Source organism: Hippichthys cyanospilos, chromosome 9, assembly GCF_059441005.1.
Source record: "Hippichthys cyanospilos isolate Australia breed blue-spotted pipefish chromosome 9, RoL_Hcya_1.0, whole genome shotgun sequence".
In the NCBI taxonomy this organism is placed as follows: Eukaryota; Metazoa; Chordata; class Actinopteri; order Syngnathiformes; family Syngnathidae; genus Hippichthys; species Hippichthys cyanospilos.
The window spans coordinates 18,790,931-18,842,782 of record NC_142377.1 but is presented as its reverse complement, the minus strand read 5'-3'; the positions used below and the strand labels follow the sequence as shown (position 1 = coordinate 18,842,782).

The 51,852-nt window shown below is 39.3% G+C and overlaps 1 protein-coding gene across 1 annotated transcript; it reads right to left on the bottom strand.

The window, feature by feature from the left end:
- Positions 1–24,357: 24,357 nt before the first annotated feature.
- slc6a1b (solute carrier family 6 member 1b) lies at positions 24,358–40,410 on the bottom strand. The gene is made up of 15 exons (XM_088422851.1): positions 39,966–40,410; positions 39,054–39,393; positions 38,695–38,826; positions 38,366–38,466; positions 37,905–38,014; positions 36,676–36,808; positions 35,251–35,385; positions 34,934–35,037; positions 33,890–34,014; positions 33,065–33,177; positions 32,860–32,991; positions 31,727–31,829; positions 31,547–31,647; positions 30,021–30,188; positions 24,358–27,032 (listed from the first exon to the last, which is right to left on the bottom strand). The coding sequence occupies exons 2-15, from the start codon at positions 39,298–39,300 to the stop codon at positions 26,919–26,921; spliced, it is 1,818 nt and encodes a 605-aa protein (XP_088278977.1). The 5' UTR covers positions 39,301–39,393; positions 39,966–40,410; the 3' UTR covers positions 24,358–26,918.
- Positions 40,411–51,852: the final 11,442 nt, after the last annotated feature.

Sequence of the window (51,852 nt, the reverse complement as noted above, 5' to 3'; positions counted from 1 at the left end):
ACAAAGATATATATTTTTGATCAAGCCTGGGTCAAAATGAATTCTTATCATGCTTTGTGGGGACTAACAGTGGGACAAAATATCAATGTTGTGATGTATCATTTTATAGTTGGGATGATTTTCTTTTTTTTTTTTCAATTAAAACATCCTCCTTTTTTCATTTAGAGAAGAAAAATATCAGAAAGTATTACTGAGAATCACTGTCTGGAGTAATGTGGCGGCAACATGTTGTGATATGTGTATTGTGTTGATTTAGATTCAGAACAAATTAAGCTTTTTTAGTTAAAAAAAAAAAAACTGACATTATAAAATCAAAGGTGTTTACCCCAAAATCAATAGCAAAAACAATAGTATATTTTGCCCTATCAAGACTCATTTATCAGTCCAAATGACTGTGTACATTTATGGTCCAAAAGAAATGTATGTCTTGTATGTCTTTCAAAGCAAAGGTTTTTAGAAGCGCTGGTTGAGAGAATATTAATGGTGGGAGTAAAATAAATATGAAACTTAACGTTTGACATGGTCTAAGGTGGAAACCTCATTTGTAACAATTTGGTCATTTGAATGCTTTTCAAAAACGGAGACATGTTTTATAATCCTTTAAATGAGTAATTGAGCAATATAAAGTGTTGTTACTCTTTGTTTATGCAGTTTTAATGTTTGAATAAACATACTGTTTTGATATCCTGCCTGAGAAGTGAACATTCAAGGTTTGTGCTCCACGCCAGCGATTAGGGAGTATTTTGAGACCCTTTTTTTGTAGCATAAATCTATTTTCACGCACAAACTTCCATTTACAATGGCGTTTGAAATGACCTTCATCCATTTCCACACAAATGCACACGCAAGCATTCATTTCTCATACTTGAACACACAAGCACTAACTCCAACACACACACTGTTGCTGTTTTTAAAAGCCACTGATCCCTACTGTGCCACCAAATTCATCTTTATCCTACAAACATGACAGCATGATTTATGGCATTTTGTTGTGTTGAGCACCAATCTTTAGTACATTAAAAACAACAACAACAAGCAAAATCGCATCACATTAAATGAGGAGAAATAAAAAAATCTTCCACCCTGACAATGCTGCAGTGTAACAATGAAAATTCAGTCAGTCTGGAGCAATCAGCACATTTTTTGGATTGGCTCTTTATCATAACAATGAAGAGGAGGATGGAGAGCTGATGATCCTAATGTGCTTTTGACCTTTAGATGACGTGAAGTCGGATCGTTGGTACGGAAGGGAAGCAACTGGAAAATGGATATTTTATTCCTCAAGGTTCACACACATGCAAGTTTATAGATCGCAAAAGAAAAAGAGCCTGTTGTTTGTAACATTTACTCATTTACTGCCATTTATGGCTATAGATGTCAAATATGCAATTTTACTTCGCTGGCAGTAAATTAGTTCAATTGACAGTCTTATAAGTCAAAAAACAATTTTACAAGCGTTGGCAGTGAAATTAGTTAACATGAGACTGACAGCAATCATGGTCATCATCATTATTGGTAATTAATAATAGTGGGACCACTTTTCAGGCGTACTGAAAACGATGTGTAAAGGAAGTGTCTTAATCATTATGTGTACCTTATGTACAGGCCAAAAGTTTGAACAAAGCTTCTTGTTCAAGCCTTTTTTTTCGTGATATATTTTTACATTCTAGATCCTCATTGAATGCATCAAACTTATGAACACGTTAAATCATAACTGACGACATCGTTCATGTTATAGTTTCTTCAAAAAAGCCATCGCGGCCCTCCAGGACTGGACTTTGAAACCTACTGTACTGTTTTTAGGCTTAAGACAACTTTCCACTTGATGTATAATGAGCGGAATGAGCTACATTCAGAATGGCAAATCCGTATTTCCAGTTAGGTTGGTGAGAGTAATATAAAAGTAATGCAATAATAGTATAATGCCTCACATTTCAAATACAGTAATATTGTAACATAACAAATGACTTTGAAATGACAGTAATATGGAATAAACAATGCATTATAGCTTTGAATTCACTTGCCCAAAACCAAAATGGCAGAATTCTGCTTCAGTTTCAGGTTTTGAGACTTTGTTGTTCAGCCCGTTGTGAGAGACATTTCAAGCCAATTTAGTGTCTGAGTTAAACTGGTGTTAGGAGATAATACCTTTTTTTTTTTCCTTCAAATTTTCCAGGGAGTTACCAGAGGAAGTTTGGCGCCAAAGAAAATTGTATCGAAACATTTAAACCTTTATGTATGACAGTGATGGATATTGACTGTATTGTGTGTGTGTATTGTGTGCATTGTGGGTGTATATGGGTGTCAGCGGTGCATTAACATAGAAAGGGGGTCTGGGTTAAATACCTAATGCAGACATTATTTATGTAAGGTGACAGCATGACAGTCGTTTGATTGGTTTGTTCCATATTACCACACTCAAATGGCCATCTATTCACAACCACTCTATAATAACACCGCCACTGGTGACCTACTTTTATGGTGTGCCGCCATTAATCATCGAGGCTGGGGGGCACCGAGGGAGATTCAATCCCACCCCCCACCCCAAAAAACACACACATTGCTAAACGCTATGCCTTGCAGAAAGTAATGTCATTGTGCTTTTTACAGTGATTTGTGTGTTTGGGGGTGCCTGTTTATACAACGGTTTACACAAAGGACTTTTTTTTTCCGTGCAGGAGAAAGTGACAGATTAATTGCTGTTGTCTTTTCAACCTGCAATACACAGAGGTATCTTTATTCCTGGGGAGTATAGGTCACAGTTTCAAATTAATCAAAACATTCTCAGAGATAGGGGCGCCCTATTTTTTGTGTATAGTGCAAAGTGTAGTTTAAATGTGCACATTGGTACATGAACGCTGTTAGAATCAGGCATTTGCTCACTTGCATCTCGAGTAATGGAAGCAGCTCTTCTCATTGCCCTTAGGTATAGATAGGAAATCCAAGTTCAGAAAGTAAAAACCCTATCAGTTTGGCATTACCCACAGGTGCTTCACTCAACCTGCAGTCAAATGAGCTCCTTTATTTACCAGTTTCTGTTCCTGTTCCTTCCAATTAATTTGCTCTTAAAGTGACACTGTGCAAGATTCAGGCCGTTTTTCATTAAAAGTTAAATGATTATAAATTGAAAAAACGTATAACTAATAACACAAATAAATGTGTTATTGACGACCATCAGTATATTTTAAATATAATCGTAGGTCTTGTTATTAAATTATGTCTGTTACAACTATGGACAGCAGAAGGAGGATTATTTATTCCTGCATTTACTGTAATGCCCCGAAAGGTCTCACAGGCGAATGCGAAAAAAACACATATTCCCTTTAATTCAAAGAGGAAAATGTACTGTTCCTGTCTCTGCAGCGTTAAATTAGATTTGCTAATATTTGCAGAAACCATGTTTAAATCTCATGTACCTCCTGAATTGCCTTCATGTACCTAAAGGGTAAAAACACACATTTTGTGAAATCATGGTACACATAATAAAGGTAACCAAAATCTTTAGCTCCAAAAATGATGCAAAACAGTACTACATGACCGCAATCATAATTACAAACAATAACAACAAAAAAGAAATGTTTCCTCCATTCAATCAATTGACAGCGGAGCGCTTTGTAAGTGCCCCAGGGACTGAAAATGATCAAGTTCGTGGAAAACTAACATGAAATCATTACCCCCACTGAACGCTTCGCAGCAGGGCAGCCCTTTTTTCAATAAGCAATCTCCTCGTCGCAGATTAATGAACCTTGCGTTTCGTTTCATTAATCCCCCTTCGCTGTAAATGGATTTTCATCATTAATAGATAAACACTAGAATATTCAAGTTGTATTGTTTGCACTGGCTTGTTAAATGACAACATTAACCATCTTGCAACTCTGTTGTTAAAGTCAATTAAATCCAGGTGACGCCATAAAAATAATTTGTACAGATGTCATGATTATTAAAGCTACGAGATGCAATGAACGGGACCACACACTTTTCATGACAATTCCTCAGAATGTTCAAAATTTGACATCACGCTCTACTGAAAATGGACAGGTGAATGCAGACTGAGAAATAATTCTATTATTTGCACTAAGCGGTTTGCTCATCCTGTTGGAAAACCTGGTAAATGCCAATCCCACTTGCCCATTAGAAAGACGCAAAATGGCCTCCCACAAACAATCTATTAGAGGTTCCAGTTGAGGGCATCTGTGATGTTAATGTGTGTTAAACAGCCAGGTTTGTGGAGTGTGTGCAAGGCCACGCCACTCTGCGGGTCGCGTTCCCCCTCTATGCTCTCTCACTGTGAGTCACGTCCCAAGTCAAGTTTGCCCGGATGCTCTGCTCCACTGGATTCTTAATCCGATCCAGCAGACTGTGTTGTTATGTTTTTCTTTTTAAATTAAAATACCAAATCCAATTCAAATCTGAACATATAAAAGAAGTGAGATAAAGAACACTTTTGGCATTCGAGGATAGGGAATGAATCAGAATGAAGAGTACATGTGATAAATGAGGAGTTGCAATGACTGAGTCAAGGGGAAGTGAGGGCAAGGGAGTATCAGGGTTGACCTTTCTGCATGTGCAATTGACCCTATCTTCTCTTAAGGGAGTTCTACAGAGTGTGATAGGATATTTGGTTGAGCGCTCCAGTTGACATTTAAAAAAAGTAGAGTGGTACCACTTTGATAGCGTTGATCGCTACTGACTTGACAAAGTCACTAAACCTGTCCCCAGCCAATGGCAGGACAGATAGACAAACAAACGTTCAGATTCGCACCTGTGGCCAATTTAGAGTCTTCAAAGAATCTAAAATGCAAGGAATGTGGAACGTTGTCTCAGTCGATCCAGTCAGGCTGGAGGTGACCAGAATGATTCAGAGTCTGAGACTTGATGAGGACCTCGAGCAAGTGCGAGCAGCCTCCCTTCAGAAGGCTCATGTTTATTTATTTATTTTTTCTTATCCCCCGGTTGGAACGATTCCTCCGCATCAGCGCTGGGATCGGACTCAGCGGGAGACAGAAGAAAAAAGAAAAAGCCTTCAGGGTGCTGGCATTCAAATGTGCTGATTACATCATACACCTGAAGCTTCCCGGCGCCAAAACCTTTCAGGCGTATGGTACATCTAAACGGCTTTAGCAGGTTTAGCTGTCCAGTCTGTTCTCGAAAGTGCGATTTGCGCTATCCTGAAATCTCAAAATGGAAGCAATAAGTAAGAAGAGGACTCTGTGTTCTCATTTTGCACCAAGTCGGACTTCAAATGTTTGCCAGTATATGTACTGGACATAGATATCAGAGGCTACGGCGATATCAATATCAATACTTTAAAGCACAAAATATATACTCTACAAACAACACTTTGTAGCTTGGATAAACTGATTAAAATATATGTATTGCCGCAATATTGACATTTCCTCATTTCCTGTGCAAAACATAAATAATAACACAGATGACATTCGTTTGTGATAGCAAAGACGGGTTAAAAAATGTCCAAAATCGGTCGGTGTGCCATCTTAACTTAAGAGTTAAAAGGACAGCGTGTAAGATTTAGACAGTTTTTCATTACGGCCAACAGGAGGTGCTGAATTTACCATTGTCCATCGCTATAACAAACATTGTCGCCTCCGGTCACCCCCCATGTAATATAATTTAATTATAACTAGGCCAATGATTATATTTAAAACATAATTGTGGTCATTAAAAACACATTAATTTGCAAGTTTTTGAAATTTACAATCATTTCATTTATTCCTTTTTAATGAAAAACGGTCAAAATCTTACACACTGTCGCTTTAAAATCTATCTTTCAGATTTGAACATGTCAGATTTTTTTTCTTTTTTAACGTTAACATAAAGCTGAATAAAACATCAATAACAACTGGGCTTTACACGATTAAGGTTTGTGGAGCTGGTCAAACACTAAGTATCCCAAAGTACTAAATAATTGAAATTGATTGGAAATAAATAACAATGAATCCCTGAAATCCCCCAAAATGCTGATAAACATTCAACACATGGAAAATATGGGCAATTCCATGCATCAGTTGGATCACATCGAATCCAACTGATGAGATCTGTTTATTAATGGTCCACCCCCAAAAATTTTCTATTGAAAATTGTACATATTAGTATGCACTGAATTGATATCATGTAATAACTCTCCTTCTTTGTATACATGCTCTCAACTTTTGCTGCTCATTAAAAAAAGGTCCTGTGTGCCTGCGAGATACGAGAAAAGAAAAAAAAAAATAGAGTTGACTGCAGTGTCCCGTCATTCAAATGAGCAGCCGCTGCACCTCGGGCATTAGGAGTTTGCTTTTTACAGCCATCATGGTTGCGTTTATGAGTTTTATATCTAAGCAAGATATAACCAAGATAGAAAAACCTTGTATTTGGCATTAGTTATATGAGAACATGATAACCAGTATTGCTTTCCAGGATTGTTAATCTATTGCCATTGAGGACAGTAATTGTGATCGTCTTCCAAGAAAATTCCGTTTAGTTGATGAAAAATGCAGTAAAAATAAAGGGATATGAATGCTAAATGAGACTAGCCAAGTGTGTTGTATGATATGTCATTTTTGATAACCTCGCCGAGTGGACTACATTTCCCACAGTAACTTTCCTAACTACATTTAATTTGAGCTGCTTGGCTGCTCTAAACATGTCTTTGTTTTTTGTTCCTCCCGTCTCCATTCCCTCGCTTCTGTGCAGCGGTGAATAGCGGCGAAAACTATTTTTACATTCTTCGCACCGCTGAGAGGATTCAAACGCTTTCCAATCTCATGTGCATTTTCTGCCCTCCAAGCCCTCCCCAACAAATGGACATTTTTAGACCCACTGACCCATTGTTGTTGCAATCCTCCCAGCTAAAAGGCTTTTACTATAAGACGAGCAAAGCTGTGAAGCCAGAATCACAAAATAGGGCTAATAATCACAGAAAACTGTGTGTCCTGATCTCACCATGTGAGCAGAAATTGAGCCCAAGAACGTAATTTTTCATCTGATTGCAATCAGGGAAAAAAAATAAAATATAAAAAATAATTCCACACCTTTTTCCAGCACTAGCATGTACTATCTGTAACATGCATAGCACTCAAATTGGAAAAAAAACATCGGAAAAAGAACACGTAGTTGCATACTGTAAGTGTACACAATGAGCTGTTAAAAAAACTCATGACAAATTGGAGTCAACTAGTGGCGGTTCAGTGGGTTTCAACCTTGGGCCTTCAGTGACCTCATAATTATTTCTATCTACATTAATATGCCTCATAATAGCGTCAGTATGACATCATACATATATATTTACATAGCCCTTAATAATTCACAGTATCCAGTGTTCTTAGATGGTCCATCAGCTAGCTTCCCCTGAGGTTGCAGTCTCACAAGATGATTGGTCTAAGTGCTGTAAACTGAATGAGCTGTGTCCTTTCACTTACACGCTTTTTATTCTGAAGGATCTGGCAGGTTTCAGGCAACCTGACAACACCATTTAGCTGAAATATGATTGCATAAAAAGCTTTTCTCAAGGAAAAATGGAAGAAAAAAAAAACTCTTGATAATATATGGCACTGAATGCACTGCAAAAAGCAAATATGTCATACAGACCAGGGAGGATAATTGCAAAAAAAAAAAATAGGAATAAATGTGTTTTTCTGGGTATGATTAAGCCAGCAGAGAAGCTCCCCCCCCCTTCATCAGCCATCTTGTTATAAGGCCGGGTTTTCGGTGAGTGTCCCTCCAAACATTTGGAGCCGCTTGCATCAGTTTCTGCCGACACAAACTGGACAAACGCGGACAAAGGGCTTGGACCTGCGCTCCCCCTTTGAGCGGATACGCCGTGATCATAGCTGACACGGCCTCTCTGCAATCCTGAAAACCCATCCAGTTTTGTTCCTCAACAGACACCGAGAAGGAAGAAGAAGGCTGCAGCATTATGAAGCAGCCCGGCGCTGCATAAAGGCATCATGGATCATCAGTTCCCAACGCTGCCGGGCCTTGTGCTTTTCTCTTAACGCCACTCAGGGCATTCACTAACTTTATGAAAGGGGGCATGGATTCATTCCTCCGGCATCCTTCCCCCCCGGCGCCTACTGCTCTATGAAATGCACTAAATGTTCAAGACTGAATAGTATCTGTACTTTTCTTTTCAAATACTCGCTGCTGACAGCTGTTTTTGTGTTATTATATGCCTCAGTTCACAGAGAGCAAACTCTGACACAGTGACACAGAGACCATTAGCGTCACCTCGCGCTAAGCCACGCCCCCCAAACACAAATAGGCCAATCATAGCTTAGAGTAAAAAGTCTGCTTTGGGCACCGGTGTGATTAAAGGGTCTGCTGGTCTATATCAATCGCATGCTAATAAAGTGGGTGTGTGATTGGCCAGCAGAGATTTGTCACCTTTTCCTGCAAAGTTTTCATTTAACAATGATAGACACATTGACGATATAATTGCGGGTAAATGAAATTTTAACAGAATGGAATTTTTCTTCTCCTTTTTCTTCTAGTAAATTGTATTTACTATTTTAAAGAATGGCCCCCAAAAGTCATCATATTCTGAGGGAAAAATTGAATATTTAAAAGACTAATTTGTGAGGGGGAGTGGGAGAGATTGTAATAGCTCAATGTGTGTTACACAAAGTACTTTTCAAAGCATTTACAAAGAAACACAAAAAGAAATCTAAAAACAAAGTAAACAAATAAAAAGGTAGCTTTCTAAAATAATAGATTATCCTGTTCATTCGGAATATTGATTGAAAATTTGTTCAAGGGACCTCATGAGTATGTAGGGAGGGGCATTGTTTTTAACTTGGATTCATAAAAAAACTTTACACTTCTTTTGGCTGCTATTCCATTTGAATGTAGCATAACAATTGCTTCACCATGTTTGCTTGGAATGGTTGCCAGCAGCGGTGCGATTTTGTGAAAAACGTATGAATTTTTGTGAACGATCTGATTACAAATTACTGTCTGCAACTGCTTTTCAAATTAACACTTTAAATAAAGCAGCCCTTGTCTTGATGAGTAGAAGCCCCTCTGTTAGACTGTTTCATCTCCTTATTCCATGATTTTGATATGTCCACTATTGTTGTAATGTTGTACATCTTAGGGGGCCGCCATTTTGTCACTTGCTGTTGAATGAAAATGACATTGCAGTTGCTCAGGTCTCAGGTAACGACCACAGCTCATTTTGCAAAAGTCGCATGATCAAACTCTGAAAACAGTGGGTTGAGTTTGCGCAAACACAATGTTAGTGGGGGTTCTTAGAACATATTATGGCAAAAAAGGAAGGATTTTCCCTTTAAAATGACTTAATGGGCACAAAAAATACATTTCACTCCATTTCTTGTAACAAAACTTGTTCAAGATTTTCAGCCTTTTGAAATACAAAAAAAATACAATACAATAAGACAAATATGTTTTCAAGCAAACACACTTATTTCAAAAGAAAAAGAAGTACCTCTTTCTTAAAACTGATTCATTCGCGTAATAATGCTCCTTCATCTGAAGCAAATTAGTGCAGAATCAGTATTGCAAACTAATATTGTTCATTCTTATCACCAATATGAATGCCATGCAAAATAAATGCAAATCTATGATAATCTCAGCATCCTCAATGAAGATGAATAAAAAAAGTCCCTTTTTTTTTTAAACTGTGCACTCTACGCTGGAATTTGCATGCGTCTCGGGACCATGTGACCTATTCCGCGTGACGCCTGAATGAGCGCTTACTTGAGGCACGACTTCATACTGAAGTCCTGTTTATTCCTGCATGAATTTGATTTGAAATGGCCGACGCGCACTCTGCGGACCGGGCCTCGACTCCGTGACATTCCGCGCAGGGGCAAACAAGCATCCCGAACAAAGATGACGACGTCGTCGTTACCTCTGTCTAATTGTTCTGCTAAATCGCAAAGCCCTGGCTTTATTTTGCCTTTTTGTTACGTGCATAATTGGCCTGGAACATTTCTACTTTGTGTCGGGCACAAACACGCCTGTAGGCTTGAGGCTGTCAAGGTTGATTTAAAGTTACACAGAGGAGGCTGCGTGTGTGCTGTATATTTTTCCCAGTGTTGCGTAATGTCAATGCGACTTTCTGTGTCTCGTACCATTTTGTCGAGCATGAGAAATAAGCTATAGGTCATTACGCAGCTGCACCTAGTCGCCGTGATGTAGCGTGTGACGCTCCTAATAGGGACACGGGGCGGAATGGATCCCCTTTGCTCGGTTGTCATGGAACGTCTTGCAATGTTTTTGTAGCCCACGGCTTACTTCCCCCTTTCTGTCTGCCTACATCACTCTGACTTCTTTTTTTCTTCACTGCCTTCTCCGGACTTGGCCGGGATACAAAAGGAGGCGTTTAACACACGATGCTTCCCGCTTAGTAAAAACGACATTTGTCAGTGCCACTTCGCTGTTTGCTTTGGCTAATGTGTCATTGTCTCGCCCTGACTGCAGCGAGATGGGAAGTTTTTTTACGTGCCGTGAGCAAATAAACGTGCGTGTGGTGGTAAGCATGAGAGAAACTCGACGGCCTATGCGATGCATGAGTACCCTGGCAGATGCGTTGCTTCCAATGCTATCGATCAGGCTCTTTTTGTATCTTACCTAGTTTTTGCTGTTGGATAATTTACCAAGGAAAAGGTCTTTTAAATCAGAGCTAACTTCCATGATTCATGCTATTACTATATATATATATATATATATATATATATATATATATATATATATATATGTAAAATCATCCTGAGAACACATGCATTCACATCAGCGAGTTATGGAATCAGAAGTGCTAATACCCACAGAAAACGTAATAACGCAGAAGCACTGGAGCTAGACAGGATACACAGCTCAGAACCTAAACTTAAGCATCGCAAAGGTAGGATTCAGTGTTGGAATTGAGGCCATCGGAAGATAAGGATGGGCTAAAATATCTGCGGGGAAGTGGGGAGAAGAGCACGGGACTATCCTGGTCGATGGGCTCATGTTTGGTGGTGTATGTCCTAAGAGGGATGACAGGCATGAATAAGTGTCTTTTAATGCCGGGTGTTTGGTCTCTGAAGCAGTTTAGAAGGCTTCATTGCCTCATTTGCGAGGCTGTCGCCACATATTACACAGAGTGGGATTGGGCTATGAGAATCACTTGTAGCAGTTTACAAAAGTTGAATCAAGGATTCTTCTTATTTGCTGCAGATATTCATCCATTTTCTAGAGCCCCTTAACCTCAAAAGGGTCGCAGGGTTGCTGGTGCCTATCCCAGCTGACTTCGGGCAGTAAGTGGGTGACAGCCTTAACTGGTTGACAGCCAATTGCAGGGCACACCGGGATGAAGAACCATTCACGGACCCATCACACCCAAGGACAATTTAGTATCCCCAATACACCTGCCAACCATGTTCTAGGAGTGTGGAAGGAAGCAAGAGAGAACCCACGCGAGCTCGGGGAGAACATTCTGACTCCTCACAGGAAGGCCACAACGCAGCGGATTTGAACTCAGGTGCCTGAACTATGCGGACTGCTCCACCGAGCCGCTTCCTGAAGATATCTCACCTTTAAAACAAAAGGCTTCTTCAGTTCTCTCTGGTGGTACCTTGGGTCGTGCTTGAGCTTCTCGCAGTTTCTAAGTGATATGGTATAGTAATTCCATGGATTTTGTTACCAGGGGGCTTGCCAAGCTTGAAGGCAGGTATGGCTGAACACCTCGCTGCTAAGTAGTCGGCTGCATGATATAAAACGAATGCATCAACAAACATTGCAACCCAGTCTCCAGTGCTGGTCTAGCTCAGAATTTGTGCAGCATCAGTATTTGAAGCCACAAATGCTCTTTAGAGGGATATGAGAAATCCTGTGTGGTACAATTATGAATATGAGAATAAATCTCCTGAATCTTGACTAGGTCACCAAAGTCCAGCGCACACGTATAACAATTAACCACATAAAGCATATAGTTTTTATTTATTTTAATCAATACTGGTGGTTTGTCCCAATGTTTTCTGTTCTTTTCACGCATTATTACCCAATTTAATATATTGACGACAAATCTTTTACCTGTCTTGGACACTTGACCTGCCTCACAACTGTCATAAAATCCTGCTCCTTCTCAACCTCAAGTCTCTGCAGGATTATGTTATCAGACATAAATGTGTAGATATTTTTCATTTGCTTATCCTGTTTTGTATGAACTGATAGCCATCACGCTTCGTTTCAAAAAGAGCTGGTTAGCCAAAAAGGTAAATGTGCGTATGGGACAAATACAGAAAAGAAGGAGTCATTTTTTTATAGTATTTAGTTAGAACAAAATGTAAGTCAAAGAAAAATATTTGTAAATGCTTTACAATGTATAGAGCAGTGGTTAAACGGAGCCTTCGCTGCGGCTGTCAAGACACACCGACTCATTAAGTCAAGTTGTGATGATGCGCCCTGCTTGGCCATCACTGGGTGCTGATGATAACATCACGTCGCTTGGCCAATCAGGGCTGCGGGAAATGTAGTGCGCTCGGGCGTATGCTTTCTTTCCTAATATTTGAATTCATACTAGAAGTTTTTTTTTCAGGTAAATGCAGATTTTGTGGCCAAGATTTTAATAGGAACTCCAAATTGCAAAATGATTTATTATGGCCCGGTAAAACAAAATGATGGCCGATGGCGTTTTTCTGGTGACACACTAATGACTCAACGCATGTTGTGTCCTCTGACAGCAAATATTTAGACATGTAAAAGGAAGCAAAGTGCATCCTCTAAAGCGTCTCTTTGTGCCCCTGCAGCTTGCCCAAACCTTCCCAAGCCTCTCAGTCATTCAAATGGTAAACTGGCAGCACCCACTCTGAATTCACAGGCTACCATTAACAGTCCGGTCCTGCTCTGTGCACTCCCGCCTGGCTCACTGTTTCCCACTACATTCTCCCGAAACGTAGCAAAAAAATAAAGGGGTTGAGAGGTGGAGGGAAACCATTTACCATGAGAAAAGGGACCTGAGAGGAGAGTTAAAGAGTGGAGGTGGCACACTTAATCTGTAATCTGTCTCTGTCATTTCGCCTTCAAGCATATCCGCTTCGGCTTGGTTCTGTCACACACTTCATATCGTAAGACGAAAATCGACCCGCCAAGTTTTTTTTTTTTTTCTTTCTTTTTTCGTTCAGGCATCAAAGGCAGTTCCACTGAGCCGTATGACATTTTTGATCATGTTTATGGGTGGATCCCCAAATATCTCAAAAAGCCATGCCTGAAAAATCACAAAAGAAGTCTGCTATTTTCGTTTGGTAAAAGTGCATTTTTCAAACTACTCTCAAACCTATTGCATCATTCCAGGCGGGTTTGAGCCATATACTGCGTATCAGAGAATATGCGATTTACATTTGGTGTTTGGGCCGAACATAGTACCAAAATGGGATAATTGGCCATATCATGTAGTACGCTATCAATTATCACTATCACTATCTCACTCAAGGGCGAACATTGATTGGTAAGTTTAACGAGAGTAACAGCTCTTTTGAGCTCATCATTGTTCGGCCAAGGTTGGAAATGTTCACCAACACAGACAGCCGTGGCAATAACAGTACAGGCGAACATCTGGGAACCGTCTGCTGAATGTTTGGCCGACATTTGTCATCGTTTGCAATCTTGGACGTACCCTTAAGAGATCAAAAGAGCCACAACCTTTGCTGACACTCGTCAATGTTCACCCCTCAGTGAGATAGGGGCTTAATATGAGGAACAACTTCTCTAAGCACATAATAGGAAAAGAAAATTTACCAAGCTACGGTCCAAAAACCAAGGTACTGACCATATTGAGGGATACTCATACCATCCCACCCAAAGTTTATCTTTAGTAGAGCCACAAATATTTTATAAAAAATACATACCAAATGCGACCAAATGGTACCAAATACCACATGCGAAAATTTGGACCAATTCGAGAGGTCATTTTGTTCCATTGCATCAAGTATACTAGTAAAATGAGTGTAACTCAAGTCCGTGAATTTTGACGGGTTTTTTTTATGGATTTCCCCATACATAAACTAAAATATAATGGGTTTCACATCTCCAGGTGATCAAATTCAGCCCCTGAATATAGTTTTATACTTTCATACCAATATTAGAATAGAAACAGTCTCAAAAACTCATAGCAGAAAAAAAAATACAGAAAATTTCTTCTAATTGTCACTAAAACCTACACTAAAGAACAGTATTTCATCTTGACCATGTTGACCACAGAGACCACACCCAGAAACAAAATCGAGGTTGCAAGAAAGCCCAAAACACTCAACAAGGACAAATAAAAAAACATAAAAAATAGAAAAACACTCCACTTCTCCTTTTTTTGCATTTTTCACCTTGTTTGAAAGGAAATATGAAAAAGGAAATAATATGAAACTTACCTGAGGACCGCTCAGACTCAGGTTTATGTCTTCTCTGCATTTGTACAAAATTATGAAATTATGTGAATCTAGCACAGGCATGTCCAAACCCGGTCCTCGAGGGCCACGTATCCTGCATGTTTTCCAATGCAGTATCCAATGCAGCTGATTCAAATGTTCAGGTTTGTTGTCAGGTTTCCGCTGAGCTTGCTGATTAGCTAATCATTTGAATCAGGTGTGTTAGGAGGACAGAAACCTCCAAATGATGCCGGATAGGCTGCCTTCGAGGACTGGGTTTGGACATAGCATATAGCATCTAGCATATACAAAGGCAACCTTATCTAGGTACAAACATGACTTAAAACAAAAGTCACTAAGAGAGTATTTTTTATTGATTCTGCATCAATGCTATTTATGGATGTTTGTGTTGTCACATTGTGGTTGAAACCATACATCCCTGGGAGTGGCTATGACAAAGCCTCATTGGCTTCTGACACACCCATGCAACTGTTTTTGTTTTGTGTTTTTCTCCTCAAGCAGTATTTTACTTATTTGTGTGCTTGGCTGTGTATATAATGAACTGTATGTTTTTGTGTACAAAAAAAAAAATAAACTGCACAATCTTAGAAACCCCGTGCAGTTTCTCCCGATAATGACCACATTTCCATGTGTGATGCTCCCCCAGCAACGTCAAGTTGGTGTGCAACTTCTGTTCAATTTACATAACAAAGTTAGCCATTCACAGGTGATTTAAGGTGCGAGCGATAATCCTTAGTGCCGATCGGCACTCTGGTGGTCTTCATCGGGAGAAATGGCACCTCTTTGGCCTTTCTTGTGTTAAAAAGAAAGCAGCTCATGCTGCATCTTCCATTCTGACAACGATACATCAAATTTTCAGAATATCTCAGTTTTTTTTTTCGTGCAGGAGCTGGGTTTAAGGCATACAAATCCTGTAGCTCTTCCTTAGTGGCGGAGGTTTATACTCTACTGACAAGAGATTGTCGAACAACATCTGTGCTAACATGAGGTGACCGCGGGAGGTGTGTGAATGGCAGTCAACCACCATGTTGAGTGGTGGAACCCGTGTTAATCTGCAAGCGTCTCTCAAAAACATTCAACTAATTACTTCCCATTCCCCTCAGAACGCCCCTCCCAACCCGGCCCCTGGCAAAGTTAAAATGGAAACACGAAGCGAAGGCACTGGCATGTTCTGCTCGGCTAGCTTGGCTTATGAGAAAAGAGAGAGGCATCATGGAGGAGCAATCAGGCGGTCATCAACAGTGGATTTGCATACTAACTGTAACATAAACCAGCATCAATATCTGGCATATTCCAGCAAATTTGGGCACAAAAGCTTGAATTTCGAAGCAAATAGATATGATCAAGCAAAATGGGCAATTTCAGTTTCATTTATCATTCTAAACATTTCTTTTTTCTTGGAATCTATGCGATAACTCACATATGTGTGTGTGTGTGGCCCTGTCATGGATTTTTCCACGAGCATTATAAATATATTTATATATGAGCTACATGCCTCAATCGCCGGATAATATTGAGTGATGGGCTCACACCGGAAGTGTCATGGAAGTAATTATACTGTAAATAATGTTGGCCGGTGTGTGTGCGTGCGCGTGTGTGCGTGTGTCATAGGGCTTGACAGCCAAGGGCAGACAGGCATGACATCACATTTCTTCTTCAGTGCATAAGCTGTATTCAAGGAGGGGGGAGAGCAAGAGAGCTAGTTTGAAGGGTGTTGACATATGATGCATCATTGCTTCAATGTTATGGTGTTGAGCAATGACTTGATGCACCACGGGAAGATTATTTTTTTTCAGCGTCTAATTTATTTCAAATATATAATTTGCAACATGTTCTTTTTTTGTTTGACCTATATAACGCAAAGGTCACACAAACAGGTATCTAGTCAACTTGGTAACTGTCAAAGTAAAAACACCCTATGGGGTATCGTTTTCACATATATACATTTATGAGCTTGACTTCCATGAGAAATCATGATGCCAATTTTTGACACTTTTATTCCAAATCAAGCTCTGCAAGTACAATCATATATCTGGTCGAAGATGTTTTTACACATACTGTGCTGTGAGATGTTGCGGTAATCTTGTGATGGATGTGTGATGGAAAATGTTGTAGACAACCATCTCGAAAGGTTTTCAATTAAGACAGCTGCGCCACAAAGAGACTGAAAGAAAAGTCAACAGTGGCTTGACCGAATCGACCTGAGTGGTCCTAACATGTGACATATGGATATCTAGAGCAATGCGGTCTTTTCACGTTTCGCAAATTCGTTTGCTGTGCAAAAGCCATACAGTCGTGGATGTGAATGCAACATTTGTCCTTGTTCCTACCTATTTGGATTGATCATGCGATTCTGATAATGCTCCTGATATGCTCACAGCTACGCAGATTAACAACTTGGCACACAATAATCACACGGTCAAAAAAACAACAATGGCTAAGAAAATCGATCTGTGTTTTTATGCAAAAACAAGTCACAAGGGGCATGTTTGATATTTCAAAGGAATAGATGGGTGATAGATCCAAATCTACCATTTGTACGGTAGATGTTTTTCTTAATTCCGATAATAAATTAAAATCATGTTCATATTCTTCTTCTTATTATTATTATTATTATTATTTATTTATTTTTTTTTCAAGGTGCCAATGAGTTACTTCATTTTAGTTATGTTATGTTACGGTTAACATTTTGCTCATGTTTGTGCAGTTATCATTACCGTTACCTGTAGATAGAATTTTGGGATAAAATGACACACTTTCTACCTTTTGCCAAAGCACTGATATAGGCTGCAAAGTCAGAGGTGCTATTGGGGCTTTAGGGGAAAGATGGAGGTTCATGGCTTGAGTTTGGAACTGCGCAGCACCGCCAGCGGTCCTGCTACATTTGGTGATAAATGTGGCATAGCAAAAAGGCCCCAGAGACTCTGCAAAGACCGGGTGGGTTCATTGGTTGTGCACCCGCTCTGCCTCCCCCTGCCCCTCATGGCAATCACTCACCCGGCCTTCAAGATGAGGCAATGGGGACAGAGTAAAGGGGAAAAGGGGGAATCGTGCATTGATAGCACATTGAGAGCTCACTCTGTGGAAATTAGTTTATGTTGGCCAATTGTAACACTTCCCATCTGGTAGTTATTGTGTATTCCTTGTGTGTATATGTCAGGGAGGCCACCTTGGAAGATGAAGAGCGCCATTGTTTTTTCGCTGAACGGGAATTCCGCTTGCACTTTTAGCGTAAGTCTATAGGAAAATATTTCAAATCATTCAAATAACCCCAAACCTCATGGTCAGCAAGAACTTAACTTCATTTTTGGGTTCAAGAAGCTCTTAAGATCGTCCTAAATTTTGTGTTTCCACGATTCAAATTTGGCATGCAACATATTTCAGGTCATCGCCCCTGATATATGATTTTTGCAAGAGCATATCCCAGGGGTGCTCAATATGCTGACCACGAAGGTAGCATTGGTAGATTTCATGATAATATACAACATACACGAAAAACAAGTGCAAAACAACATGGCTAAAAGCTAGCTGCAAATGCACGTACGTAACTGCTTGCTGGTTTCTAAGTAACATGCGTGTTGACAAATCTAACGCTAATGCATTTTTTTTCTGGTCAAGTAATCAGAATTATGTTGCATTTCTGATTAGATGGGTAAATAGGTCTTAAGTAATTAGGTCATTAGGTGAATTGAATGGGTACCCGTAAAAATTCCACACGGGCACAGGGAGGCCCGAGACATAAGCAAACTCACAACCTCTGCACCGTGTTAATACCTTGGTTCAGGATTCAGTTTTATAGTTTAGGTTTGCGCATATAGCATCCCTGGAGTAGAGCTGTGAAGGGAGTAACTCATAGTTAAGTCTTGCGCAATTTGTGCATTTGGATTTTGAGTTTGGCATGTGAATCTTTCCGGCTTGTAAATGTTGTTGTCCTTTGTCAGGAGTTTTCTTCGGTTACATAAGAGTCTTGGCTTGTCCGGGATATACACTGAGTCTAAAGTCCATTCCTCTGTGTGAGGCTTGTCCATTTGATTCATGGATAGGCTATATTCTGTGCATGTGCAGTTAATAGTTGACCTTAATCCAATTTGTACCCTTAGTTTATGGGTTTGTGTGAAGTATATTTGGGATCTATTGTATTGATAGGCTGTTGTTAATTGTAGTGATTTAAAAAGGAGTATAATCTACCTCATTTGCCTTCCCACCAGAAAATGAAAATAATCTAATCATTGCCCTTAACAGAGTATGTGGATGTTTGTGTAGCTCTAGCCATTTCAGCTTTAAAAATATGTTTTACTTTCTTTCTTTTTCTCCATTTTGAAAGTCATTAAGATGATAAAAAGCAATTACTGATTTAAATGTGACTTTGAGGAGGAGGTAAATGGAGGTTAAATACAGTGAGCATCTTCAATGGGCTGGAATGATAGCAGTGGTTCATTTATGTCCTGGTGATGAAGACTAATTCATTATTAGTTGTTCAGCCTTGCGCACGGCATCAATCAAGTGTCACATCTTCATGTTCTCCTGACATTTTAGGAGTAAAGAGTGTTATTGTGTATGTCGATTTTTAAAAACGGCCTAATGGCTGCTTGTCGGTATCATGTTATCTGACAATAGTGTGTGTGTGCGTTTCTGCATGCATGTGTGTGTGTGGGCTGGCTACACCAAGCAGGCAATTAAAGCACTTCATTAGAGCTTTGTTAGCTCATCCAATCATCATATGGCAGACAGTGATAAGGGCATTTTGTGCTTTTCACGCTCTCGCTCCTCCGTCTGTCTGATGGTCTGCAGGGAGCAGATATGCTATCAGAAAACTGTCTATCACAGGCCGCCTCGCCACCTTGTACAGAGGCGCTCCGACCTACTGCATCGCAGCTCGGTTGGGGAAGATGCACTGGAACAGCTGGGCTGATTTTGTGGGAACAGCAGGGGCCACATGAGACTAATTCCCGCCCATCCGTGCTAGAATCTGTGGAGCCTCTACCACTCACCGCCTCCCACCACCCAAAATGCTTTCTCTTGACTGGGCGGGAACAGTTAGTTGCCGTGAGACATGAGATAGGTCCTGGTTGTTTGTCAGTTCTTCCCAAAAATGTTGGACAGGGTTGAGACCAGGTTTCTTAGTTCTTCCACTCCAAACTATTCTAGTGCAATTTTATTAATCATGTTTGCGCTTTATCCGATGTGAAGCAGTTAGCAAGCCGCAAACTCTAATAATAGTACTGCTTTTGGTTACAGTTTTCGTTGGTCACAGGCAGACATATAAATGTGAACAGTTGAACAATTCTGGCGCTAACTCAGGGCTTTTCCATTATATTTTGCAAAGACCCCCCAGGAAAGAAGCCGCCTCCCCACACACACACACTTGCAGCGTTGACTATAAATAAGATTATTATCTATAAAAATGGCATAAGTATACCTAAAACAGTATCATTTTTTAAATTAACAAAAGAAAAAACTTAGGTTATGTAAGATTTTAACTACCTATATAAAATAATATAGCAAATCTAACATAATATTGTTTAATGTCATTTAAAGAGCAAACCTGAAGCAGCTTATTGATAAAATGTGTAATAGTAACTACTTTGCAAAGCACACATGCATCTATTTTGTTAAGTTTAATATGAATGCACGTTGCCCTTAGTGAAGCCATTTTTCAACAGACAAGCCAGAAAAAACACAGATGATGTTTGTTAATCTATAATCTATGATCTATAATCTATAAATACGCCTACATGCCACCAAAAGCATGTTCCAATGTTTAATACACATCAGAGATAAAAGTTTGAGAACCGATGTGTGTCCCCAGTGTTTTGCTAGATACCATCACTAACACTCTGCCTGGTCCCATTAACTGTCTTTCAGCACATATAGCATGCGTTTTTTTTTTGTGTATTTGTGCATTATTGCGGAGTCACTAACTTAATCTACGTTCCTATTGCCTACACACCTGTGTCTCATTTACAATCATTCTGGGGCCTGCTTGTGTTTTCCCAGTTTCCCAACTAAGTTATCACAAACACCAGTTTGCGTGTACATGCATGTGTGTTCTTCAATTGTTTGTTCCTAGTGTTTAGATTTTAGTTCTGTGTCCTTGTGATGTTTACACCACCTTTGCGGAATTGCCTTCCCATGCATTAGCTGTCCAGGTTTGCCTCAGCTAATGAAAACATCTATGGAGAGGTCAGCCAAAGGATACACCATCATGTCCTCGGCCTGCCTAACTAGGGTACCTAGATAGATAGATACCTATCTAGGTAGATATGCAGGTTCTACAATCGTCACTGGTAGATATTGTAGGTATGTAGGGCTGTAGGTGAGTAGGTAACTAGCTAGCTAGCTTGCTAGCTAGGACCGACCAAGCAACCTACCTCCTGGTCCAGACACATGGCTTCTGCATGATTATCGAATTATCTGTCTGAGGTGGAATCACTCATTGGTTGAGATTGAAGGGAGCGAATAAGCAATCTTGATGCATAAACCTACCTATATTTTTCTTTCCATTGAACTAATCTTCAGACTTTACCACGCTCGAGCAACTTGGCTTTGTTAAAGACGAATAGCGGTGTGTTTGCCGATTTTGTCACTGCGATTTCTCCCAAACAAGTGAGGAGCTCCCGACCCGGTAATTCACACTCACAAGTGGTCACACAGTAGCCTCGAGTGAAGTCAGCTGCACATTGTAGCCAGAGGCGTGGCGGCCATTGGGAATTTGGGGAAAATGTATGGAATTTCCTGGACAGCCGTTGTATGGGGGAGAGAGAGGGTTGGGGGGGGTCGAGATCGATTCTGCTACACCACTGGACCGGCATGTGTAGGGCGGGGGACCTTGTGTCTGACAATGAGGAAGAACAGTCGGTTATCCAAACCATATTACATCATGTATGTTATCTTGGAGCCTAATAATTAGCCTTTTACTGCATGTGTTGTAACTTTATGGACAGCAATGGACACCTATTTCCGACATTGTAACTCATTCAAGTTTGTGGTGGTCCTGAAGCTCATTAGTTATATAAGCAAAACAAAAAATGGCACCGTCGACCTCCCCCATCCTAAATAGCCTCGCGTTTGTAGCCCTTTAACCAAATGCAAGGAAAATTATATAACCTTTCTGCGTCATTCACATAACACAAATGGTGGACTGGAAGTAGATTTTATGTATCTACATTTGGTGATTGTGATGCGCTTGGAGAGCATGCACGCAAACAGGGAGCAGGCTGAAGTCATTGAGCATGGGTGGGGTGGGGGTGGGGGTGGGGGGGAGTCGCCCCGGAGCTGACTTGTGACGCGCCGCTCTACCTCTGCTAGACTAGAGATGTCAGAGCAACTTTCCTCATGTCTGTGTCATCGGCGCAAGTCACACTTGTACATTGCAACATGCCCAGATGAGCAAACACACACACACACACACACAAATATTTACACACAGGGACACACAAACCCTATTTGATTTCAGAAAGAACTGAGGGTAATGGAGGACAGAGGAGAATGAATGTTAAATTTCCCCAAGAGTCAAAAGTGGCTTCTTTTTAAAATGGGAATGCAGTTATTAATGAAAAGAAGAAGCCCAATGATGGAGCCCTGTGGAACACCTGTGCTAACTGGGGAAAGGCTCGTGGAGACTGTATACTTGCAGATCGAATGGCTGAAAATAGGAGTAAGACGGTGAAAAAGTAAATATCTTCAGAACCCATATTTTAAAATGAACAAAAAATCAGCCATTTTGGGTGATATTAGGTCATGTCTAAATCTAATAGTAACGCTTTAAACAAATCCTCTGAGAGAATTCCAAAAGCGCTCAAAGTTGAATGATTGCTGTGAGGCGGATGATAAATAAACTTTGAAGGATTCCATGACATGACGTTCTGGGATTAGATGTTGAGGAAAGGGTAAACAATAAATTTTGTGATGCATAATAGAGGGTTACCATAATACACTACATGGTTACCACTTCACATTTTGTTTGTTGATTGTTAAATATCAATAGCGCAAACTTGGTTTTCCCACAAATTTAATTCAGTCCTTCTCAAATTGATAGGATAACTTTGTTTTTACCAGCTGGCTTATAGTTTGAATAAAATAAGGATTGGCATTTTTTATTTTTTTTTATTTCAGGCACTTTGATGCACTTGGTAACTTGCATAAATGCTGTAAAAAATCAGTCAACACTTTGCTTTCTTCTTTTGTTAATGTTAAAAAGAATTCTGTTTTTTGTGTATTTTTATCCATAATCTTTTTTAGAGTTGGTGCAGTGAGTGTGTGTGTGTGGGGAGGGCACGAAAGATTTTCTCATTCCTGGGCGGGCTTGGCAAAAAAAATAAATAAAAATTGAGAAGCACTGGGTTCATGTAACTTCACTTGAAAATGCAATTCGGAATAATGCAGGAATGATAAAAGAATGATGTGGAACGAAATGGAAACACATAGTAAGATGATATTGCATGAAATTGAAAGTTTTGCATTGAAATGACTTGAACATGACTTAGTAATATCAAATAATGTAGAAAAATGGCGAAAAACTTGGAAAGACACTGAATGACATGAATTGATGTGGAATGATACAAGGGTAAAATGTACATTTTGTAACTTGGATGGTTTTTTTCCTTTTATCTTTTTGTAAGTGGAAACATTAAAAATATTTTTCAAGGTATTCAATTCAATGAGCTGAATATCTATTTTGAATGGGAATGATGAGAACAACCCCAGCATATTTTTCACCCAAACGGTACAACTTTTGGGTCATTCAAGGGGAACTGAGCGAGACAGAGGGAGAACCCTTGCATGAACTCAACAGCATTGCAATGCGTTCTAACTCAAGTGAAACATATATTGCCATCTGCAGTGTATTTGCTATAAGACAGTAACCTGAAATCTCAGTTACTCAGGCATCAAGCTCTACAGCCGTGCTTGCTCTGTCCACGCTCATCAGCGTGAGCCCAGTCGGAATGTATCAGCGTTGTCCAAACAAACTAGGTCATGTCGGGGGATGTCTTGGAGGCAAACGTTTATTTGTATGTTGGCCATGATGGAAGACATGGTGTGAAGCTTGATGTCAAAAGATCACACAGCCATGCAGGTCCTCTGGCTACTTGACTCAGCTTTCCCTGTAGGAGGTCATTTTTGCTTTCACACTTCTGCAAATCTATCGAGCCGCTTTCCACCAAATGGGGATGTTTATTCGGATCTGTTGTGGCAACGTTTTTTAAACTGCGGTAAACAAGTTTAGCTCCTTGCATGCTGTAATCAACAAGAGCAGCCTACTGATTACTGCATGTGATAATGCACAATTGCTCAGTTGGAAGAGAAAGCATGAGAATTGCACTTTTTTTTTTACCTGAGCATGGGTAGCAGCCAATTCTGGGAAACATCCGTGAGTCTGTTTCAAATTATCCAAACATAAGAAGGGCGGAGCCAAACATCCTGCTGTCTGTTGATTAGTTGGCAGAAAACAATCACTCCTGGGGAGGAATCTGTCCAAATCTGTGTTAATGAGCACTTTTCCTTCACCAAAATAGTCCGGATCAAGATTCTCTTTAGACAGAATTCAGGGGTCACCAACCGTTTTGAAACTGAGAGCTACTTCTTTGGTACCGATTTTTATGAAGGGCTACCAGTTTATGTGTGAAGACACCGATCACGTTAATGATTTTTCACAATAATTGAGGAACAGCAGTTGTAAATATGTAAATCAAGTGAACCGTGCAATGTAAATGTAATACACATATAATTGTTTGTAAAATTCATAGAAAATCACCAATGTTCTATCTTTTGTTAGCTATTTGCTACCTGTGGGCTACTCATGTGATCTCTGGTACTACCTTGGTGACCCCTGATTTATGGTATTCCAGAAATGTGCATGGATGGTTTGATAAACCGCCCTGCATATATATATATATATATATATATATATTCACACACACACACAATCCTCTCACTTCCACACGCTGTGAAATCGGCAAATAGCAAAATACAGTCATTATAATCTATAGATCTTTATTTTTTATTTTTTGCAGATAACATATATTGCAATCATGCTTTCTCATAGAACACATCTAAAGACATTTATTATATATATATATTTTTACATATAATATTTTACATCAGGCCCAAGAAACAGCTAAAAATATACAAAACAATATTCTCTGACTAGACATTTCTATGACATTATTAATATCATCTTCATTATTACACTACTCTATTATGGATGCTTTACAGCAGCGAGAGGTGTGCTTTAATTTTTCTGAGATTACAATATTATTGCAGAAAACAGCAAGTCATACACTTTCCTTTTCTTTTCCTGTTTTTTTTTTTTGCTCTACTTTGAATTGACAGAAGAGAACAAAATTTAAAAAAAGATTTCGTGTTGTACGGACATTCACGGATACATGTATTACACATTTCAGTTTACAACATCATTCAATAGAGAAAACTGCAGTATGGTAACTTTGTACAAAAAAAAAAAATGCACCAACTTCTTCTTGGTCATCGTTTTCGTTTACATACTTTGAAAGAAAATGCATAAATGAAAGAGACCCAAGAAGACAGATTCAACCTGATTCCTGTCGCATGTAGCTGCCACAGAAGCAAATATTATTATCATTGTCAAAATGTATTTATTTTTTTAAAACTCTCTTTATACAACAATTAGACAAGATATCCTTTATTCATATTGCCGTGCAAACTTGATATGTAATAATAGGTTTTCCTTTAGCCTATGAAAAGGAGTTGCCAGGATTTACACCTATCCCAAATTTCTTTTTGAGTCACTCAATTGTCATTTATCTTCATGAGAAATGATGTGCACAGTGCGCACACACACTCACACACACACATGCATACACACAAACATGATTTTCATCCGTTTTCTAAAGATCATAGATCAAAAGTTTCATATAGAATGCAAACTTTTGATATATTTCCTCAAATATCGCTCATACCGTATAAACCTAAATATGTCTTCCTTCCCCATTTGGAAAAAAAAAAAGGAAATTAATGTAATTATTTCAGTTGACCATGACACTTTTGCTCACACAGTGCGATTTGAACTGTGTTGCTAACAGAAACATCAGCCCCTACTGAAAAAACAATTTTAGGTTGAGACAACTAACATTCTAGTAGACTGCGACACCTGGTCACCCCACAATGTTGTGCACGTCCACATTTATGTTCTGATGTGGTCACCATAAAATGTTGTACGCTTTTCTTAGTAAAAACCAGTTTGGCTTTTATTTATACACAATAGTCCTTTCTATATTGCTATCAATTGAATCTTTATCAATATATATTTGTCAACATGAAGGCCTATCCACTGATAAAAAGTTATCGCATATTTGTGGCCATTAAATGGAAGATGTACGGAATACCTCTTTTTTTATAATATATATTTATATAACACAAACTGCTTCAGTGAATCGTATTCAGGATCATTTGGTCACATCCACATTTGTTCCTGAGGGGTGTGGGTTACCAAATATAGTTAGCGTATGTGTCATAGTAACCCATCATCTGTCACAAGCTCTCTGTCACTTTATTATAGTTCAAGTTCACGGTTTTCACACTTTTCAATCATAATCAACTTGATGCTTCATTCCGGTACAGGATGTGATGTCGCCATGATCTACAGTCTACTAGAGGTGATCACTTTATCACATGCTCTTATTAATGTTGCACCTGTAATATTCAAGCCGACGTGTGCTTGTGTTTGGTCCCTCTCTGTCTCCATTATACAAAATTACCTCAGTTATTCTACAAAAAAAAACAACCTAACAACACACTGTACATAGTTATTGTTTTTGAGAAAAAACAAGACAAACTGTCAACAGTGATGACAGTCTTTTGCTACATATTCTACTGAATTATATATATATATATATATATATATATATATATATATATATATATAATTTATTTATTTTTTGCTGTTGTCATAGTTTTTAAACCCAACAAACTGTATTTGTGCTTTTCAAAAATGTAAGTCCACAAACGTGGCTGGTAAACAATTGAAATGAATAGTCTAGATGTATTATATTTGGCCCCGTTCGCATACCTCTTCTATATATTTTACTTAAATTCTCACGTAAACATGGCATCTTTTCTGTATTTACTTAATGTACAAGCAAAATGCATTGGCACATATTTATCTTTGTACACTATTGAATCAAAGCAGGCCACCAAATTTAAACTATAACTGTTTTATTATATATATATATATATATATATATATATATAGTTTTACTTCCTAACTCATACTTCTCTTGTTAAAATGTCTTATTTTTTGCATAATGACCTGTATAATTACACAACACATTGGCTGGATAGTTTCCTCTGTATGATACAACAAAATAAAAAAAAACGATTTCATAATGATAGTAATAACAACAAATGTGGTCAGGTTGGTCTCACACATCCCCAGGAGGTAGGTGAATGAAAGCAGACGTGGACGTCCGGTGGTGGTTCCCAACCTTGATTCCGCTTCTCGTGGGGCGTGTTCAAAGCCCGACGGACAACAAGTGAGACAAGAGTGACACTCAAGAGGTTCTAGATGTATGCCTCCTCAGTGGCGGGGTTCTGGTTCTGGCTTTCTGCCTGCTGCTCTGGGCCGTTTTCTTGAGATTTTACCAGCACCACTGGCTTGATCATCATCCTCAAACGCTACCAGAAAAGAAAATACGTTTTAATTACTGAAAACCTTTCATTCAAACACATACAAATACAATACAATGGAATCGTACAAATACAATACAATCACACAAATAGTTTCCTCAAGCTATTATAAGCTCGCGTACTTTGATACAGTGAAACAAAACACACTGTTTTGGATGCATTTTTTCGGCATTTTGTTGTTGATGAAACCGTATTTAGTTTACCTTCCGACCACTAAAGGAATTTCTCCAGTTACATGCGTGAGCAGGCGGTTACTTTCGCACGCATGGTTTTTTGTAATCAGTTGGAATATCTCCATCAAACTATCACGACACACATCATGGCACAAACAGACGTCATTTACATCTCTTACTTTCTACTGTCAATAAAAGACATTATAGTGACATCTACCATTCATTAAGTAGTCAGTTGTCTTCTCGTTCCAAAAGTAGGATTCTGTGCTGTGTTTGAGTTTTGCCCTGTTTGTTAAACCCTAATCATGTATTTCCAGTATTTCGAGTGTTCCTTTCAATCGGGATATGCTGATATAAGTTTACATAATGAATATTCAACGCAGAAAAGAAGTACTGCAGGGGTCTTATTTGGGTTTTTTAACATTGTAACGTTAGCATGTTTGTGTTATTGTCGGTCATGGCCTTGCACAACAATGATATTATTCTGGTTGCTTATTATCTTTGATAGTTTCTTTAAAAGTTTTGAAAGGGTTATTATTGTATGTAAAAGTAGTCATCGTTTTGTCTATGCATTCATCCATTTGTCCATCTGCCCAAACAACCAACCTACTTTTCTGCCTGGCTACCTACCTACCTACCTACCAAATTTCTACCAAGCAAATTTCTATGAAAGCAGTTCCATTGGTCAAAACACTACAAACCACTCCTATAGTTTTAATGTCCACTTTGCCAAATTGGGCAGGAGATATGAGCTAAATGCATTCTTAAAATGCCAAATCATCATCATCCTCATCATCATCCTGCCCGAATAAAGTAAAGACACATGACTAGTAGCTCTATGGCACCATCCACATTTGGTGAGCAGCAGTTGTGTGCTGTAATGTGCCGTCTGATTGCTGCAATTACGACAATCAGCTGCCACTGTGCCTCCTGACACCTGCACGTCGCCGCCGTCAGCCTGTGTAATTAACGCCCATTTCCTGCGACACTGGTGGCTGTCAAGCTCAGCGGCTGGGAATCATATAGATTTGTGCTGCACGTTAATATAAATCATGAGCCCGAAAATAGGTATCAACTGTAATTTGTATCGTATTTCTCCGTGTACAAGTCGATCTCGTGTATAAGTCGACTCCTTTTTTTTTTTATACTTCAATTTGGGTGAATTTAACAAAAACGCCCATATGACTCTACCCCTGACTTCCTTGGCCACACATTTCACGGCTGTCCAATTAGAACACATGGTGTGTATTATTAAAATGATGAAATTACGGTACTTTTAGACGCATTTCTTCATCGTATATTGAATAACAAACATACCGTTGCAGTTTCGGAGTGGAGGAGGTGGGACGGAAATAAAACAAATGCGAGGCAATGTACGTGCGCAAATGCTGAAACTAATGTTGCAACAATAAAACAATTTGAAGTTTCAATGCTTTATTTTTTGACACAGCTGAATATGATTTTGCCAAAAAGTCATCATCACTATCTGACACAAACATCACACAACGTTACACTTCCACGGGTAGTCATCCTCTCACTCGTCCAATTTGTTTGAAACATTTTATAGGTCACCAGAAATTTTTTGCTCAAGCCTGTTTTACCTTAGTGACAACCGTGGCGAGATGTGTCTTGAATGGACAAATTAAGCCGTATCTTCCTTTTCATAATGCATCAAAGTCCACAGAAAAAAATGAGCCACGCAACCACGTTGTCGACAACAAAGAGGCAATAAGGCGGTGCTTGACGAAAGTGCATTTAAAAGTGCAAATGCGCTAAAACGGATGCATACTATATGTTACATGATTTTACTTATTTCAAACACAGATATGTAGAGAAAATTGGTATGATTTTGAGTTATACGGGTATAAGTCCCCCCCCCCCCCATTATTGGGGTTGAAAATGAGGAAAAAATACTCGACACAGAGAAATACGGTAGTTTAAAAAGTGAGATTGCTAAACATGCAGTTCAATCATTCCTCTGCATTCACACAATCTCGAGTCATCTTAAGTACGTCAACAGAACTCATTACGATTGGCACTATACAAATCCTTTTATCTTATGCTCGACTTCTCATGGCACTTATCCCATCTTCACGCCGCGTGCCCACATGTTTGCTTATTACAGTAGTGTTGTGGCACGCTGCTCTGTTAATACACTAAATCGCATTATGCAAAGCTGCGACACTTCAAAATGGAATGTGAAGAGTCCACACTCTGTAGCTAGGGCGATATTTTTTTACATTCTCAAAATGTCTGTGGGGGGAGGGGGAGAGCTAGGTCAGTCAGAGTTTGCATTGTAATACACTTAAAACGTTAAGTATCGTATTACAGTGCATCCGAAATGTATTCACAACACTTTATCTCATTTTATTCTCCACATTTCATTTCACATTTACGGTCTTATTCCAAAATGTTATGTGGGCAAACTTACCTTGTTTGATCATAAAAAGCCTTAAAATTGTAGATGCGTGTAATGAACGTGTCAGTTGATTTTTTTTTCTTTTCAGTGTTTGTTTCTAAATATGACCAGAATCAAATACGAGTGTGATATTTTTCTCAAGAAGATACAACTTTTGATTAACCAAAATTTAAAACGATTGGTTTTAATCGAGCCAAGCGTCTTCGCCCCGTGCTTTTCAAAGAAAACCCTGAATATTATTTGCCGTAAGCATTTTGAATGTTTCACTTTTAATTTCATGGCTCACGCTGCAATTATTAGATAAGCGACGTTTCTCCCCCCAGAGCCCAACTCCATTGTGAACAACGCACACGCAAAAGAGACAAAAGGCAGCTGCAGCATTACCTCTTTGTATGTGCCTTTGAGTGTCAGGAACATGTAGCCCATGTAGCCAGGGATGAGGACCATGGAGGAGAGGGCCATTAACCAGCCGACACCCTGGCCCCAGGCTGGGAATACATAGTCGCCCATGGTGAGGGGTACCATCTGCACTGCACTGAACAGGAATACCCCCTGGAAACAAGACGCCAGGGTAAAAAGTCATCTGCATCCTCATACGGAATGCGATTGTGGAACCCTGCAATTTTGCATATGCACGTTTCTACTAGCATGAGCTGCTATCGATCTCTTGAGGTCAAACACTGACCTTGTGGATGTTCAGAAATTACAGGGTTGTCTTTGTTAGGTCTTCAAGCAAAAATGAAAATGGTTTATCAGAGCCTCTGGCGGATGTCGTTAACATTTTCTAGCCATTGGATGAATACTTGTGTTTTTCTCCGGACACTTACATTCGATTAAAACGCCAGCAAAATGACCACTTCTAAACAAAATGGAGGACTTCCCAAAAGCAAAATGTGATTGTAGGATGTTTAGTGAAGCCAAATGATGAGACATCGATAGCAAAAAACAATCGTGGCTGTCACTTTTAGCTCTCTCTTTTGGAGATAATTAAGTGGTTTACCAGTGTTATGATAGTAAACAAGGGTTGCCAACTAATTGAAAATTACCGGATGCTCACTATCGTAGCTAACTGGGGTGAGATTGACGAGAGGGCACGGTACACGAACTGCAGCAAAAAGTACATCATCATACCGTTTTAAAATCTCATTTTAAGGAAACAGCAATACTTTACTAAAATACAGCTATATGTATTATACAGCATAATATAATGTGCCACACCACTAATATTCTCTCTCTCACAATTGGCTCTGTATTTTTGCGGCCTTTTCCGCTGTTTGCCCCACCTCATAATCCAAATTCAAATGAATCTAGGATCTGTAGATTGCAGTTTGCCATTTTTAAACAAGTTGATAGTTACTTAATAGAACATTCGATGTCCCATACGGTGTATGGGACAAACCAATTTAGCCCAATATGCAGGGCATCCTTGCTAATATGGGATGGTTGGCAACCTCAAATTGTACTCTTCACAGGAAGAACCAAATTTCAACGTATAAATTCAGCGCTCTATGTTTGTCCAAATACGTACAAAACACACATCAATCCAATGTTAAAATACTTTTGTCCACTTGAACACAACGTTATTTGGACGGGAAATAAATGGAGCTGTTTCAAAAATAACCGAAACTTGTGTAACAATACTAGAAATTATGGACTAGCTAGCTAGGTAAATAGTTAGCCCAGTAATGCTGGAAATCCAGCATATGACGCTCATTATAATATACTGTAATGTGAAAAGTATTACCCTATCATTGGAAGTCGTTCGTTACATTTACTACATTATGGTAAAATCTGGTTATCATTGCTTTTGTTGCACTGCTGATTATGAAAATATTATCATTTGAATATTTCAAAATGTGTCCTGAAAAAAAAGTGTCCTCGGTTTTCAGTGTGGTTTGAATTGTACTTACGGCCACAATGAGCGGCGTGAAAACAACCCAGCAGGCCTTCCACCATATACAGGGCCGGGAGCCGATCATTTCCTCAATGTTGTCGTAGAACTTATTCACACCTGCAAAACAAAATGAAAGCGCCGTGAATCTTGGAACCTCCCTGAAATAAAAACCTCCCCTTATTAAAATGCGCCTCACCGTAGAACCAAGAGATGGAGACGCACTCGAAGAAGACAAGGAACAGCAGACACATCCCGCTGGCCGAGTAGTAGTCAAAGAGCTTAAACACATAGAGGCCACCCTGCGGAATGGGACACAAGAGGACGTTGATGAGGGGCCATGGATAGAATAGTAACATAAACGAAGGCAATTAGGGCAGGCAGGCAAGTAGCAGGCCAGTCATGTGGAACAACATCGAGATAGCGATGTCTCATTGGTCAGGACACGACAACTCTGCAACGATGCCCATGTCCGTAGAAGGTCCATCTCAACTGGACTTGAAGGCGCATTAGTTCCTTGGAAGCTTTTGTTCGGAACAGTTTCCTTCTAGTACACGACGCCTGTGTGCCATTTTGCAGTTAGCATACACACACTAGACCAACATCAAAGGATGGACTCTTTGTACTTTGCTTTTTTTTTCTTTTGCATTTGACTAGTATTTTATAGAAAGAACAACCATCATCAATGGGAAGTATGGGTTTTAATATCAAAGGTAATACGGGTATGTTGTCATTGCTGTTAGCATGACATCATTGGATTTGTTTATTGGGTTGGGGGGGTTGCATCCATTTTCTATTGGAAACTACACTCTGGACTGTTTTCCAGATAATCACAGCAAAAAAAGGAATGTGGTTGTTATTGTGGTGCATGTTTTTGTGTGCTGTTGAAGAAGAAAGAGCGCATTAGCTTCGCATGATGGCTTCCATTGCTTATTTTAAAAATTAGGTTATTGATTTACTTTTTCGATTTATTCATTCTAAAGATAATGTACAGTACAGCGTTTCACCATTTTCATGGATTACTAATAGATTTGTTCATTTTGTTTGATACTTGTATGACAATCAATGACGCTAAAATGTTACCAGTCATCTCGTTAAATAGTTTATTGATTTTTCTGTAGCTTTTTACATTGTAAAATATATCCATACCTTTATACTTCTTCTATTATACTTTTAAAACATTTAAAGTACTAACATTAAAATCAAAGTGAATTACTTTATCATTAGAAAGCTAGATTTCATTTTGATCATTTGAATGTTGGTGATAACGGCTCTTTGGATGTAAACGGAAAGTTGACCAAACGGTAGTTCCACCATTACTGTGTTAGTTACCTGGGTGATGTTGGACAGTCCAATGATGTAAGAGATGAGGCAAACGATAGCGATGAAAATCTCACGTCGCTTCCGCAAAATGTGAGGGAACTCGTCTACCAATGCGGTGATGAAGCCTTCCACCGTGCAAAACTGCAAGAGTAGCTCAGTCAATAGCTTTTCATGTCAGCTCTTTCGTTTTGGTCATTTCAGTTTTTGTCCGTACCTGGCTGTCGATTCCCAACATCAGCAGCATAGAGAAGAAGAGGATGGCCCACAGGGGGGATATTGGCAGCTGGGTGACGGCCTCGGGATAAGCCAAAAATGCTAGGCCGGGTCCTTGAGACACGCATGAGGAAAAGGCACTGAGACCACCCATCTAGGCGTTTTTTTTTTAATACCCCATATCTTCTTTGGGGTCACAAATCAGACTTTGGGCAAGTCAATCACAGGGCTACGTGGAGGATACCCATCAATCTTTCTATTTTTGTGTAGAGCTTGTAGTATTAGAAGTGTGGCTAGATGAAGTCTAACCCAGCCGATTCTGGGCAGAAAATAGGGCACATGTCGGACTGGCTGGAATCAACCCCAAACCTTGGAACTGCAAGGCAAATGTGATCGCCACTATTCCACCGTGGGCATTCTGACTTTTCACGACAAATTTTAGCAAAGGATGATTTGTTTAACCCTGACTAATAAGGTCAACAAGTAAAAGATTGTTTTGGCTTAAGTGTAATGAAAGTGCTGCAACTATAAGGCAAGATAGTGAAAAAGCAGAAGCTAAAAATAAGTCCGAAGCGTCCTTGGGGGTTCTGAATGTCAACCTAAACCAAAGGATTTACAAAGGATGGGGAGATTTGAAAAATCGTTGCGCCATTTTCTTTTTCTTTTCTAATTAACCCAGAAATCAAAACCCAGGTCCAATTTTACCCTTTCTGACTCAAAGAATAAACACATCAAGCGAATTCAAGAGCTAATTATTTGCACGGCTCCCAGTGTCTGTTGCTTTTGCTGATTGTCGCCATCGAGCTTCAACATTGATTGCAATTACCTGAGGCTGCCACATCAGCAATGGATCTTTTTGTCACATTGGCCATGAATCCCACAATGGAGAAGATGACAAAGCCGGCGAACATGCTGGTGAAGGAGTTGATGCAGCAGACAATGACAGAATCTCTGTCGGGGGGGAGACAAAGCACAAGGCGGCCATTGTCACGCCGATATCAATTCCTTATCATCCCGTCACACATTGGTGAGAGGGATGGTGGTGCTGAGGGGAGTGGGGTGGGGGAATTGGGTGGGGAGCCATTTTGCATCCGGTGCCAAAGAATCGGTTGTTTATTTTTGACCCGTTCCTTTGAAATCGAACGTTGGTATTCTGACTTGTGTTGTTAAAACCAGAACGAGGTCGAATGAAGCAGTTTGAAAGCTGCACAGCAAAAATACTGAAATGTTTCCAAAACTGGAGAGCCAAAGCTACTGTTACAGTCACAATCCAGTTATTTTTATCAACATTGTGAGTAGAACAAAATCTCCATGTATCCATATTATTGCTATTGTGCACGGTAGAGTATCTGCATGTCTACAAAACAAACGTGTCATTATGTCTTAATGAACCAAGTGTGGGTGAACGTCGATGAATATTAGATGCACGAAAGTCTGAAGAGTTAGTACTTTGCATTAATGAGGGGAGTAGTGACAACCTTGAACGATATATCGTATTCATATCTGATTTTCATTGTTGTTTGATACATTTGTATGAAAACGGCACCTCATATCATCATGTTATTATTGACAAACTAGCATAATCAAAACAAATAGGCGATTCGTTCGACTCCAAATTGACAGTTTCTATAATTACCAGGGCCAAAAAAGGCATAGTTATAAGGTTACAGTTATAAAAGGTACAGTTACAGTATCCTGAAGGTTATACATGCATATAAAATAAGAACGTTGTTAGCTTGGCTCTAGTTGGAGATGATAAGGCTTCAGTCAAGAAACACTCCTCAAAAATTCAACTGAGTTGAAATAGAGCTGCGTACGTCACTGGTGTTACGTTACACCAAATCAAGAAATGACTGTATAATAAAGCTACCTGTAAACGTTGTTGTTGAAGGGGTTGTAGCTACCCAGTGCAATCAAAGAGCCCAATCCCAGACCGTAGGAAAAGAAGATCTGAGTGGCAGCATCCAGCCAAACCTGACTCACAGCAAAGGAAATCAAATAGATGCATAACTGTAGCTATAACTCTCTTATATATACAGTACTGAGAGATATCTTGGTATTAGAACATTAGTTTGATGTCATATATCTTGATTGTGTCTATGAAACTCAGCTATTTCTAGTCCAGCTTTTTTCTTGTGGTGTTTTTTTTGAAACATACCATTGAAAGCGAAACAACAAAATGCGTACCTCTGACTCCTTCAGTTTTTCAAAGTCTGGCGTGATGTAGAAGAGGATTCCATCCATAGCTCCAGGCAGAGAGATGCCACGACAAAATAGGATGAACAGCATGAAATAAGGGTATGTGGCTGAGAAGTACACCACCTGAATGGGACAGGAAATCATTATCTGATCATTTTGGTTACTTTTCATGCAAGGAGACAAAATGCATAACAGTAACACCAAGTTGTATTGCTGTGGCAGAAGAACAAGCACCTATTCTTGAACACCTACCCCAAGGCAAGGGCCGTCACACCACCTACAAAACAATCTTTGCAACCCAATATTATAGATTACTCCATTATAAAGTACAAGCAAAGTCGATCATCAATGCAAAAATCAACAAGAACAGGAACAGCACTAAACTCTGCCAAGGTCGGCTCATTGTCTGTGTTCGTTATCTATATTAAAAGGTCACTTCCTGGTTCAGGAATACAATCTTTGGGGATATGAAGATCAAGGAAGCAGCCTCGCAGCAAGTCAAAACGGGCAAAGGGAAAATAGAGTTTTTGTAGAAAAATTAAAAACTGTGACCAGATCCTTGGTTTTCCTCTTATTTGTTAGTTGGAAGGCCACTTAATGCTTCGTGGAGTGTAATGCAAGACATTACAAATAAACCAAATGGTTTCCACATTTTTTTTTCTGAGATGGGAACAATAAAATCTATCTTAAATCAGATAGCCAAAAGGGATCATTAGAAATTTATATTTTGTTAGTTTCTGTACTAGTTCACGCTTAGTAGAATGACAAAATAAATTGCAAAGAGACTGTTAAAACCTATGCAAGAATTAAAACAATTGTTGATCTAGGAATGGAGCAAACAGTCCCACCCTGACTCATATGGTCATAAGGGAATGGTCATAGTTAGAGAAGGAAAAATTGTGACTATATTTTTATTTAATCTGTCTGCTGTTTATTTTGAAGGCTAATGTCTGGTTAATTTATGATACCGATGATAAGCTAAACCTCACATTACTAATGGATGGATAGTATTGAACCAGTTTTGTTTCGTGATAAAAGTAAACTATTCCAATTTGGGTCAAATAGTGAAAAAAAGGGAGAGTACTTGAGGTACTCAAGAGGGGTAATAAAATCAGCGTCCCTTGTATGGCTGAGCACACCAGCTTTGGCACGATTATATGCTTTAAAGGTTTTTGTTATGACCCTATGCCACAACAGTTAAACCAAAACCATTTCAAGTTGGACAATTGAAGGGTAAATTGAAGTTACGTAATCCCCTTCCACCCCCAAAGCCCCCAACCCCCCCCGCACAGTAATCCGGCGTGTTGTGGTGACAGCTCGGCGACCTTGAGCGATGAATCGCGCGTCTTGTTTGCGGTGAACCGACGCAAGCTAAATGTTTTCTTTGTGCCGCATCTTCGGCGACTGACTCACTTTGCCGGTCCAGCTGACTCCCTTCCAGATGCAGAAATAGACCAGCACCCAGGCCACGGCCAGGGTGATGGCCAGCGGGAGCCTGACCTCGCCAGGCTTCTCCAGGCCGTCGGTCAGCTGGTGCATGTTGCGTCTGCAAGGAGAAAGGTGAAGGTTGTTTTAACGGCTGGCAAAATGACGTGCAATTGTGGAACAAATAATTGAATGAAAAACATAATTTTACTGTACTTATTATTTATTTATATATTGCTGATTGTATGTATTCTTTATATTATTAATATTATGTATCAAAATGTTAATTATCTATGTATCAATCGGAACAGTGCTCCCAATTTCACTTCATATAATGTGAATTTTGTTTTACATGGAGTATTTGTTGAGAGCATTATTTATAAGGTTTCACAAAGGGATTATTTCATAACCTACGTTTCTTAATGACTGTTTGACCTTTCTTGCTACAATTCCTGTTGAAATAAAGTATTTAAAATTGCCTGAAAGCTCATATGAATTTTACTGACAATTACAAAAATGGATAAACATCACACAGTTATTTTTTTAAGTACTCTTGTTTTCATTTCAAATTTGTTCATAAAACTGTTTTTTTTTTCATTTTCAGTTATTTTGGTAGTTTTTTCAACTATAATCTGTACATCAAAAATCTTTAGTGTGTGATATTATTTAAGTTAGTCATTAAGAGAAAACATCACTTATATCTCGAGTCCAGTCACGTGCCTCTAATTTGATTTACAAGAAAATACAGCAAAAACGAACCAAAACAAGAAACGACAGGTTTGAATCATGAGCTGACAATCACACACTTATTGTTGCCACAACTGTGTGGCATTGTGTTATCCTGTACTCATTACCTGAACAAAGTACGTTTTTTTGTAATTTAGTGTTACTACAGTATAGTTTTGTTATTATCGTGTGAAGGTTGTGCTTTTTGTTTCTTTGTTGCAAGGCTGTGGGGCTGTGGATTGACGCTTCGTAAGTCACGCCTTAACATTCTATTATTTGAATTTCCTCAGGCGCTGTGGTTTCTTGTTGTTCATATTGGAGGCATAAGATGAGGGCCCCATAATATTGCATTCTATGGTTATCATTGTAATTTTCATGATCCTGACAGAAAATGTTGGTTAAATCCTGAAATGTTTTTACTTTTTCTGCACATTGATTGAGTAGTTCAGCTTAACTTGAGCAGTATACGGGAACTCATATATCCAACTTACTCCCAGAACTCTACCACGGCACTGGTGAGGTTCCTTGTGTCGGTGATGCTATAGTTGGTGTAGCAGCGGTCCGTGTTCCAAGAATTACCACAAGTCTGCCATGGCAATTCCTGGAGAGAGAGACAGAAAACAATCTTTTGACTTGGAACTGCACTTTCCCACCTCCGGGTCCAAATTTGTGTGCCAAGTTCATGATAGTCTTTTGGGGGTGGGGGTTGAGGAGGGGGGCATAGCGATTTCATGCTCCCCTCTAAAAACGGGATGACTCATCGCCAGAATGCATTTATCAATAGCTTGTGTAAAATGCTAATTATGTGGGAAAGGAAGTAATAAATGTCATAGTCTATTAAGGCTTTGAAACCCTTTTGGTCTCTCATGCATTTTATTAGGAACTCCTGAATAGCATCAGGACGATAAATTCTCATTGATTTATTTTGTTCATAATTCGTAAAGATACTCACAGTTGTGAAGGAGTTGTACAGATAGTAAAGAGCCCAGGAAATGATGACAATATAATAGATGTTAAGCCAAAAGGAGAGAACAGCAGCGGCCAGACCGACACCTGAAATAACACACAAAGCCGTGAATGAAACGTAATTTACTGTAAAAGAGAATATCATTTTAGTGAAAATGTAGGTGTCATTTTTTTTCTTAAAATAACCATACTCGTGAACCAAATTTGGTTTCATATATATATATATATATATATATATATATATATATATATATATATATATATATATATATATATATATATATATATTATATTTATTTATTTTATTTTTTTTACCTTTGAACATGGGAGCTAGCTTCCACACTCCGAGCCCCCCAATTGACGTGTACTGACCCAGAGCCGTCTCCAGAAAGAAGAGGGGCATGCCAGCAAATATCAAGGTCAAAAAGTAGGGAATCAGGAAGGCTCCTGAATGAGAGGTAACACAAAAAAGGGAAGGGTTCAGCGATGGGAACTATAAATCGATTAACATTTAATAGCATATATTCCAAAAATAAAAATAAAAAAGGGAGGGGGAGTATTCATCACTGGACACATGTGCGTAATTACGCACAGCTACAGATTTGGATTAAAGCGAAATGGAATTCCGGTTTTGTTCCTTTGGAGGGAAAAAAAAAACAACAACTCCTGATTACCTCCGCCGTTCTTTCCACACAAATAAGGAAATCTCCACACATTCCCGAGTCCGATCGCATATCCCACACATGAGAGCAAGAAGTCAAATTTCCCGGCCCACGTCTCTCGCTCGGGTATGTCCTTTTTACTCTTCTGCACCTTCACCACCAGCGTTTTGGGTTTGTCGTTGGCCGTGCTCGTCGGCGCCTCGCTCACGGTCTCCGTGAGGACGTGGCCGTCCGACGCTTTGGTCCCGTTCGTCGCCATGCTCCCGTCGAGGACGAAGGAAGGTGGATGAGGATGGGCACCACTTCAGCAGCACCGTTTCGGGTCACGCGGCGTCTCCGTCACAACGGTTCGCTGCCGGAGGAATGCGTAAAATGTCCGTTAAACTCACAAATTAGCTCCCATTTCTAAATGGATTCCAATGCGTTACTTTGCTCAAAGATTCGGAAAATGGAAGAAACGCACTCCGATTACAGAATTAAACTTCTCACAATGTAACAAGAGCGCTTGCGTGCAGACAATTACTGTGCGGCTAAAAAACAATTTAGGAACCAAAATTCTCTGCTTTTGCGCGTGCGCCTGTAAACGGCAAGCCAAGCATGGCAAAAGATCAATTAATCAAGATTAACAACGAGGATTTGCAGTTTTATCGTGATTTTGGTTTTTTTTTTTTGGTAACAGCTTTTTTTTGCCCTTCGCCATGAAATTAACGCACGAGCGGACGAGTGCGCGCAATGACGCACGAGTTGAGCCGAACCTTTACTTCTTTGAAGGACACATTAACATGTAATGTTTTAAAATAAAAAAAATCGAGGTAAAGACTTTCGACAAAGGTTGTATAACAACAACAAAAAAAGATAGAACTCTCTACCACTTCTATTTTTTTTAATTTTAGAAATCTACCACGGAAAAAGTGAACTACTTACAGTTGGCTATTTTGTTTTCCGGATGGAAATAAATCCCCAAAAGTTATTCCTTGCACTTTTTTGTGCGTCTTGACTGCCAATTTTCGCATCCGATCCGCTCGCTGGCGAGTAAATGATCCCTTGGGTGGAGGATGGACGGATGGCTGGAAGAAGAAGAAGAAAAAGGAGGGATAGATGGAAGGACGGCGGAAGGGGGTGTGCGCTGCTGTCCTTAAAGGAGTGGTGCTGAAAGAGAGGCAGCCGGCAGACGAGAAGACGCGAGGAGAAGGAGCCGTCTGACTTGGAGCGAGCAGGGGCGTAGCGATGCGCAGCGCGGCCTCATCCACATAGTTGGGCGAGCGCCCCCCCCAGCTCCTCCGCTCACTCTCACACACACGCACGCGCTCACGCAGCGATTAGTCCAACATGTCCAGTGGATGGATTCCAGCGGCTTCGGGAGAGGAGCATCTTCTTGTCCCAACGTTTTATATCCTTTCTCACCTCCTCTTTTTTTTTTTTTCTCCAACTTCTCTCTCGCTCTCTCTCACTCCCAGACTCACCCCTAGGACAATTGGTGCCATTTATTCCATCCACCCATTCCAGTATTTGTTCCAACAGTTCAAAAAAAATTGAGCCCTGAACACTTAAGAGTAAAATCGTTCTTACCAGCAGTTCAAAAAAACATGAAATTGCGAATGAATCCATGAAATTATTAAATAATTCACATTGCTTTGACTAATTGTAATGTTTGTAACTCATTTATGGTAGTCCAATATTTCCTGATTCAGAAGGACGACTACAACAGGATTGTATGGAGAAATATTTTAACAAAATGTTGTCTCGCATACATCAACCATCAGTGCGAACAAGAGCAAAATATCTTTTTTAAAAGTCTTTTTTTTTTCATTTACAGTGCGAACATTGTGAGGCAAACAGTTGCCTCACAATGTTCTGTTCAATGATTCTTCTTTGAGGGAAGCTGAAAATCATAGGTACAAAAATTGTACCGTCAGTACCTGAAGTCAAATTATCCCACCATATATCTAGTTTGCATGTCAGTGGTCTACAACATCTTCTTGAAAGTGTATTTGGTTTTGTATTGGTGTGCTTGTTTATCCTATTCAAATAGCAGTTTAAAGTCCATCGGCGACTGTGGCATCCTTGATTTGTTCATTCCGCCTGAGCCACGGCATATATACAACCACCGTAATAACCATATTACACGTGTCCACATTCACACGTATGGACATCTTTTCTCACATTTTTCCCGAGCATCATGTCACTTGTGGCCCTTGTGAAAGTGACAAGGGGGCCCCAGCTGTCAGCCTGTGTATTTGCCTTTTACCAGACTCTATTACCACCACCTCCTTCTGTAATTACAAGCTCCAGTGCACACAGGCTCACCATCAGGTGGGGGCTACCAGCGCCACCAGCTCTCTTGCCCAATCGTACCCATAACCGCCCCCCTCCGCCCCTTTGCCGCAGGCCAACAGGAGGCGCTTTTGCACGGGCGAGGTGCACCAATCCGAGAGTCGGGATTAGAAACGCAATTTTCTTTTGTTCCCAGTATCACGAGACGTTTTGCACACCCCTCATTGGCTCACCATCTGGGCGTAGCTGCAGCAGTTGGGTGCAGCCTGCAGCCTTGGACATGCACAAAAAGAAGAAAAGAAAATTATTTTGTTTGTTCTCATTTTAAGTCATCGCTGCAGTGTGGCCAAGATTAGCACGACACCAGTTCATTTTAGTGAACCACACATTATACCCCCCCCGATGTGCCCGCGTCTCTAAATAATCTTAAATTCCTTGTAGTCTTGCAGATGAGAAACCCCATTTTGTAATGAAGTTGTACAAGGGTGATTGAAATGTAATTTGCCATTTTAAAATACTTAAAATTATGCTGTAATGGTTTTCTCATTTTTTGTGCAAACAATTAAATCTATGTTCTTGTTTTCTTTTTCAGATTTATTATTCTGTTAGGAATTTCAAAGCCAAAGTCAATTTTGCCTTCCCTTATACAACAATTTAATGTCTGGCATTTAAATATGTCTATCCTCTTGTTTTAATAGAGCTGTATAATGTATAATTGCATAATGTGGCCCAAGTCTCAGGCGTTAGCGCTAGCTGCTAACTATGTGGTGCACAGTCAAATACAGTTTGACATTTCCAACTCAGACAGAAAAAGGTCCATCTATGCATTAAACATAAATAACTTCAACCGTCTAAATATAATGGGCTTTATATCAATCTATAAAAAGATATAGAAAACAGACAGGTTGATCATGACGATACTTTGCAAATTTATGGTTTGAAGCAGAAATCATTGCCAATCAAACCATCTTGAATAAAAAAATGATTTCAATCAAAGATCTGAATTAAATTGCATCGTGAGAACAATTCCGACCCCTTTGTGTTTGCACCCTCATGTAGAATACAGAGAAAATGACACCAAAAAAGAATCCAGAAAGAAGCATTTCGTTTTTTCGGCAATAATAGCATATGTTTATGCATAATATGGAAAGGACACTAGTTCCAAATTGAAAAAATGCAACGGTTGCAAAGCGTGGTGCAAAAGCTTCCACTGCAGGAGATCAAGTGACACAAGCAAAAAAAAAAAAAAAAGGCAACAAGTCCACACTGGAATGGTGACATGAAAAAACACAATCTTCACGTCTCATTGGTCCTTTTATCCCTTTCTCATTCTCCACAGTCATCATGGCATCTCCTCATTTGAGATGTTCCACGAGGGGCTTTCAATTTGAATACGTGGTACAAGATTATAGAGCAGCATTTTCACTTTATCTCACATACCCGACTCCATTTTAGGGCCTTGGACACTTCTTATCGTGTTGTGCCAGAAGTGAAAGAAAAAAAAGAAAAATTCAGGCATCTCAGGAGTTTTGGACCAGTGCAGTTTAAGCTCCCTCACTCCCCACCAAACAACAAAGATGGGTGTTTAAGCCATTCAGACAACACTCACTTTCAGCCCTTTGCAATTACTGATGAGTATTATTTAGAGATACAGTATACAGTAGTACCGTTCTGTATTGTCTGAATTAATTACTGCAGGGTAAAATTGATTTCAGGAACAGGGAGCATCCGCTTTCTGTCACTTCACAATCATATAAGTGACGATCACTATGTACACATATTCAAGGCAAAATAAGTGGGATCTTTTTAATTCATACAATCAAGTAGTTATTGAGCTTGTCTCGTAAACCACCAATCCAACATTCTGTTACTTTTGCAAAATCTCAATTTCGCGACAGTTTATTTCGAAATGTTACATTTTTAAATGAATTTGATGTATTGCCCAGTTCTAGCAAAATTTGTCGCCATAAGAAAAACTTCCTCACTCGGTCCAAAGTCTACTTTCTGTCACCGAATTGTCATGTGACCCCGAAAATGAAAACACCCATGGTCCACTACAACCCGCAGCGCTTTCAGGCAAATTCCCAAACATATTAATCCTGACTTGCCCAAGCACAAAAATGAATATCATCTCCAAAACGTTTGCATGTTTTCAACAATTCTCTTAAAAAATGTTTTTCGAAACAAATCTGTGAGGGTCTTTAACCATTTAAAGGTATTGGAGATAATGGACGAGCCCACCGCGAGGTGGTAATATGGTCACATGCCAACCAACTAACACAAATACAAGTAAAATGCTCAACACGTTTATCATAAACGGTTTTGAATGAGACAGCGACTATTTCTCTAATTTGTTTGATTTACACTCTAATGAGAGAGCTTATTGAATAGAGAAACAAGGCATTAAAATGCTAATTAATTTAAATGAACATATTTTCTCATTCATCGCCTCCACCTAAGCTTGAAAACAAAGATTTCTACCCCGAAAAAAAATGAAGCAATCTTGGCTTGGAATACAAATTGAATGTGTGTGTGCTTCCTACATGTTTTATTATGCGGAGGAGGCATAATTAGACATTTAATATTACAGGCCAATTCTGCCTATTATTTTCCTTTTCAAGCCGATACTGTACCAAATTTAGAATTTTCCCTACCAATATATAGACCCTGAAATGAAATGAATGAACTAAAGGTTTTAAGAGATGAATGTAAACTGTAAATATGAAAGATTGGGGATTAATAATTAAAGCGTTTGAATACAAAGACAACTGAAATAAATGAAAATCAAATGCATTCACCTTAAATGCCTTAAAAGGAGATTCCATAATCAAAGAGAATTTGAGGATTAAAATTCTCACGTTATAACATCTAAAAACAAAAAATAACTATGACTTTTCTCAAAGTTTATAGCTTTTTCTTCCTTTGTTGAGGCAGTGGGGTATAGCTCTCAGTTATTGATTTTCCATCAAATTAAGCGTTCTATAATTTTTGTTTTTGCTTTCAAGTCTCTGGATGAAGGTAAAGAGCAGGAGATATGTGTGCCAAACTCATACCAGCCTTTAACACTAAACTTACCCCTTACCTAAACGCCACCCATATGGTAACTAAAGCCTCCTTAACTCCCAACCCTCAAGTTCAACAAAAGCACAAGAAAAACAACTATAAATGCAAATTAGATCGAATGTAGAAATATTAGCCTCTCCATTTGACCCCATGGAATTTGAATGGAAAATCTCACAGGGATGACTTTCAACTACAACCTTTAAGATACTGTCTTTCTGTGTTTTAGCCAATACGTCGGCTTTATTCAATTGGTCGAAATAAGGCCAAGAAAGAATCAAGCAATTTTAATGCCGAGCGATTTTTTTCTATCAGTTTGGGCAAAAAACCTAACGGGGATACCGATGCCTCCTGTTGCCCACTAAAATGTTATAGCAAAATCAATAGGTGGCGGCCTCTGGCTCTTGTAAAAAATTGTGGCTGGAAGTATTTTTTTATGCCTCTACAATTTTTTTTATGAATGTTGCACATCAATCTGCTATTTTCTCTGTCAAAGCATGAAGCTCAAAGCATAGTGCCCCGTGACGTTGGGCGGTGGCTATTCAAGATGACTGACTGGGCTTTTTTTTTTTTGGCTAGATTAGGTCGACTCTTGCATCCATCCAATATAAGGAGTCTATCAACGATGTGGAGATTTCAGTTTCGGTATTCTTCCCACCAGTGTGTTTTGCAAGCGCCAGTCAAACTAAGCGATGCGGACAGGCTGGGATCCCCCAAGTCAAGACTGATATTTGGACTTAATGGATTCCGGAGAACCACCTGAACCCCAGACACGCGGGAGAGATGGAGACCTGCGTATTGGGCCGCCTTTTGTCACATTCGTACTCATGTGCACGTTTAGGAAACACACTATTTGCTCTCCACTGAAAAGGTCACCGGTGAAAGAGGTTTGGTATCCATTGCATACAGTTTGAAAAAAAAAGTGACATTCTGAGCATTAAAGCAAGCAGCTAACTGAATCACTTCCACTCACCATTTAAATGCAAATCCCATGCTGCGATAAATGAAATATGCCCTGATGTGTTGCTAGGCAACAGAGTGGCAGGCTAGTTGGTCGGTTGAAGCCCTTTGACCGTGTTAAAAAGAGTGCGGGAGGCCCAAAATTACAGGAATGGTGATGAATGGACCAAATGGGGGAGATGACGTTGTGCATTGGGTGCTGGACTGGAGAGCAGCACGAAGACATCAGATATCGGCTCAATACATCGTCACGACCAGCGTCACAATAACTGTATCGATACATTTTAACAATTAAAGAGAAATTAGGGATTCATCATTACTAACTATACCGATATTTACATATTGATATATTTGCTCTTTGTAATAAGGAAGATCTCACAGATATCTATAATGACATCCATAACACTACTTTTTGAACTTAAATCAGATTTCATTTTTTTGTGGTAATTTGTATTAGCATTCTTTTACCAATATTTTGGGGTGGATGCATTGAGTTCATACGGATTGATTTTTATTCTTTTTGTGTTTTTTGTCTTTTGATTACTAATTATCTCCAGTAAAACCCAGCACAGAGAAAGGGGAAATATTTAAGCCGTAAATCAAACAGGTCCAGTACACTTAAAAAAATAATTCTTAACATTTTGTGGGTATTCGTTGATATATCATTTTATATGCTTTTAGATACATGATCTATTTATAGTGCATCTGGTTTGATGATCATGTTGTGTCAATTAATATTGACATCTTTCTCCCCAGTGCAGTATCATTTTAAAAACAGTCTTAAAAAAAACATATAGCACAACGCCTTCACAAGCTTAACATAATTGCAAACACCAATGCACTTAAAACACACGTGTAATGTCATTTGTCTACCTGGTTTGCAAATGCATGTCATGTGTTATACAAAAGATCTAAGATGTTTGTTTCAAAGTGTCACACAGCCAACTAATATGACCTCTATAGTGATATGATAACGTTCATCTTTATCTTTGTTAAGTGTCCGCCTCATAAACCATCTGGATAGGCTTTTGTTTTTTATAAGATTTTGAATCCAGATAAGATAAGTAAATGATGAGAATGCAACAGGTAAGGAGTTATTTTTTGTGTGTGTATATATATATTTATTTATTTAAATCCACCTTATCCACCTGTTTTCTTTTGTCACCATTTTGACCTCTGCCCCAACAATTACCACCACCGTGCTCGGGACCGTCATGGCCAAGGTGTCTGAATGTGTTGGAATTGAGCAGCTTAAAGAGTTTCTGAGCAACCATTATATTCTTAAGGCTTCAGATGCTGCCATCATACTAACAGCGCCCATGCTACAGATGACATAATCTAACTTCCAATCAACACAATATGTGTTGCCGAAAATGGACAAACGGTCAGTACAATATAAAAAGAATAAACATGTATGAATAAATGCCTTTTTCGAGTCCAGGATCTCATCTTTCAGGTCTTTCTAGGCTTTGCGACTTCAAGTCTGGTGCAGGTTAGTTCAGCATAATTGACTGTGTAATGAGGTAATCACATAGCTCCTGCACATGGCTAAGCCCCACTAGCACTTCATTTCCTGTAGGACTGCTCTAATAAGAAACCTAATGGATGAAGTGTTGCTGAGGTCATTTGGAGTTTAAACTGGCGGATCTTGTTTTCCTGTCATGGATGGTGGGCACGTGCCTCTTTTGCATGCATTCTATAAATGCTACATTACGGCTTTTGAGAAGCCACCGGTGTGTGCCCCAGGAGACGAGGTGCAACGTCAACTTTTATGACATCTTTCTGACCTGTGCACATCCTATTGGGCCAATCTCGGAATGGAGAATAGATCAACCATTTCAAATGAGCAGATAACATTTAGGAGATAGAGGTAATCCATGATCGTAAGGGCGGCAAGTTCACTCACGGCCAATAAAAGTCCAGTGGCTGCAATATTAATGAGGTCTTCATTAGTGTGTGTCAGCGACAGATTTCTGCAACGACAAAATAATTTAAGTCAGGCCCACGTAACCCTCCGCAGTTTGCAGGAATTATAAAAGGAGTAACTGCACACTGTTTTGCAAAATATTAGCTTTGAATATATTTGTATGTATTACTCTAGTTCTCAGTAGTATTCATTCAGTTTTCTGGAGTATTGCAAAAGATTACATTTACAAAATATTTCATGTGTGTTTCTTCATTCTTCTTCCAATTGTTTCATATTTAGTATAGCGGTTTCAACAACACCAATGTTCAAAATATTGCAATGCAATTTTGTATTTTCTGTATTTCTAAGTTGATTACATCCACCTGTAATCAAGTCTATTTAGGGTTGAATGGTAAAAAACAAAAACCTAAGAGGCTGGTCTAACATGATTGCTGCAACTTTCGTGTGTGTGTGTGACACGATTGCTGCAACATTCGTGTGTGTGCGCGTGTGTGTGCATGTGTGTGTGCATTCGGTTACATAACGCATAACGTGTTTATGAGGAATGTTATTGAATATGAGAAAGGAAGGAGAGCAGGTGTCAGCAATCTCCACGCGTTCCCCTACTTATCTGCTATTCACCCGGGCCGTTTCCATGGTAACCGATGAATTGATTGCCACATGGATGATTGGCGCCATACACCAGTCGCTGGCCTCATAATGGACGACCACTCAAGAGAAATAATAGTACATTAAAAATGGAGCAAAGCCTTGTATGGATTGAATCCATCACTGTGCATTCAAACTTCCTTTTAGACAGTTTCCTGCTTGCTGCATATTATAATTTTTACCCAATATGAACAATGCCGTTCTATGCTAAACCTTTGCTTATGTATGAAATCATTTTTGAATATAAGTGACAAAAACGTAAAAAATATTGACTATTCTTGTGCTGTTTCTGACTATGCATTGATATGCGCAACTGAATATACATAGCAAAATGAAATATACATAGAGTGACCTGATCTTAACCCCATAGAGGATGCTGATTATCCACTCGGGTAAAAAATATACAAAACAAAGCAGCAAGTAAGGTATTTTAAAAAGGAAAAGAAGTTGAAAATTCTTCAACAGTTGCACTGCTCAAGACCATGGAAGGGTTGAATCAAAGAAGCAATTTAAGGCAAGTATAAGGAGCATTTTTCACTATTCAGTACCTGATTTCAACCGAATAGTTCATCCTCCACAAGACAAACTTGAAGGCAGAAATATACAGCAAGTAAAGACTTTTTGAAGACAAAGGAGTTGAATATACTTCAATTGTCAAATAGGTCAGCTAATCTCTAATTTATATTATGCTTTCACCTCTTGAAGACACAAATGAAGGCTAAAAGAGGGATCAAAAAGCAACAAGGCATTTTATATTATTTAACAGCAAAGAAATTGAATATTTCACAAAGACCACATCTATAATTATGATCTTTAACCAACAGAGCATGCTTTTCATGCACTCAATACAAATGTGAAGGTCGTCTAAAATCTATTCTTAGATTCTTTCTGCCACGTTATCATAAACCTTTCAGATATATTCAAATGACAGGTCACAAAGATCAGACCAAGGCTTGCCGTCGGTCCCACATGACATCGACATCGGTTGAAAAGCAATCCACCTCTGTTTGGGCAACTTTCAGCTATTCCGACAAAAAAAGACACATTTTCCTCATAAACATGACGGTAAAAAGACATTTATTCGGTCCAAGGAGCAGATGCGCTGTGACATGGCTCTCAGGATTGTTTTGTGGTGATGCAAAGCAGCGGTGACAAGTGAAAAGGGTTCTGGGCTGCTTGGAAAAAAAAAAAAAACAACTAACAGAGTAACACAAGGACCAAATTATCCTTGCTGTAGGTGAGAGGGTAAAGCTAGTTTGAAGTTATACTGCCGAACACCACATTGTTGAGCAACCACACAGTCTACTGTATGCTGCCTTGGTGAGTGCTGATGTTTTGGAAAGCAGCAAAAAGGAAATGGACTCAGGAGTTAACGCTTGATAAAGTCTATGGACTCATATAATTCATGAATTTCTTGAGGGAAAATACTCATTTGGCCACTTTATTGTGGAATGCAGTACAATTCTTTCATTACAGGGCTATTTTCCACAATTTCGTTAGACACCTGTCCACTGATAATAACAGTATTCTATTCTATTCTACTTATCTAGCCATTTTCAGCAGTAAAAAGTTATTTTTTCAATAATTAGGTTAATGACCATCATGTTTCATGTACAAGTAATACCTTTACAAATACATTTTGCCACTTGTAAGTTAAAATGACACGTGCCCGGGATCAGGTAAAAACCAATCACGCTATAGCCAAATCCAAAAAACATGAAAAAAAATGAGCCTCGCAGCATCATTGTCGGCAACAAAGAGGCATTTTGCGATGTTCTGTTCAAACACTCTTAAATGGAAGCATACTATATTGAGGTATATATAATTGTTTTAAGATTGTACATAACCTGGTGTTACTTATTTTCCTTTGAATTAATGTTATTCAAACACAGATATATGGAGAAAAGTGGTCTGGTTGTGAGTTATGTTCTTATAAACTGAACCCCCTAATATGGTGGTATGGAGTTCTACATGGAGAAATCCGGTACATTTTACAATCCCAACTTCATTAAAATTTGAGTTTGCAAGGAAAAAAAACATGAAAGACACAAACATACAATCATCCAACCTCCATATTAACTCATTATCGTTTCAGCCATGAGGGTGCATCCCAGCAAATGGTAAAAGGGGTGAAATTTTGATGCATCCTTGAATTAATTTTTAAAAATATGGTCCGATTAGATAGGCAATTTTAGAGGTTGCAGTTTCAAAGCCTGTAGTCCCATTTCAATCTTAATGCAAGGGACTGCACTTGCTTGTGTCATATAATGGGTTTCAATGGGACATCTTCTGTCACGGGGAACAAATATGTGTGTGTGTGTGTGTGTGTTTGTTTGTTTGTTTTTGACATTTTAGATGCCTTTATGCAGTACAAATGAGAATTATGATTTTTTTTGTAAAATCTACAATCATGCGTCCAACATCCAAACTGTTTGGAAACTGAAAGTCACAAAAGTTATGTAGGATCTCTTTAAAGGTTAAGGACAAAGGCAGAACATATTAGTTGGTAGATAAAAAGGATTTTGAGGACGTTTGTCAGCGTCAGAGAAAAAGATGACGATGGAGGAAAAAAAAAAGGAATTAAAAAGAGAGATTTAGAGGAAGAGCTGAGTTGGCGTCGTCCAGTGACGAGAAGACGCCTCATGGAAGAAGTCAGGGTCAAAGATAGATAGAAAAAACGGGTGGAAGGGTTGGAGGACGGCGAGAAGCCCGTGGAGGATTAACAACAGCCAGGCGCCGCTGCTGGCTCAACGATTGCATGTCATCATCAACCAAAGGTTAACTTAAACGGTAGTGACAGCTCGGCCACGGGCCTCTGAGCTCCTCGTCCTCGCTCGTGACATAGGGACGAGATGGAGACGGAGGCAGGGAGAAAGACGGAGTGACGGAGACGGGAGAAAGAGAAGAAAACGAGAGGATGACTGAGTAAAAAGCATAACGTGACTGTCTGACTTTGGACATGGAGCTCGGAAACGATGACGGGATGCTGAATCACCAGTCCTGCAGACATGGCGCTTGTCACACGAGTCGTTTTAAAGGTTGACAAGAGGACACGCGTGTGCGAATGCATACGAGAGGACGACTACATGGACCAACGCCGCATGAGCGGGTCTATCGGCTGCAATGTTAGTTATACCATCACCGAGTCAAATCAGGTTTCTGTGTAGAGCGCCTAATCACACAAGTGTTTCAATGGGGAAAATGGAAGTGTGAGAAAGGAATCACAGTTAACTTCCCGGATGACGAGGTTGCAGGGATACCAAATGGGAAAAAAAATTAGATTAAGTCGTTTAAAAATTAGATTAAGTCGTTTAAAAATCAAAAGTTCATTTACAGAAACAAAACCGGTTGTTTTCTGCCACTAAATGCAGGAGGATCCTTGGAGTAAAACCATCTAGCTCCAACTCTGAGCAGATGGTGGAGGGGAAGATAGAAGAGAAGGGGCAGTAAAAGAGGCCAAAATCAGGAAGGATGAGGAACTACTTGCAGACTCGATGTGGTTCAACCAACTGCGAGAGAACAGAAAATGTCTTAACTCACAGTAGAACTTCAAGAACTTGAACCAAACCTGGATCCATAGCCAGTCAGTCGAAACATTGAACAATTACACAATTTGTTGGCATTTGACCAAAACAGTAGGAAAATGGCAACGCTCAGGGATAATCTTGTGTGTGCGCTAAAAAAATGTCTTTAAGTATGGAATTACTACCTAATTTTTGAGGTATTTTATGAGTTGTATTTTTTTTTGTTTGTTTTTGGAACCGAGCATTATAATTATAGAAAAAGTTTTCAGATAGCAAAGCAATTCAGAGAAGCAATATATTTGAGCGCATAGCTGAACATGTTAGCCATTTAGCCTCTGGTCATATCAATGATTCCGTGAAAAGGCCACGATCAATACAGTACTTACACATGCGACGCTTGACGGCGGATCAATTTCAA

Excerpts from the sequence above, each read along its gene's own strand:
- slc6a1b (XM_088422851.1), bottom strand. The coding sequence starts at position 39,300 with ATGGCGACGAACGGGACCAAAGCGTCGGACGGCCACGTCCTCACGGAG. Across the intron at positions 35,038-35,250 it reads AAAAACTGAAGGAGTCAGAG|GTTTGGCTGGATGCTGCCAC; the intron begins GTACGCATTTTG and ends GCTGTGAGTCAG. Across the intron at positions 32,992-33,064 it reads TGTTGGGAATCGACAGCCAG|TTTTGCACGGTGGAAGGCTT; the intron begins GTACGGACAAAA and ends CTACTCTTGCAG.